General features: G+C 35.2%; 3 protein-coding genes across 3 annotated transcripts in view; 1 reads left to right on the top strand and 2 right to left on the bottom strand.

The window, feature by feature from the left end:
* Positions 1–42,866: 42,866 nt before the first annotated feature.
* Positions 42,867–43,892, bottom strand: LOC140757130 (ATP-dependent DNA helicase pif1-like). Its single transcript, XM_073092665.1, has one exon. The coding sequence runs from the start codon at positions 43,890–43,892 to the stop codon at positions 42,867–42,869; it is 1,026 nt and encodes a 341-aa protein (XP_072948766.1).
* A 132-nt stretch (positions 43,893–44,024) lies between these two features.
* On the bottom strand, positions 44,025–47,561 carry LOC140757129 (uncharacterized). The gene has a single exon (XM_073092664.1). The coding sequence runs from the start codon at positions 47,559–47,561 to the stop codon at positions 44,025–44,027; it is 3,537 nt and encodes a 1,178-aa protein (XP_072948765.1).
* A 23,461-nt stretch (positions 47,562–71,022) lies between these two features.
* Positions 71,023–72,089, top strand: part of LOC140757374 (uncharacterized) — a 1,756-nt gene continuing 689 nt past the window's right edge. Inside the window, exons 1-2 of the mRNA XM_073093040.1 lie at positions 71,023–71,114; positions 71,199–72,089. The exon at positions 71,199–72,089 is cut by the window's right edge and continues 689 nt beyond it. Coding sequence (XP_072949141.1) covers positions 71,057–71,114; positions 71,199–72,089 — 949 coding nt within the window. The 5' untranslated portion in view covers positions 71,023–71,056. The remainder of the gene's footprint in view (positions 71,115–71,198) is intronic.

The following is a 72,089-nucleotide window of genomic DNA, read 5'->3' as shown; positions in this document are numbered from 1 at the left end:
ATAACAATTCGAAAACACTTCTAAAGAACTATCCTATATGAAATAAAGCGAATTTATGCGTAGCCAAGGCGATCGATTCAACTGTCAAATGTGGTAGCTCACCCTACTAGATGAGTGTTTTTTTTTTTTTATTCACGAGGGGGAAACCTTCAAAAGGTACCCAATGCCTTGGGAGCGTTATGAGTGGTAACGTACGCCTAAAGATTGCAATATTATTGGAGTAGCCATCCGTAATAAAAGATCTCTACATACGTTTAAGTAATACTTTACCTAACTTCCTTCACATGGAAAAACGTTCTGAGTTTAGCTTCAGTAGTCAACAACAACCAATACATCGCAGTCCTTAATAAACGATCTCCTAATAATTAATACTTTATCTAGCTTCCTTGACATGAAGGAAACAAGGTCTTCTCATAATAATACAGCTTCCTTCACATGAAATAACGAGGGTCTCCCCTTTAACTACTTAATCGAGTCACCGACACGAAGATTAAGAGTTCAACTCTTTCAGCTTAGCTTCAGTAGTAAATAGATTCCCACCAACTGTTGCATACCTTTCAAACTCGTTACGGAAACGGTGATTGTGAAATTTTACGAGCAGACTTTATTGTTAGCTTTTCGTCTTCACTGTTATCTTGGCCGCAGCCGTCGTCCATTTTTTATTATTCCCCCTTTCATTTTATGACCACTCAAGTATATATTACAAACTTGAGTTCAGTTGGTTACTAACATAGTGGTTATATGACTTCACATTTATGTCCGATTTTCACACTGAGTAATACATGTAACGTTCTTTATATGTATTTTATAGAGAGCCCTAAAAAGTGCATTAGTTCCAAAAGGGATTTTTGTTAAGTTTCTACAGAATAGGATAGCATTGGACATCGATTTAGTTTCAATACTTCAGTTAAGGCGGTCATTGACGCCATTCTTCGAATGCCAATAAAGCATTTGAGGAGGTAAAACTTGTATCTTATAACGGTAAATACAATAACTACCTGTCGACCTTTATATGAACTCTAAAAGACACCGTATATTATGCACATTGTACTGATTCTACAGACTCACTAATGACAGATGTTACTTAATTTGTATTAATTAAAACTCCACCATTAATTTATAAGCAAACCAATGTAACTCAGATATAGCAAGAGTAATTACATGCAAATCAAAATCCACGGTAAACTGAATAGAAACATCAACTAATTGAAATTGTAGCTCCATCTGGGAATAGTACCGGCGAACGCTACAATAGATAAATTAATATCGAAATCACGTAATAGTAAGTCCCACTGCTAATTGTTGTGTCAATACTCAGACGTAATTTCACACTTATGCCCTAGCAGACTAACTTAAAGGTAGAATATCCCCCTCCCTCTATGGTTCGACTCCGGCGGTACCACCACCACACCTATTTCTGCCTGATAAGAGCAATGTTAAGCCCTGTGCTTTGGTTTCAAAGGTGTGGTAAATACTTTTCCGAGGCATTCAAGTTTAGTCTTAGGAGTAGCGGCGTGTCTGTGGCCGATCAGGCAAGAATCTAATCTAATCTGGGGATGGTTACATATGTCCATGAGCGGCAGTAAGCACGTACCATCAGATGCAATGCATGCTCGTGCTATACTCCTATATCATATAAATATAAAAGCTACGTTTAATGAGCGATTGGCATTTTGGCGATTGCATCGATGCTGCGTTCGGATAGAGTAGATAAATTAAAAAAAATACACCAGTTCAATAATTATATTAAAACTGGTGTATTTTTCTATTATAACTGGGTATAACTATTAAGTTACAGCCCGAGTATGCGAGGGTGGATCTACCGGAACTCGTCTACAATAAGACATAGTTCCAAAGATCCACATAAAAATATAGTATAAGAAACATTTTCGTAAAAAGCAAATCATTCTTCTCGGACCCCTCAAAATAACATTTTGAATGCGAAATCTCCGACAGATAAGCGCCACCTTATCCCTACCATGTTTTCTCATTCGGAACCATTTTTCATGCTTTTGTGCACCCGTTGCAATATAGGGTTAGGTATTTTTATTTTCCTTGTAATATTATTGGTACGCTAACAACTCTATATGAAATTGGGGCACTAAATTACATTTACGTATTCTTTAAATATACAATAGAGCTGCAAATAAAATTTAGTAACATGATTATTTTTATTGTATTATTCCATTTAGAAATTAGGGTGGGTTGAATACCCCCAGAGGTCGTGACTAACAGGTTAGTACTAGAGTATTAATCTGTTGTAAAATATTTTATAATTATTCTAACTCCAAAAGAAAGCAAATATGAAATATATAAGTTTGTCTTTTTATTTATTTTAAAAAACACAATACGTCATTCCCAACCCCCTTAAATAACTTATGAATGGTATCTTCAACAGATAAGCGACACCTTCATCCTTCCATGTCATCCCTCTTTTAACCATTATTCATGGGTCCCTACTATCTTTATCTTGTCTTGTGTTATTTATATTGTTAAATTGGTTTTTTTTTGTCACAAATCCATCACACAAGCAGTGAAACTATAATCACTAAGTTTCATCCACCATAAACATAAACATAAACCACATAATAATATATTATTAGTGTAGAAATGTGATTTTTAGATGAAACTTCAATAAGTTCAAAAAGTAGTAGAACATGAAAACAGATGGGGGTTTTAACAGATTAATTTAAAATTAAAGGTTAATTTATTGTAGGTGCTTAGATTTTTTTATTGTAAAAATCGTGTTTGAGGAAATTTTGTTCCATTACTAAAACTGAGAATACACGGATATTATTAGACTTCACAAATATTTGAGAACTTTTTTGACAGAAAGAACTTTCAGGTGTACAGTATTTGTCACGATGTATTTCCTTAAGGGTTGATCAAATTAAAATAAATTTCTTATACTTAAGCTTATTATTTCGAAATATCACAGATTTGTAGCACAGATTTCCTACATATGAGGCCGAGCAAACCTCTTCCAAGTCGCTAGGTTATCACTATTTCCCTTGTCTAAACTAACACTTTCATCAAGCATTAATTATCTAAGCATTTTGCTTGCAAATACTTGTACAGCAAAACTAAAATCACAAGAGATCAGTGCAACTTGAGTGTAGCCACAAAGTAATCAACTCACGGTAACTTTGAGTCCGAGTGCCAGCCAGTTGGCAAACTCGCAACACACACAGTGTCACGGCTCCGCTTGGCAACTCTGTTTATAGATTTACTGAACATAAAATTAAAATTAGAATGTAACGAATTAAAACAATAATGTCGTGTTTTAAGCTGTCGCTGGTAAGATATGAAAGATTTCAATTAATCATATTTTTACGCGCTGGTGCTATGTCCATTTGTAATATAACAATGTAAGCTTCATGCTTACAGATAGTATGTGTTTACAGATGTCTTGTGTTACTTAAATTGTTAAATATTTTTATTTTTCATCACCAACTCATCATAGGAGCAGTTAAACCATGATCCCTAAATATAATCAAAAACCACGAAAGAATTAGTAATCTTTAATTTTTGGGAACTCTTGGAAGAGAACTCTCCGGTTTTCTGATGAAATTCGAACCCCAAATTCACAGGATGTTAGGCTGAATTTCAAACCTCTAGACCATTACTACTTTTCTAGTGTAAAGTAGCACTTTCATCAAACATTAATATAATTATATAAAACAAATTCATAAAAAAATAGAATGTAAGGAACGAAACCAATAATGTTGTTTGTATTAAATTCTACACAAGGAAATAACTGGCAAAATAAAAATATTTTTTATTAGTACACCAACAATAACATAGTAGGCTTGACGCTTACGCCTCATGTACTATGTAATTTTGTGTAATATATATTGTGATTTATTTTATTTTTAATCACCAGCAGTTAAACCATCATTTCACAAATTCGTGTACCTTAATTAATGTGACTGTGCCAAGTATACGGAGATTTTGTTACTATTTTGATAGTAACAAAATCTTTGTTACTATCAAAATAGTAGATTTTGTTATTCCATGTTAGGAAACTCACAAAATTATTTATTATTTGAACTACATTTGATTGAATTAGAACGCTTCATATTTAGAAAAGCAGAAATTTGTATGCTGGTGCGTACGCAATTGATTAAGCGTTAAAACATTAACTACTCGTAAATACCATACATAAACAAAACTTAATATAAAAAGACTTGACTTCAATCGAGCAGCATTTAAGTATTTGTACTATGAAGCAAACTTACTAAACAACCTAGAAATCAGAACGAAACTTGAGTGTGGTTGCAAAGTAATCAACTTCGTAGCAACTCGAAGTTCTAGCCACGGGCTGGCAAACTCGCAACCTACACGAAGTATGTTGCCAACTCGACGTATAAACTTATAAAATAAAAAGAAATACCGTTCAGGCATTCCTCGCGATCTTTTTCCTCACCAAAAATCGATTTCATTAAAAAGAAAATTAATATGGAATGTGAATGTTACTTTCGAAAATCAGAGCTGTGTTGCGTAATGTGAATCCTTAATATATTGGGTTTTGTTACACCGCAATCAACATCAATATGTTAAATATCCATTGCCAAATATGATTAATTTATGCGGTAGATTTACTTCATATACATATAAGTAAAGATATCTGGTTAGATACCTATACAAAGGCGGTTGCCTTGTAATTGTAAGAAGCCATTAGATGGCTGACACATACGTAAAATGGCTGACTGTTTTTTAATATTTTCCAAACACCAAAATGACAATTTCAATTGTTAAACTGATTACATTTTCTTGTTAGGAATCCTTACTAATATATGATTTACTTGAAGATTATCTAAAGTGACCTATTCTGACGTACATTTCACTGGTACTTGTGTGATCCTTTGGATGCCATGGATTTCGTCAGTGTTGGGAACGTAAACGTAAACGTTAACGTTTTACGTAATGTCGAATTATTTTTAATGCATAAATTATAGGATTAAAAAAATATATAATTTAATTTATTTGTACAACCATTGAAGTACTAAAGTTTCATCTGGGGTTTTTCTTTGTAGTTGCAATCGGCATGTTTTGCATTTTCACACATACACAACTTAATACGTCTTAATTCAAATGCGCAGAATTGTAATGCTTCAATGTTTACTAGTGCGACTAATCCTATATTTTTAGTCTGAGCATAAAAGCAACATATGGGATAGAGTTTATGTACCAAATAAAATTGGCAAAATAAAATAATACCTTTGTTCTCGGAATAAAAGCCTAATCCCTTCAGTAACAAATGGGTACTGGCTTAAAGATGTAATGCGAAAGATAAACAAACCAGCATAGAACTAGTCGTAAAAAAGAACATACATAACGTGATATGATCGTATTGTTATTACCATAAACCCGCCTCGCGAGCGGTCATCTGATCTAGCCAGATAATTATGTATTAAAGCTTTTAGATAATTCTATATTTTTCATTTAATGGATATAGCCATGCGTTTAAATTTTCATAAAATTTTATTTCAGTGATATGATATTGATACATAAAGTGTTGAAATTTATTAATAAAATAACAAATTGTAACATTAATTCCTGTCTTTCCTTTTGCCTGACTTTTACCAATATTTGATTAAATCAGTTGTTAAAGTTTTTGTACCTTATACGGCCCAACAACCCTTGTTAGTTACCGAGACCGAGTGTACCATCACCCTTAATTCCCCCCAGTCTGAAAGTTAACCCATGCCTAAAACAGTAATACGTTAATAATGATACTTCAACTTCATATATGGTAACTTCATATAATGTTAGCAAACGATTGCTATATTTCTAAAAATCAATCTACGAGTATATACCTACTAACAAAAACCTTTCTTTTACTTTACTCATTTTGATATGAAAGTATTATAACCAAGCCGTGGGCAAGACACTAATGCATATCATATACTACATTTTATATTGTTTCCCATACAACCGGACGAAGGCCTACAAACGCTGTATAAACTAACATATATTTCCCTTACGTATGAGTCAAGTAAGATTTGTGCCAGCTAAATACCTACTTCATAATGGTCGCAGGTGAAAAGCATAACTTCATGATACAAACGTGGGTTGGTAGAAAATTGCGAATACAGTGTCATACTTTACGTTACCTGGCGTCAGTGTTTTTCAAACTGCGTGTCACGATCCCCTGAGAGTAACAAAGACACTATAAGATCGCGGAGGTCGCGAAGCCTCAGTTAAAAAGGAAACGAAGCAATGTAACCCGTAAAAATGTATCCAATTTATGTACTAAATTAATATATATTTAATCGATAGGTAATTATGAAAATAAACAAAAGTATTACATTCATTGTATATAAACCACATAAAGAATACAAGTTAGATATAGCGGTTGTTAGGGGGTTTAGAAATATTTTCACTTATTATGGGGGTTCGTACATGAAGAAGATTCGCAAACACTGCCTTACATTGTTACGGCAAGGTTCACACAATAAGGAAGAATGTTACATAAACAAAGCCTCCTGGCAAACAACTTGAGCCTCTCTTAATAGAATTCTGACGATGTGGCACCTTTGAACAGTGTAAAGATTCTTTACGATGTTTATAAGAGGCTTGTTTTACCTATAACGTAAATGGATTTTTTCAAATATTTTAATGAGTAGTTATTAAGCAATATTTATCATATTTTTAGGTATTTTTGATTTAGGCTTCAATTTCAGAGGCTTAAGAGATAAGACTCTAAAATAACGAAACAGAATTAAAATTATAAGCTTGATTTTGATTATAAACTAGAAATATGAAGTTTCCTGGACAAATAGTTTAGAAATCTTCTATTTCATTTAATCTTTAAATAAATCATATCCTGTATAAGATTTATTTCTTGTTTAAGATGAATTTTTCAAACGGGCCTTCAGGGCCAAATCCAAAACTATAAGGATTAGCGAAAAATGCTGAAAGGAGTTACGAGGCCGATTTTGATAAAAACTAAAACTGCATCATTACTTTTTTAAAATAACTTTTTCCCTAGCCGGGAATCGAACGAGTTCATTTTGAAAAGAAAATACACCTTGTATATTATTCCACTATCTGATAGTGTTGCTTATAAGGATCCGTACTCCTCCGAAACGGCTTTACCGATTTTCACCAAATTTTATATGCATATTCAGTAGGTCTGACAATCGGCTACTATCTTTTTTCATACCTCTAAGTGATAAGGGTTGTACATTTTTTTATTTATATGGCAACACAACGTTTGCCGGGTCAGCTAGTAAATTAATAATTATAAAGTTAATTGCTTCAAATAGCTCATGTAGGAGGCACGTGGCAAGCCACATTTTTAATTCATTTTACAGGTTGCTTTTCTTATGATTGATTGTTGTATAGCGGAAGTAGAATATTACAAAAATATGTTAAGTCATGTTACATAAATCGAGTGAGTGAAATAGGTCGCGCCTACCGCAGGCGAACATGTGACTTTTACTCACTAGTTTTCGTAAAAACTGTTGCTACAACTGTAAATGACTGATATCAGCGTTAGCCGCTGCTGTGTTCCGTTTTGAAGGGGGTGGTAAGGGAGACATACTTTTCCGAAGCGTTCCAGCTTATTCCTCAGGGATAGCGGCGCGTCTGTGGCCGAGCTCAGGTAGGAATATCTAATCCTATTTGGGGTTGATTACCGATGTCCATGGGCGGCAGTAGCCACTTACCATCAGGTGGACTGCATGGTCGTCTACTACTCCTATATTATAAAAAATAATCTGAAGCTATCTACACGGTTACGATTGTCATTCGTGTAACTTCGCGGGCAGTTGCTCTTGTATTAGCTTTACAAAACCTGGAAGTCGTTACCTGTATGAACAACTGAAACAAGTTCTATTACTAATCTAGCAACTACGTTTTTATATGAACCAGTTTCCAAGGAATTCCGTATATTAAAAGCTTTTGTTTGTTCCCTCTTTGGAAAATCTTCTGAAACAGATTACGTAAAGGAAGCTGAACAAAATAAACTAATTGAATATCAATTGAGTGCACATTGCAATAAATGATCCATTAGCGATACAAGTCGCTCATCGTTTGTCGTTTCATTCATATAAATCAGGTCATGTGTAACAATGGGCGATTGAAGCATTCAAATGATATAACCCGGCACTATTGGTAATCAAATATCATTTGCAGTAATCCGGCGATGAGAACGCTGTCCCATTGAACTAAATACGATATCACTCGCATGGCTGATTGCTGGCGTTCAATCGACAGATAATCACTGCGGTTTCAAATTTGATGCATGCCTTATTAGTTTCTATCGTATGCAAGTGGAATCAAAGCGTTATGTATTGCATTATCGATTTCAGGTAGAACCCCTTACATTATATTTCCTTTCCATTTAAGTGGTAGACCCCTTGTGGTCTGACTCCGGCGGCATCACCGCCGCACCTTTTTGCCTAACAACAGCAGCGTTAAGCGCTGCTGTGTTCTGGTTTGAAGGGTGTGGTAAGGAAGTCATACTTTTTCGAGAGTTTCCAGCTTAATCCTCAATGGTAGCGGCGCATCTGTGGCCTACCTCAGGTAGAAATATCTAATTCTATTTAGGGTTGAATACAGATGTCCATGGGCGGCAGTAGCGACTTACCATCAGGTGGACTGCATGCTCGACTGCTACTCCTATATTATAAAAAAATCAATAAACAGTACGCTTTATACGCTGGTTATTATAGTTACCTGTAAAATTATAACCTACAACAAATTACGGTCATAAATACAATTCAATCCGCAAGCCGTATATTCGTATCATCATCCTATATAATTATTTTTTGAACGTAAATTAGCTACCGACTCTTCAGAATTGCATCTTACTAATATTATGGTTGTTATATCACCTGTTTAAAATCTGTTTTATAAATGTAATTCCGGAAAAGAAGTTTAGGTCACGATAGTTTAAGATGATATCTTTTGCGCCTTGTTTTGCACCTGCACAACGTGTCTGGAAACGCTTTTCGTGTGACGTATTTATTAGTGCAAGAATTACTAACGTTTAAACCGTTTAGCTTATAGTAATCAGTGTCTGCAATCGCATTACAGTTCTAAATAGATTCTCGTGTGATTTCTAATCAAACATCATTGATTGGAAATCACGGGCCAGCGCTCTAGTTCTAATAGCATTTACGCGTACTATCCGCAAAGTCTGAAATTACTGTCTAAAATGGTCAAGTGCGTAATAAATAAAAATAAAGAGTTATAATTCAAAGATAAATAGGTATTTAATACATATTCACGTATGAACATAATCATTTTATGGAGACAGAAAATATAAGTTTGTATTTCATTCCAATCAAAGCCGTCAACAACGTTTTGAAGATCTTTTGCGGGGGCTAAACATAAAATAACATATAGTTTTATTTATATAGCGTGTTATTTTTATATAGCACCAAAAACAAAGCTTAGGTTAGGTTCTTGAAAAATAACCATTACTTTTGGCTTTCTCATAGCAATATAAAGAATTTGCTCTGTCTGCATGTTATTTTTACACGCTTTTTATTAGCTTCACCTGTATGTTTGTTTGTATGTTTGTAACCGACTTCTTTGGGCGCGATTTTGACCCACTTTAAACGGCCAGATTTCGTTCAAACTTTGTAGATTTATTGAGGACCGATGAAAATACACGATTTTAATAATTTTGTACCATTGTCCTTATCAATATCCTCAGGATTAACGATTTTCGAGGCGAGAGAAAGCGCCTTATGGAGCGTTCAGGCAAAGTTACTAGATTGATTTTTAGCTTTGGAAAATAATAATATTATTTCCCTATAACTCAAATGTACTGAAACATATCTATAATGCCATCTTGTAGAATGATTTTTAGGATTCCGTACTCAAAGGATAAAACGAAACCCTCCGCTGTCTGTTCTTGAGTCACAGGGCTTTATCTCTTAAACCGTAATAGATAGACACTTGATTTTTTTACAAACGATGCATGATGGTGGTCGCTATAACAACAAATACTAAAAATAATAAAATAAATATAGTTTAAAAAACTAAAAAACACGCTTTTATGTTAAAATCAACTAAAAAGCAAAAAATAATCTTCAATCTAGGAATCAATTAAGGAACAGTAAATAGTATAATTGTGGAAAAAGTGTGGGGCGCTTTTCGAACCTGACAAATGGAGCACCCCACACTTTTTCCACAATGATACTATTTACTGTTCCTTAATTGATTCCTAGATTGAAGATTATTTTTTGCTTTTTAGTTGATTTTAACATAAAAGCGTGTTTTTTAGTTTTTTAAACTATATTTATTTTTGTTACAGGCACTTTTGGTAGGTATATTATCTGAAATGAAGTGTGTAAAGCACCTCTTATAATTATGTTACTAGAATTATTCTTATCATTTACTGATTATATTCTTCTTGCTGTCTTCTAGGTTCTATTTATTTTTGTATATTTAAAATAATCTGAGTGATTCAATCATAAACGAATTTGGTTAAAAAATCAAATTTTATGTCTTATACTCGTATCCATAGTATCAATATCGAAATTTTACGACAAACAAACAGAGCATCAATGAACGAAATTTAATTTGCCAACCTGCCGGGTGGCACCTCGATATTTTGCCCGTGAGCGTATTAATCGTAAAATCGATGCGATCCTGCTTATCCGAGCGAATTTAATTACTCTGAAAATGTTGCTAAAAGCGCAATGAAACTGTTACTGAGATTGGGTTTTTATTTATGCCCGGTACATAAATATAAATGCCACACAACAGTATCGTAGTAATTTTGTTGAGTGAAAATGAATATGGATTCTTACATGAATGCGTAAGCGATTCAGCCCTTAATTAAAATTATGCCTTTTCATGATGTACGGTATATTTTTGATGTGGAATATTTACAGGCGTTTCTTGATAGTAAATTTATCCGTATGCTGTATGGACAAAGGGCATGATGATTTCTGATCCCGTCATTCTCCGCTACCGCTCTCTACTTTCTTGTATGTGCGTGACGCATATACTATACTCTTCGTTGCTTCTCCGTATAAATGAGTATACCTCCTGCGTTATATTGTCAACGAAATAATCCTTACTAATATTATAAATCCGAAAGTAACTCTGTCTGTCTGTCTGTCTGTCTGGTTGTCTCTTCTTCACGCCTAAACCACTGAACCGATTTTAATGAAATTTTGTACAAAGATAGTCTGAGACCCGAAAAAGGACATAGGATAGTTTTTATCCCGGAAATCCCACGGGAATAGGGATGGCGATCTAATATCGATTAATCGGAGAATCGGTCTTTTGGGACCAAATAAATCGATTATTTTAATCGATATTAGTAAGGATTGCATCGTAAACTATGCATTTGATCAAGTGATGATCTTTAGAAAAGTTGTTGTTCATGAGCTCATGAAGGTTCCAGAGTTGGTACGACCAATTTTCGCCAGATGGCGCCACTGTCGTTCCAATGAAGGTACGAATTTTCTGTTTTGTGTATGTTAGTATGTCATATTATTTTCTTTTATAAACGCGAGCGAAGCCGCGGGCAAAAACTAGTATTTCATATATTTATTTCCATATTTTTATTAATTCGTTTTCTTTAATTATGGATTCTTGAAATGCTATTATTTCCGTTGTTTAAAATAATAAAATGTCGGGTGTTTTGTAAAATCATTTTTCTTTACTTTATTTTAATAGAAACAGAGACGGAAGTAGGTGAAAGTTGTAGTATATACTGTATATAGTAGTAGGATCCCATAGAGGATTTCATAAAAAAGGTAATCCTTCATGACTATGAACGACACGTCTCTCTTATCAATATCCGTCATAATCCGCTTAGGAAACCAGAACGTACTTTGTTATACATGAATATAATATAGATGCTGGGATTTTAGAAGATATTATATATTATTTATTTTATATTCATTCTATTTTGTAAAAAAATACTTATGTTTTATGTGCCTATATGAGATTAATATAGATTGTAGTCCAAACCAAGATTCACTACGATGCGTTCAAATAACTTCAATCATCGCCTTTAAGGTTAAATTGAATCAATTCCAAATAAGTCCTAGCTGGCTTGACCTCTAGTCATTAGACCCTAGATTGAAGTAACAAACGATTGAGTGGTCTCTGCCGCCCGTAAAATATTCCAATGAAACGTAGTACTGATTCATAACATGAGCGGATGTGGCCGTGGTACCTCCTCGGTTGATCCATACTGGCTCTAACATCTTTCACCGGCTCGTCACACGAGGATTTATTTTCGTTGCTATCCTTCAAATCAGAACAAATAAGTGTTGAATCTGCTATTATTAGGTCTAAATACGAGTATGTATAGTGGTTGCTTCCTGCACATGCTCACATCATCGAATGAGAGAATAGCAATGCGAATTTCGTTGTTTTTTAACATTACAAAGCCCAAATCCCATAAATAGGATCTTACGCCCACATTTTGGCAATCTCGTTGAAGGATAACACAAACGATAACAAGCAAAGGACCAAACCGTTGAACCGAAAGTAATTGATAATATAATTTAACAAGAAAGGATAATATCTCTCTGTCGTTCATCGCAATCTGTTTCGACAGGAACAAATATCGGTGAGTTTGTCTTCTTATCTAACGTTTCTGATCTCATAACTGAAAACCGTGCTTAGAAACCGGTAATTTTAATTAGGATTTGTTTTAATAAATTCGTATAGCTTTGTTTTGTGGTAAATTGTGGTTTCCATATTTTTGACCTTGAGCAAGAATTTAGACAGTCTTTCTCATAAGTTGAAATGGTAAATAAGAGTGTATATAGTAGTCCTTTTGATCTATCTAGACATCTGTAATTCAATTTATTATAAAACAGGGGTTCTATCTAAAGCCGATCACAGATGCGTTGCGACTTCTTGGGACAAGACGGTCGTCCCATATGTTAGTCACCCGGTCACACCATCGAAAGGCAACAACAGTTTCAGGTAAGAAATAAGTGCTACGGTGCTATCTCGGGCGATCCGTACTGAGTCTACCAGATTTCAACAAGGTTCAAAAGTCAAATTAATTTAAAATAGGAATACGAACAATTTGTTCTGTATCCTTAAGTATGAGATTTTACGTTTTTACAAAAATGACTGTTTTTGTATTTATTTACGTATTTCCCATACATTTCCAATCAGTTCTGATACAGTCCGCTAGGGGCGATACAAATACAAAATCGGTCATTTTTGTAAAAACTCATACTAAAGGTACTGGTATTTGTATTCTGGTATAGTAAGGGTTATTAATTACAATTATTTATTTAATAAATCTGTTTTCCGAATGTCGCTACCAGTGTAAATTATGGGTATTACTGGAAACAGCAAACCTCATTATAGCGGAAGTTCCATGAAAACTGCATAACTTTTTATAATGTAACATGGAATAATTATTCCCTAAAATTTGGCGTTTTTGCGTGATATGAAAAATCCTGCAATACTGTACGTTCCATTGGAAGTTACGAAAGCTGGTTGTGAAATAAAAGTACTGGCAGATTAGATTTTAGACGCAATCGTAAAAATATTTTCTTCATCACACTCAATCATCAAGGGCAAAGCTCTTTTCGATTATGTACCCTCTCTTGCGTGGGGTACAATAAAAGTACCTACACAGAAAATGTTATATTATTTAATATAAATGCCGCTGATTGATTGGTCAAGGCGTGGGAAGAAAATGATTATAACAAGGGATTTCTAAGAATAGACTCAGTTGTGGTTTTTTTTTGGCAACTAAACCTCAGTTTCCCTTAATGATCGCACCCTTTTCTGATTGTAACCAGAATGATTGAGTGGGAGAAAATGTGACGGGTAGACTTCCTTATTGTAGGAAATATAAAGTATAACAACATAGTATTGCTGCAATAACATTACACGGATTCACTGGTTATTGATAACTTACGCCACTTATTATTATTAAATACTTTCTCTATTAAAATAGCAGTGATAGCCTAGTGGTTAAGAAACTCGGCCTCTCGATCGAGGGGTCCGAGGTTCAAACCCCCAGGCACGCACCTCTGATTTTTCAAAAATTATGTGCGTATTAGAATTTAATTATCACTTGCTTGAACTAATTGGTGAAGGAAAATATCTTGAGGAAACCTGCATACCTGAGAGATTTATATGTAAAAAAATCTCAAAGGTATGTGTAGTCTACCAATATGCACCTGGCCAGCGTGGTGGACTTATAGCCTAACCCTTCTCATTATGAGAGGAGACCAGTGCCCAGCAGTGGGACAGTAATGGGTTGATAATGACGTTCTCTATTTATTTTTGGAATATTCAATCTTGTTTTCAGTTATGAACATTAGATGAAGGCGGTATTATAAGAATAGATAGATAACCTCTTTTCCTTTCTGAAGCCTGTTATCAATAGTTCTTTTTTCGTTTATTGCTTTATTTTTTTAACTAAATTAAATTTGGCATTACAAAATTTATGAATAAAGTTATTCTTATTTTCGATGAGTAAAGATACCACATTTTAGAAAATACTTTTTTTCTCTAATAAGAATTCGCAGTAGTTTTGGTTTACAACCAATCGACCAGAATTTCTATGAGAGTGCACGAACCTTTACATGAGTATATCTTTCTAACATTATTTGGTTTTATGCGGTTTATTTTAATATTACCGTAACATGAAACATCACTTATTACAAGTTTGGCACAACATACTTAATCCGTTAGATTAATCAAAGCGATAACAAAGCTATAAAGCTAGTTAGTAACTGATACAAGCCTTATAATTGAGTGTTATAACAATTCTAAGCTTAAAATTAAAATAGCTTAATATTAAGTTACTAAAGTAAGGGGATCGAGATTTCTAGGAGAGTGCACGTACTTTTATAAGCGTATATTTTTCTAATATTCATGATTTTATTTGATTTGATTTGATCGTAACATCGACTTACAAGTACATGCCACAACATACTTTAATTGTAAGATTAACCAAAGCGATAACAAAGCCATAAAGCTAGTTAGTAACTGATGCAAGCCTTATAATTGAGTGTTGTAACAATTCTGAGGCCCCGAATCAAATTACACACATCCATCACTTTCTCAATTTACGGTCCATAAAGCTGAAACACTTACAGCCCGCGGAGTCATAAACTACACTCATTGCCTTTTTAGATTCGACGAAGGCTTAGTTAACTACTATCCATAACACACTACTTTATTTCTAACTACGTTTACAAATTAAGCTTACTTTGAGGAGCAATTATACATATTATTCCTACTACATAGTAATTTAACATCTCGTGAGATAAACTCGTTGACCATTCGTTTAAGTATTGTCAATTCTCTTTAGTATAACATATAGTTTTACAAACGTGACCCTATTTTATGTACGAAAAAATAATAATCTGAATTATGAGTTCTAGAAATAAGGAACGATTCAATGACTGAAGTAGCAATTATTCTAAAACAAAAAGAACATCTATATATAATTAACTGAAACGTAAAAGTAATGTAGCCTATGTCATTCCTACAATTTAGATTAATATAAGGTCACTTCATAAGATAAAATCTTTCAAGCCGATGGGCTGTGGATCGTTTAAGGTTATACGATGTAAGATCTACATATCTAAACATTAAGCATATCGCTAAAAACAATCAGTGCAAACCTACTGTATTCTGTACTGATTTCGATGAATGGGTAAGCATCGAAACTCTAGGTTTGTGTACTAGTTATTGCATATTACGTATATTTGCCCGGTCGGGAATTGGAATCGTAAACTACACCGGTCAGTACTAAAATATTTATGTAACAGAAGTGCCAAACGTGCGCACAGTACGCTTATGTTAAGTAGTCACTGCAGACCAACCAATAAATCCAAATAGGACAGGTGACCTACTCGAAGAAATATAAAATGGAACTGCTTTAATAATATATCTGCTCTTTACTCGTCTACGTGTGAGATACGTATGTTGTCGTGTTTGTGAATGTGTGTTTACGTGTGCGTGTGCGTGTGTACATGAGTGCTTGCATGCGCGTGCGTGCGTGTATGTGAGAGTGTGTGCATTTGTATGTCTGTGTGTTACTCGCTCTGACTTTGTGAGTGACTCTATGTTTGTATTTGTCTCTGAATGTGTATGAGTTTGTGTCTGTATCTCTGTATACTCCATATATGAATGGCAGGCACCCAAAACCTTACATTAAAATTTAAGCCGATAGATACTTTTACACGATAAGTAAACAAATCCAATATAATACTAAAGATTTTCTGACTACTCAATCCGACTCGTAGTTCCATTACCGAAACACATTTCCCTTATACACAAATGTATGGTGATGATTTTGCGCTTGAAATGTGGAGTGATTTTCCACATCTAAGTGGCTCCCAAACCATTGTCTCAATATAAATCATACTCTTTTTATCTAAAAATGTCTGCACACTAACCGGACGTACCAAAGCAGACCAAATATAGTACTCAAGTCGTGAATACTCAATCGCACTCATGATTCCATTAACCGAAACATATTTCCTTCATACCCAAATGTAGCCATAGCTCAAATTTTCTGGCCGTCAATCCACAAAATATGGTTAGTCAGTTCGCGTGATACGTTCCCCAAATGGTTTCATTTCGGAGTCGACCGAGCTTTGATGTCAGCGTAAAGTAACGATTATGCTACATTGCCACGTTCAGGATTTACGAGCGATCGCCCAAACGCAAATGTCATATTAACTACGTGATTTATGAACCTCACTCTCATATATCATTATTGCACATTCGAATTGAAATTTAAAATTGAATGTACTTTTAAATGGATTAGGATTATTAACTGTTAATCACTACGTAGATGAAGTTCCTAAACCCTTAGTATGAGTTTGTACGTTTTTACAAAAATGACAGTTTTTGTATTTATTTACGTATTTGCCCATACATTTCCAATCAGCGTCCCTAGCGAACTATATCAGAACTGATTTCCAATGTATGGTAAATACGTAAACAAATACAAAAACAGTCATTTTGTAAAAACGTAAAAACTCATACTAAGGGTACTGCTATGTTTTAGAATCTTTTGTGGTTGAACTCATGCATGTCAACGCCACACCAGTCTGGTGACAGCAGTGTCGAACACTATTGAATTCCGGTTTGAAGGGGTATATAACAACGACAGGCATGACTAGACGGTATAAATTGGTCCACTTATCGCTAGCAGGATTTTTGAGAGTGACGTGGATGTGATGTGAGTAGTAGAAACTTAGCCTGTAGATCGAGGGGTCCGAGGTTCCAATGCCAGAAACCTGAATACCTGAGAGAATCACAAAAACGTATTTAAATGTATGTGTAATTGTGTAGTCTATCAACGCACTTGGCCAGTGCGGTGGACTATGGCTTAATCCTTCTCATTTCGAGAGGCAATCTGTGCTCAGCAGTAGGACAGTAATGGGTTGATGACGGATTGTTGATAGGATTGCGCAGGATAATATTTTCAAGTGGGGGTGAATGGCCAAACGTAGATATAATCAATTGAAATTTATCCAAACTTTCCTTAGTTAAGGCTTAGTATGAGAATGTATGAAAAAATATATTTTCAAAAAATAAGCCTTTTACTTCAGTTTGTCATTTATCATTAATTAACTGAATTTTATCTCAAAAAGCTACACTAGCCGACGGCGTGACAATACAGATTTTTTAACCGACTTCAAAAAGGAGGTGGTTCGGCCGGTATCTTTTTTATGTATGTACACGAATTACTCCGCCGTTAGTGGACCGATTTTAATAATTCTTTTTTTGCTGTATAGAGACGTGCTGGAAGTTGGTCCCATTTAAATATGGTTAGGATTCATCGATGGGTTCTGGAGAAAATGAGGGGAACTCCTCCACCCATGTAAATATAACAGCCATAACTTCGCCGTTTATGAACCTATTTTAATGCCTTTAATTTGTGGACAATTGCTACAACTTGGTACCATTGAAATATGATGAGGATCAGAGTGGGTTCTGGAGACAAAATATGTAACTCCTCAACCGATGGGTAACATTGAGTTTTGTTTGAAGATATTTGGTGTAGGTTCTAATGAAATTGCAAAGCCAGTTCATCATTGACTATTTAAGGGTCTGTGAATGTGGCTCGGAGACAAAATATGTAACTCTTCAACCGATGGGAATAATTGAGTTGTGTTTGAAGATATTTGGTGTAGGTTCTAATGAAATTGCAAAGCCAGTTCATCATTGACTATTTAGTTAGGTTAGGTTGGAACATATAACACAATATAAAACTAAGCGAGCAGGGCGCGGCAGCGCCCTGCGAGCGGGCGGTTCCAATCAATGTAAACTCAGATCTTACCTTCATCCATGATCACGTTTATACAATTTTATATTGTATTAATATAAAGGGTGAAAAAAAATTTTTAACAAAAAAATACAACCGACTTCTATGTCACTACAAAGTAAAAAAATATTGAAATAAAGCGCCGACTTCAGAAATATGTACTAAAACAAGATTTATTTCAGTTATTTTTTATTTTGTAGTGACATAGAAGTCGGTTGCATTTTTTTGTTAATTTTTTTTTGTCAAATTTACTCATTTGATTTTCAACTAGAGAAATTGTTGTTTTGTACATGTAACTATGCACTTTTTATCAAAATCCGTCTCTTTCTACATTTTTCGTTAATTAGGAAATTACCATTCACACGCTCTGAAAAAATCACTTTTCTGTATCAAAATATAATTTAGGACCTTATCTACAATATCAACAATATTCTCGATGTGTAGCTTAGCTTCAATGTAGGTATTCCATTTACTGAAATGTAGCTTAGACGCTTCTACACAGGTAAGGTAGTGTGGTACCGTAACACCGTACATGCCACGTAAGTTTACGGCTAAGGTCCTAGTTCCGAGCAAACTACACTGGCTAAGCTCTAAGGAGCTTAAATAAATCAATCACGTTCCTCAAACATGGTTCACTCCGAGCTATCTGAATATCTAGCAATCTGGCAATTACAAGTCAGATTCTTGTAGTTAGTGGCTAGTCGACGTATGGCTAAGGAAGAAGACTTAAAATCCACTAGACAAGGAACATTGTTCTTTCTATTCATATGAAATGCATATTATGTACCTTGGAATGAAATGAAATATTTAATCAGATTTTTTTGGGAAAACATAATATGTATATATTTCTAAAAACTTTGCGTCCCGCTGAAGCTAATGATCCAATTTTATTTATCTCCCTTTTATTTATCGAATTAAAAGTATTAATTAATAAAAGTCACCATCAATTATTGTAAGAACTGTATAACTATGTATTTTTAGGAATATTATTTCAAAAATTATTTTCAAACATCTTATTTATGTATTGTAACTTAATCAATCTAAATTTTACTGTTAACTTAGAAACAGTTAATCGTAACATCAGTTGCTTACGAAATACCATTTCAAAACCCGTAAGATACAAATCGTAGAGCGGTTTGTTCAAAAACTTTCTGTGTATGTTTGTACTTAGTCACTTGCAATTTGGCTTGTTTTGGATGCGGGCACAAGTCCGAGTCTTTCGTGTTTGCACAAACTTTGCCAGTTTCTCAACTTGGATCCAATGACCGGCACTAATTATTTTAAGTATCTAAATTTTGCTCCACCAATCCGCCTTGCTGCAGCGTGATGGTATTCTGATGGTATACTCAGTAGTGGAACTGAAAAACCGCCTAAATGACAATACTATAAAGATAATCACACATAATTAGGTTCAGTGATGCATATACCTTATGCACCTATTACTACCCAATAACTAGTGCTACGCACTGCTACGTGCCGGTTTGAAGTGTTTTACATAGGAATAGCAGACGAGTGGCTATTGCCCCCCATGGACATCTGTAATCAAGCTGGAACGCCTCAGAAATGTATGTCTCCCTTACCACACACTTCAAACCATAACATGGCAGCGCTTGATACTGCTGTTATTAGGTAGGAATAAGTGTGGCGATACACAAAGGGTTCTACCATCTTTCAAGTAAAGTGTAAAGTAATGATGGTAAGACAGACATGTTTTCAGAGTTCTAACTTAATCCTCAGGGATAACAACTAATCTGTGGCGGATCTCAGATAAGGCTGTATCCGGGGTTTTTTAAAGATGTCCATGGGCGGCAATAGCTACTTACGGTCAAGTTAACATGTTCTTTTACTACTACTAAAAAGTTAATAAAAGTAGTAAGTAAAGTAGGTAGGTAGGTAGGTCAATAAGGATGGAGGAGGAATGAGGATAAGTAAGTTTAGTTATGTATTGTATCTTTTTACTCTTAAATTTTTTTAAGGATTCTTTCCTAAATTGATTGTTTTATTTATTATTAACTAGTTTTATAACCGTGCAGTTTGTTTATTTATTTTGTCTATTTGAAATTGTACTGTGTGTTGAAGTATTCCTGAATAAAGTATTTTCTTTCTTTATTTCCTTCTTAAGTAATTTATCGTACACGATTACGATACAACGACTAAGGTGCGAACGTTTTCCAAAAAGTCAATAGGCAATAAATCAAATCCTAAAAAGTGTTCAACTGGAATATTTTGCCTCGTTAGCAATTAATAATAAATCGATGTTTTATTTGTTTATTGGCTGGAGTATTATTATGGTTACCAATATCGAATTCACATAGTAATTAGTTGAAGTACGAAACCACAACTCAAATAATTAGCGAGTTTTGGTAACGTAAATAACGGGACATATATTTTTAGTAGAAAATTTATAATGTTGTTTTGGTTGTCATAATTGTATTAAACGTGAAGTAACGTTTCATAAAATGTAAAATATCCTCCATTCTAAGATACACATTATCGTGATTATTATTTTGAAGCTGTTCACGTATTAAGATATTTTGAGCAAAAATGTGTTTAACATAAAATTAAGTATATTAGACGACATTGGCAATATTACTCATATTTAAACAATCCGCCTAGTCAAATTGTTCAGCCTAACGAACATTTGTTTGCTCTACATATACAACATTATATAAGAAACGTCATTTCTCCACCTACCTTATTACAAAGACCGCAACGTATAAAATTTTCTAAATAGACAAAACAATTTCTTGTTTTGCGGTTGATAATATTTTTGGTAGTTGATCATTTCTGACATAAATATGTTTAAAGTGATAAATCAATGTATTCAACGACACCATGTATTGGCCCATACGATTTTCTAGTTCTGACACAATCCACTAGGGGCGCTGATTGGAATTTGTATGGGCAAATACGTAAACAAATACCAAAACAGTCATATTTGTCGAAACGTAAAACCTTTTGGTAAGGGTACTGACAATATTATTTAAACAAATAATCTGTTATTTGTTATGAACCACTTCGGGAGTAAACGGGGGCATACGTAAGAAATAAAAACTATCTAACCGCCTACCTTATCACAGAGATCACAACGTATACAATATCCCGGATAGACGAAGACGTAATTTCTTGCACGCTGAAATATCTTTTCTCTAAACAACAGAAGCGGCTGTGTCGGAAATCGACTGCTGTAGCACGCGTTTATTTATTTTAACGGCTTGTCTGCTACATCCGGGATACAATCGTTCGTTGCGATTTATCGATAGCGTGTGTAAGTAATTTATAGCGCTTCCCGAGCAGATTATGAAGATAACTGCTGTTGCTTATTGCGCTTTTTCGACAAAAAGCGTTTTTTTTATTTATTACTAGTTTTTGCCCGCGGCTTCGCCCGCGTTTAAAAGAAAATAATATAACATACATACAGAAAATAATATACATAAAACTGAAAATTTGTACCTTCAACTTTCTTTAAGATCAGAAGGAACTTGATCAAATGCATAGTTTACGATTCAATTCTTACTAATATCGGTTAAAATAATCGATGTTTTGGGTAGAAAAAATAGATTCTCCGATTATTCGTTCTTAGATCGCCATCCCTAGTTCCCGTGGGATTTCCGGGATAAAAACTATCCTATGTCCTTTCTCGGATCTCAGACTATCTTTGTACAAAATTTCATTAAAATCGGTTCATTGGTTTAGGCGTGAAGAAGAGACAACCAGACAGACAGACAGAGTTACTTTCGGATTTATAATATTACTAGTTTTTGCCCGCGGCTTCGCCCGCGTTTAAAATAAAATAATATGACTAACATACATAAAACTGAAAATTCTTGTACCTTCATTGGTATGACAGTGGCGCCATCTGGCAAAAATTGGTCGTACCAACTCTGAAACCTTCCTAAAGGTCATCACTTGATCAAATGCACAGTTTACGATTCAATATCGATTAAAATAATCGACTTTTTGGTCCAAAAGATCGATTCTCCGATTAATCGATCTTAGATCGCCATCCCTATTTCCCGTGGGATTTCCGATTTCAAAACTATCCTATGTCCTTTCTCGGGTTTTAGACTATCTTTGTACAAAATTTCATTGAAATCGGTTCAGTGGTTTAGGCGTGAAGAAAAGACAACCAGACAGACAGACAGACAGACAGAGTTACTTTCGGATTTATAATATTAAGTAAGGATAGTAGGATAGTAGGATTAGGATAGTAGTAAAGTAATGGATGACATTTTAAAACTCTTATTTTTTAAATTTTGATTAGTATTTTTATATTGACAAAAGTTTCAATCATATCGAACTGCAAATCATTCTAAGTTTGATTCTAGACTAGGCAAATTGTAAATATGTATATTATAAATGTATAATATTACATATATATAGCATGTTACGAAACAGAGTTACCAACAGAAGCAAAGTCAACAGTCAGAAGAAGCAAGTGTCAACAGTAGTAAATTATGATTTTTCATATTTGTAATTAGTTCGGTTTTTAATACTTTAATTTTGAATATGCCAACATTACTTAACGTGTTATGAATCCTAGAACGGTACGAAAAAAAATTCCAACGCATCAAAGAGAAGCCTGAAGAGGAGGTAGGTATGTTGAACTGAGATACACAATATTCGTCAACAGTCCAGTTGGATCCCTAGGCCTTCATATGAAATAGGCACATGAAATCTGCATATGGCAGAGCTTTAGGCGATATCACTCCGAATGCAGACAGCTGCGTTTTGCTTTGTGGTTCTGCTATTAGTGCACTAATTTTTGGTAGTTTCATGAATATTTACTATTAGCCTGAAGCTGTTTTGGTGAAGTGAGCGACATTTCTTTTATCTTTCATTTCTTGTAATAATTTTTAAGATAAAAAATGCAGGATGCCTTTGAGTCACACAAATAATAGTAATTATTATAGAAACAAAAATCTGACTATTAAGTAGTAATAAACTGAAAAGAGAAGTAATGTTTATGTTACTCTAATAATTTAGATGAATCCAACGATACCTCTTATTTTAAAACCCGCCAAGCCATCTGGGCCGTAGAGCGCACCAACGAATGAAACCTACATACATACACAGGTACTCTCGAAAAAAATTACCCTCCATAGTTGGGTAAAAAGAAGAAAGAAGACTTTTTTATAAAATAGAACGGTTCAAACTGCAATGCCGTAGTTCTACAAATCTTTTATGGACTTATCGAAAATAATAGTCATACCCAATTTTTAAAATCTAAAGTTCTTAATATTAGCGTTTAATGTTAAAATCTCCAAATTAAATTTATTTCCGGAGTTCCAGCTAAAATAATCCATCCAAAATTAACTCAAGAATCACTTGTGACAGTACGATCTAATGCGTTTCGGTCTCACCAGTTAATCAACTCCACAGTGCATGAGACGAAATGTTACTTAGGAGCTAATGCAAGTCCCACTAATTGACAACGCGACGAATGTCACTTAGCGTCGACATTTAAGGGCTACCTCAGACGGGCGGCGTGTTTGTTACCATTGTACGGCGTGGACTACACGCGGTCGCGAATTGATCTGCATACTGCACAGTGGTGACTTGAATCGAAGATATTTGGTTGCTGTTGTGTGGCGTCGACGTCTTTGTCAGCTGTGTGGTGATCTTTTCACAGTTCATGTGTATGTACACATGTTCATCGACGACGATTCTAAGCGACGTATATCGGACGTGTAATAAAAATATATTGCGATTTTTATCTTTTATGAGCCTTTTAGAATATTAGTTAATTCGTCAAAACTAGCATATCACTGATTTAAATAGTAAAAAAAAATATGCTGTCATCTTTTCGTAATTTCGCGTGGACTACGAAATAATTTCCTTTCGTATCGAAACAACAATAATGGAAACCCACGTGGATAAATATCCAAGTTGAACGTTTTTTCTCGATTACTGCAAACGCAATTCGTCTGAAAAACCTTATTCGGTCTTACTGTCTTTCAGATGGAACTCGTCGTCACATTATGCTGCTGAATTGGCCTGTTGGTTCGTTAATTTGTTCGAAGTATATGTACCTAGTGTAAAAGGAAGTATAATGTTTTTAGTTTTAATATGTCCTTTATATGTATCTTGTTTATAAATCTCGGATCCCTTTGAAGGCATGGATTCAAAATCAAAGTATGAACAACTTGAACTTTGCCAAATTGACATCATCGTTAAAAAATGCTACCCAGTACCTACAAAATTACGTACACAATCAACAGATAAGGCACATTCAAATGTTTGAAGTAATAAAGTAGCATTCAGTCCATCCGATGGTAGATGATCACTGCTACATATTTATGTGAATATTATAGCTAAACTGACCACAAATGCGTTTCCTCTTCCACCAAAACTCAAGACCTTCTTTACGCTAGAAATAGACGTAGTCGTGGTAACTCTCCCGAACCACCTCTCAAAAACCGCATAAGTACTCGCTAATCGTGTTATAATTCGCACGAATAAAAAATCCTACTCACTCCGCTATAATAAGTTAAACAGCGACAAATTTTAATTCTTCTATCTAACCAAAGTTGGGTCTATTAAACTTTACCATTTAGGTTCCTTAAGAACTTAAGTAGATGTCATAAATTCTATTTTCTCCTAGATTTAAAGAAAAAAAAGGAATTTCCGGAGAATTCCCAAAAACTTTTTGAAGTGTTTTCAAGTTTAGCATTACAAAGGAAATTACTGTGGGCCAGAGGTATAATTTAAGAAGTTTTGGCCCGAACGAGGCTACGAGCGACAAGTTTTTAATGTAAGCAGCGTTAACAGGCGAAGCTCAAACACCATTTCTTTTAAATATATTTACAAAATAACCTGTTTTGATTTACATTTTGTTTCGTAACAGTGTTATAAGAAATTGCTTTAAGGTTTTGGTTATAGAGATTATAGCAGGAAATTTCGAATCAATCTATTATAAGCAGATTTGTGTATTAAAGAAACACCGTGGAATCCAATTTTTAGTAAAAAAAAAATGATTGGGTCCTTGCTATAATTTACAACAGGAAAAGAAAAAATATGAATAATTTGTTACAAAAAAATATTATTTACATTTTTTTATAATATAGGAGTAGCAGACGAGCATGCAGTCCATCAGCTGATGGTAAGTGGCTACTGCCGCCCATGGACATCTGTAATCAACTCCAAATACCTTCCTACTTCCTACCTGAAGCCGGCCACAGATGCGCCGCTACCTCAGAGAACTAACCTGGGACGCCTCGGAAAAGTATGTCTCTCTTACCACACAAACCTTACCTGACTGCGGTAATGTTTTCCGAGTGTATGTCTCATTCTTTGGCTCGCCTTACAGATCAAATAGCGAATGTTAACATGTGAGGTTATCTAAATTCCTCTAAATAGTGAAATTACATTAGTTATTTTTCTTTCCATTATTATTGAGTTATTTATTCTCATAATAATTACCAATCACATTAAAAAAAACATATTTTAATGGAAGTTACTATAAATGTCATTGTAAATAAACACACATTCATTTTATTACGCTATTAAATTTGTGATTATGAGCTTGAGTATAATAACACTATAATGTCTTATCCTATACAAACACATTAAATTGCAAATTAAGCAACCGTGATAAACTTTATGTATAGAGCAAACATAGCTTCCACACTTTTGGTATAAAGTAATCACGCTATTTGTGGGATAAAATTCTTATTCGTAAACATTAATGGAAACGACAAATGAGGTTAACACACAATACAGTACCCTTACCATGAGCGTGTAAAACCCACCTATTCAAACAAAGCGTTTTCGGAAAAGCCCCAATCATATATAATAGTTTGCCCAGATCGATACGTACCATTACTAATATAAACTTTTTCAAAAACACACTTCAAAAGTTTCTTGTAGAAAAATGCTACTATACAATTGACGAATTTTTGAACGATAAAAATGCTGATAAATGATTAATTAATATACATATTGACGTTAAATGAGTGAGTCCGTTAATGTTTAATATTCAGTGTTAATTTTTAATGATGATATTTATAGTAATTATAATTTTCTTTAATAATATTGTATGCCCATGAGGCCGGAATATGGCGGACAATTACCCAATTAGTCCAAGATCCCAGGGCCACCAGACGTCACGTATTTTCTGACGAAGGAAATGTGGACGATTGAGTCACTACTCAATCGTCCACATTTCTTAGTACATACTAACACTTTAGTATGTACTAAGAACGCATGCCTACCTGCTAGCTTGCTCAGACGGCCAATTTTCAGGTATCAGGTAATCAAGGTACATAAAAACTTTACTTACCTCACGTAAATTCTCCAAGCTGATTTTTACGTATATTTTAGGCAATATCCTTAAAAATAAGTCGCCAATACTCCCAGACACTTTCCGTCGGCCGTATTGCTTTGCAGACGCTTTAAAGCTCCTAAAATAATTACTTAACTTCACGTAAATTCTGATGCTCCATTTTTATATATGTCTACCAGACAACTATTTTAAAATCTTTTACAAGAAGACAGACCGATCCAAGGGGCCAGTCATCACCTAAGCTCAATTTTAATGCCTCTGTGGGTAGGAGCGCGAGGGCATTATCCACGCGCATGAGACTGAGTGAGACATGTATTAGGATATATTGACCTCTCTCTCTCTCTCTCTCACTCCGTTACAATTTACTCATATAACTTAATTATTAATATTAAAAAAAATCAGCTAAAAAATAAAAAATCAGGTAAACAATAAAAAATTAACTTGTAAAAAAATGCTCATTTGACTACAATAATTCTAGAATTTTATCCTACAAGCTGTTTTGATAAATTCGAAAAAACTTCAATTTTTTTTTTTAAGCAATATCAAATACTCGATAGTGTTAACGAATTCAGAAACCATATAACCAGAAACCGAATATGTCAGAAACCATATAATTGTTAATAAACAGTTAATAACATATATAGTTATAGTTGTTAATTAACAGTTGTTGTATTCAACATAATACAAAAATTTAACTGTGATGTATACAACGTTCCTGGAATAATTGATGTAGATGCTGCCAGACTCCAACTGTTTATTAACAATTATATGGTTTCTGACATTAATGAAGAATTCAATCGGAAAAATTTGAAAAACTTCGATGCTAGCAGCTTACCACCTTGCAAAAGTGAGCTTTGGCAACAGTTCCGACGAGCTAACTGTATTGCTAGTCTTTGGAACAATGCAACTATGAAGATGATAAATATTTTCAAACCCGAAAATAATGGCTGGACATTAAAAGATGGAACATATGATTTTCATTGGTTCGACGGAGATGAATTACCGGGTTTTGTCAGTGAGTCGCTAGAAGAACAATCAGGTAATTTATTTTCGTTTCTCATATTTTTTGTGTCAGTTTAGTTTTTTCAGATCTTCATTGTTTGAATTTTTTTTTTTTACAGTGGAAGGAAATGAGGACAATGTTGATAGCGACAATGACGATTTAGATATTCAATATCAAGATTGGCTGGATGATGAATTGTCTAATTTCAATGACGATGATAATGAAGATTAGAGGCACTACTCAGAAATTTTGAGAGATTAATATTTTTCTACTTTGTATTTTACTTATGATTAATTCCCAATAAATAAATAATTAAAAAAAATTTGCTGTTATTCAATGAATTCGTTAACACTATCGAGTATTTGATATTGCTTAAAAACAAAAAATTGAAGTTTTTTCGAATTTATCAAAACAGCTTGTAGGATAAAATTCTAGAATTATTGTAGTCAAATGAGCATTTTTTTACAAGTTAATTTTTAATTGTTTACCTGATTTTTTATTATTTAGCTGATTTTTTTTAATATTAATAATTAAGTTATATGAGTAAATTGTAACGGAGTGAGAGAGAGAGAGGTCAATATATCCTAATACATGTCTCACTCAGTCTCATGCGCGTGGATAATGCCCTCGCGCTCCTACCCACAGAGGCATTAAAATTGAGCTTAGGGGATGATTGGCCCCTTGGATCGGTCTGTCTTCTTGTAAAAGATTTTAAAATAGTTGTCTGGTAGACATATATAAAAATGGAGCATCAGAATTTACGTGAAGTTAAGTAATTATTTTGGGAGCTTTAAAGCGTCTGCAAAGCAATACGGCCGACGGAAAGTGTCTGGGAGTATTGGCGACTTATTTTTAAGGATATTGCCTAAAATATACGTAAAAATCAGCTTGGAGAATTTACGTGAGGTAAGTAATGTTTTTATGTACCTTGATTACCTGATACCTGAAAATTGGCCGTCTGAGCAAGCTAGCAGGTAGGCATGCGTTCTTAGTACATACTAACACTACTCAATCGTCCACATTTCCTTCGTCAGAAAATACGTGACGTCTGGTGGCCCTGGGATCTTGCTCTAAATGTACACCTATGTTTTTAAGCCTATGTTCCACAATAAAGTTATTTGATTTGATGATTTGATTTGATTTGAGTTTTCAAAAAACAATTTTACGTTACGTTTACTCAATATATTATTCTGTTCCGTTCGCTTCAGTAGACTGAGTAACTAGTCTTTTTGTCTACCTAATATGTTCGCAAAAAAGAGAGACAAAACATAAGGCGCCATTGTAAATTTAGACATTTAATGTTACGTTATTGACACTATTGTTCTGATACATTCCGCTAGGGGCGCTGATTGGAATTTGTATAGGCAAATACGTAAACAAATACCAGTTATATTTGTCAAAACGTAAAAACTTATGGTAAGGGTACAGGTCTGTGGTTAACACATTTCGTTAACCTTGTAATTTTAATATATGTGAAGGTGGCAGAACCCTTTGTGGTTCGACTCCGGCGGCACCACCGGCACACCTATTTCTGGCTAATAACAGCACCGTTAAGCTCTGCTGTGTTTTGGACGGAGGGATGTTGTTAGGGAGAGACGTTTCAAGTTAGTCTTCAGAGGTAGTACCGCATCTTCGGCCGATGACAAATAGGATATCTGGAATTGACTTCCCGTGATCATGGAGTATTATTTCAATTTTCAATTGAAGATGGATTGTTGCCTAATAAAGTTCGAAATTTCACTGTTATAGATTTTTTCAAATAGTTAAGATATCTTATTACTAACGGGCAGTAGACATTATTGTTATTGATGAAATAGGTATCTCAAACCTTCAACTTAAAAACCTAATATGAAGTTATTTTTCTCAAGGGGTCGAGCTGGAATCTTTCTACGACAGAAGACTGCAATCACCGTGTATTCATTCTTATCAATAGTAGATCAAAGCGAAATTGTTAAGCTTCAATTATATCAGATACCTATTCAATTATAGAATTTGATTGGTTGATACGGTCGTAATTCAATTTGTATTGAGATTTACAACAGGTTGGTAGTAATTAATGTCGTCTATTTACACGACACTCTGCCGGTTATTGTTTGACGGAGCACATTATACTGTTTCATTGAAGATGGAATTAATTTAAGCGGGTTTTGGGTTCATGCAAATATAATATGTATGTTGTGGTGAGAACTATTTATGTGGTGCAGACAAGGGCCCGTAGTTCGAAACTTGAAATTGTTATTGAATATGAATACCGCTGTAGGAATAGTAAGCCTCTGTTAATGATGCTCGCCTGGAAAACGGCTCTTCTTGTATTTGTCCTATATTCCTTTGTTTGAGAAGCGTCTTAATATAATTTGATATTACTGTCTATACAGATTAGTTCTGAATGGAGAATACCTTAATAACAAGATATTAAGTTGATAAAATGATACTTGTGGAGTTTTATTATAAGGTTTCTTATATGATGTTATTAAAATAACAATATCTTAATGAACCTACGCAAACATATATAAAATCTAAAAGATACTTTTACGAGGTTATTCAACTTAGTCTTTAGGGATAGCAATGATTTGTGACCTCAGATAGAATTGAAGTCTTATCTAAGGTTGGTCATGTACGTTGCTACCTCTGAGTACTAACCGCTTAGACACGGACTTGAAGTTAGCGACAAGCGGGGAGATTTTTGGCGGACCGCGCACCGCTTTTTCCTATCGCTCGTCTGCATGACATATTTCTTACATTTACGAGAATATACCTTTGTTCTTTAAGCTTGTCGCCCCGGTATTAACTGTCATTAGTCGCGATGAATTCGTGGCCAAACGGTTAAAGTGCCCTACAAACCAAAACAAAGCAACGTTTGACACCGCTGTTATAAGTTCGATATATGGCAGTGGTATCACCGGAGTGAAACCATAGAGCGTCTAACGCTGCTACAAGGAAAGGCAACACTAACATATGTGGAGGTATTAAGTTAAGATTAAAACTACTTCGCAACAATCCGCTACAAATATGTATGATGGTATATATTTTAAAACCATGCAGTATGTACCACCCTCCCTCCGTCAAAGGATGCGTGCAGATGCAAAAATTAAAAATATACACCACCATACATACCACCACCAACACGTGTTTCGCTCCAAAACGGAGCATCATCCGGGTAAGTTGATTCTACGACGGTTAATCGTTAAGTCCGATTTACATACATATTTGTAGCGGATTGTTGCGAAGTAGTTTTAATCTTAACTTAATAGCATGGATTTCCGCAAAGTAACGCCTGATACTATTGCTTTCCTTACAAAGCTAGCGATGTATTGCCAACTTTTCTTTTAATACCCATAAGCGACGTTGACTACTTTCCATTAGGTCCCGTCTTTATCATTAGTCACTTTAAAAAAGGAAAAAAATATTATAAAAGTAAAGACAAAAGAGTAGGTATATTAAATAAGCCCGCAGTGAGTTTTACCGTTGTAGTTTTTACAGCACACCTGGGAAATTAATTATAAAAACGTGAAGGTGCCATTTCGCCCGCATTATTTTCTCATCTTGAAGGATATTCTGAGCTTAGGGAATTGCCACTTTGATATAACTTAGTTTATGGCGTTGTTGGTGAGATATTGAAAAAAGTTTTTGTAATAATTTTTTCCTTTTATGATAATTTATCCTCTTCAAAACTCATTCTACGTCGAAAATGTAAAAAATATAAAAGGTATAGTTCTTATCATGTAGGTACTATTTTTCATTGAACGGCACCGTCTATTTTCTAAGTTTTTTTAACTTTGTCTTTGGCTTCAAAAGACGAAGTTTGCGTAAATAGCGATAGTTATTACGCAAAGAAAGATTTTTACAAATTATTTATTATTTTATATTTTACAAATTTGTGTACACAGAGACATAACAAAAAAGGCGTTAAAAAGAAATATAGTAAAGAGAGAAATTACTAATTTTTTACAGGTATATCTTCTATATTATCATTTGTCTTAAATTTAAATGTATTGGTATTTAATTGCGATAATACATAATAACGATCTCATAAGAGGATTTCGTGTTGGATTCCCATATTTTAGAACGATTGATGGTAAGTGGTTACTACCGTCCATGGACATTCGAACCTTTGTGGTTCGTCTCCGGCGGCACCATCGCCACACCTATTTCTGCGTAATAACAGCAGTGTTAGGCGCTACCGTGTTCCGTATTGAAGGGTGTGGTAAGGGAGACATACTTTTCCGAGGCGTTCCAGCTTAGTCCTCAGGGGTAGCGGCGCACCTGTGGCCGACCTCAGGTAGGAATATCTTATCTTATCTGGGGTTGATTACAGATGTCCATGGACGGCAGTAGCCATCAGGTGGACTGCATGCTTGTCTGCTACTCTTACATTATAAAAAAAAAACATCTGTCAGTACCTTCATATACAGCAGCCCCAGCTAAACATTAACGACACAAGACAGAAGACAAAGACTTTATTGAATATACATTTCTGTTTTATTTTTTATTCTTTGCACTTTTAATTCACTTTTACTTACTTCTTGTTCCTCCCACTTTTAATTTCATACTTGTTGGCGAATTGGACACGAATATGAAAGAAATCTTGCCACCCACTTTTAAGTAGATCAAACATTTCCAAATGCTCAAGGCGTTATAAAGCTCGCCTTCCACGTTTATATCCCTTTGTTGGTGTACTTATACTTATTAATGTAGCAATGCTTTTAAAACTTGGCACTGTGCCATATTTAGATACTTCCTTAGGCAAAGTACCTACTTCGTGTGACGGATTTTAATACGAGCGATCATACCATCTTGGTAGCGATTTTAAAACGATTAGTACTTAGGTATTAAACATATTTCTGTTAGATAAGTATGTCTTTGTAACATTATTTACGTTATGTTATTTATTTATCGACTAAGACCTCTTAATACTCGATTGATTTAATTGCCTTCAAAATACTGAAATTCGAAAATTGCTAGAATGAAGTAGTCGTCAAATGGAAGTTTGCTAGGCAAAACATTATAGTACGTTACTAAAATAAGTAAGTACATAGAATTCACTTTGTATGGAATAACCAAAAATCTCTAGTAGGCAGTGCGCCAAATACCATTTTTTACAAGCGTGTATAACTAATAATAGCACTAAACCAGTTTAAAAACTTAAAATCAAATGTCATAAGACAAAATATTATTGAGACTACGCATTCAGATGCAAATAACGGAGATCCGCTAAAGTGCCCAGAATTAAAATAAATAGCTTCCACACTAATAAATCGAGAAACCGATCGCATTGACGCTGGTCTGATTTCCGGGCTTTTAGCCAATCGAGAACATTCAAACCTGCTATGAAAACGAACGTTATCAAGCACCGAAAGAGATGCTCATAAATTTGGAGAGGCCTTTTTGCTGTAATGCCTTTCATATTTCTCCTGAAGCACACTGCGGGTGCCGCTCAAATAAATTACGACCATCAATAAAAATCTCAGCGAAGATCCTACGACTTATTTAATTTATATTCCATCAGAGGCATATTTATCAAATATCGACGCTTTTTGAAAGATGTTCATTTTCAGCCGAATCGTTTTATCGAAAATGTTGAGCAAAGATAAAGTGTGGGTACTCGGTACATTTATTGTACGGATACTGAAGCTGTTACGTAATTAATGCTTGATCGGTATAAGAGTTCGTTTTTAAAGAATCGAGACATTTGTCGTGATTATTTGGAAATGAAATCGTGGTACAAAACATTGAACGGAAATCGTTTATTGATATTAATCGGTTTGAAAGAAATCTACGCTTGTTTTACTACTACTACTACAGCGATTAGTTACACTTACTTATTAATGTTTTTATGTATGTATGTTGATAGATAGAATATCTTCAACATATTACGATTTTTCAAGTGTGACACAATGAGTATGTTTTATTAAAAATCTTCGAGAAATCAGTATATAAAGATCATATTTATGGTTCCTTACCCAAAGGGTAAAAACGGAACCCTTTTACTAAGACTCCGCTGACTGTCCGTCTGTTCTCACATATTTACATAGTTAAGTACAAGTAGTTATTCATATGAATGTATCAATCATATGATATCATATCAATTTAAGTAATTGGCAGATGAACTTTTCAAATATAGATGGAAAGCAGGAAAATCCGTTTTCGAACTTAATATTTGCTTTACCAGGAATAGGCACTTCTAACTTCGTAGTTTGGTTCTGAATTTTAATAAATGGGTCAGGAGTTGAAATTTATCCGCATTTTCATAGAGAAAGTAAATACTTTATATAATGGTTTGTAAGTTTATACGAAGAAAAAATGAAGTATTCAGCATAAGTTTATACTTTAAAATAAATATAGAGAGATTTAATGGAATACTAAGCGCTCCAATATGTACTATTCTTTTGTTCTCACACAAATACACACTACTATATCACAGCTGTTAAAGTCATTTATATTTCAGTAAATAAATCCCATTAAAATCAGATGAATGGTTTTCCAAATTCCAGTTTTCCAGACAGTCCAAATAATGTTTTCTTAATGAGTTACGAGCCATTAAACATTTTATGAGCTAAGAATGTCACAGGCTACTAGTTTTGTCTTCGAAAAAGGATAAAGTTTTATGTTGGGGATTACGTACTTTTATAAATCTAGACACGCGAGCGCATGTCAGCCAAGTTCTAAAAACAGAACTGGTGACAATTCATATAACTCTATAATAAATGAATATGACATCGACGTTAATCAAAAGATAATATAATAAATTTCATTACTAGCGCCCGCGGGTCTTAAAAAATAAAATGACAAATTTGTACCTCCATTGGAATGACAGTGGCTCAGAAACGTTCGTGGGTCCATGGACAACAACTTTGCTAAAGATCATAACATGATCAAATGCATAGTTTGCGATTCTCTAAAAGTCATATAGACAAACATTCATTTTTATATATATATAGGTGTTATTATATTACAAACTTCTTTAACAACAGTTAACAGAATGAAAATAATTAAGCGAATTTTATGCCAGTATTGAGTTTTGTATAAAACACTTCTTTCGTTTTTATCAAGTTTTAAACTTCAAACAACTGAATAAAATAAGCAGATAGCTCTTCGCCCGTAAGTGCAAAGTTAATATTTCCGCTTGCTTTTATGATGTTCTTTTTATCTTGAAGTTTATATTTACGGGTACTTCTCATTTTTTTATTTAATATTAAATAATGAGCACTATAAAATTAATAAGTTAAGTGCCGTTGGAAGCGGTCGGGAATTGGATGGGTAACCGCTAGTAACTTAACATACACACAATTGAGATTTCCTTAAAACAGAAACAGACAGATTCATCAAACAGATATAGTACGTAGCAGACAGAAATATCTCGAAATCAAATACTGGGAGTAATATTTTAGACCAATATCCAACACGATATCATATCGAGAATCCCTGAATATTCTTCCTATACCATATTTATATATTATACATTTTATCAAATATATTATATTAGGAGATACTCAACCTGCAAACCCACGTAATAACAATATTTCGCCGAATTACCATCAAATAACATTATTTAATTACCGTAACCCCAGTCAAGTTTGGTCGTGGATTAATCAAGAACCCCAAGCAATAAACGCCGACCTTTCATTTAACGTGATGAGTGGTTTACCGATAGATATTACGGAAGTTAAAAATAACCATAAACAGCTTTGAGTATTTTCGTGATGGAACTTGGTTTTACTGCTATGGCATCACCGTGATTATAACTGAAGTGTTAATCATTGCTGTGAACTGATTTAATTTAATGTAAAAGGTGGTAGAATTTTCTGTGGTTCCACTCCGGCGGCACCACCGCTACACCTAATTCTGCCTAATAACAGCAGTGTTAAGCGCTGCTGTGTTCTAGTTTGAAGGGGACGTAAGGGCAGTAAGGGAGACTATTCCAGCTTAGTGCTTAGGGGTAGCGATGCATCTGTGGCCGACCTCAGGTACGGAACTAATCTTATCTGGGGTTGATTACATGTCTATGAGCGGCAATAGCCGCTTACCATCAGGTAGACTACATGATCGTCTGCTACTCCTATATTATTAAAAAAACCTGTATAGAGGAGAAAGAGCCTTTCGCGTTTCCACAGTGTGTCAAACCGGTATGGTGACTGCGTCCCCACGGGGGTCGTCATAATTGAAGTTATTATTCAAATAAATACTAACTTTATTGGTGTGCATTTAGTTTTTATATGTATATCGTCAGCATTTGATAAACTTTTATCATTCGTAACCCTATCATACAATTTCTAATTCTGAAAATACGCTCAATCATTTGCCAAACCGTATCAGATCACTATGAGATATTCTACCTGTAAGACGTTACCACACAATGGCTATCTGGTAATTGTTTAATGCACCAACCACCGTCCGGTAGACACCCATCAACAAAGGATATGGAATTGACACAACACTATATCACACAAGGTTTATCGTGTGTAATGGAGAACAGGTATTGGGTTTCAAGAATATAGTAGGTAGTAGTAATTTCAAAATTAGACAAGTTCCTTCGTTCGTTTGTTTTATTATGAATTGTTGAAGATAATGTTTGAAAAAGAAACATACCTACCTACTAAAAATTGGACAGAATAATTGGAAAACGTCTAGAAGAAAGTATAAAGCAGACTTAATAAATGACATAGTCGAACTTAAGTTCTTAGGAAATGTGTGGTGTATGATCTTAGACAGATTTTTTATACTCGTAGTATTTTTCAAATTTTCTTCTTACACATTTCTCTTTCTCTCTCTCTAATCAACTGCTTTCATTTTATATGCTTGTTGATAATAACCAAAATTTATAAAACAATATTATACTATTTTTTATTTATATACGAAAGACGAGAGCAGAAGTTCGTGCAAGAACTACTTTTGTTAGAGATTAACATAAAAGTTTGCTTACACCAGGATAGCATATTCTACCAATATCAAATTTGTCGGTACCTAGTGTAATAGTGAGGATGTATCGTATGGCTGAACCCCGACGCTATCAGCTAATTGCTTGGTTTGTTCGGACAAAGCACAATATATTGGCATGTGACATAGGATTCCGTTAGGGTCCTACAATATAAACGTATAGCATGAAACAAGCAAGTACGAAACAATAATTAAAGTGTACTGCGAGATTACTTGGTAGTCGGTAGGAATAAAAGATTTATTAAAATTTAATAAAATAATTTCGTATCTTAATGCGAGTTGATGCAAAATGACTAGTCATTATTAAATTAGATACACGTAGGTTTTTCTCGCTACAATTTTTCACAATTTTGATACTGTAATTCCACAAAGTATTCATTTTAGAATCATTAGCGTCTTCACGATAAAACACTTTTTAAAAATGGAACGGAACATTGCTCAAAAGTTATGTGCCCTACGCCTAGTTACATGCCTGGGGATATAATGGACTGTTTTATGTACCTATGGAATTATAAGGGACATGACACAAAAGTTGTCAAAGCAGATGAATACTTAAAATCACTGACCTAGTCTTCCAAGTCGATCTGTGATGTGATGACCAAGTGATGCGCATGGCCCTGTCACGTTGGTCAAAGAAAAAGACACGACCTGATTCCTGAGGAATCTATGCACTTCACAAACGACACGCGGTAGCACGGCTGTGCACGTGGCACGATAACACAGGAGCAAGAGAGAATATACAGAACGGCTTTATGAACTTGCCGAGTGCAAGACGACGACTAATCGCAAGAAGTGACATTAACTTTGGTAGAATTTTTATATCTACCCACATACAATTCTCAAATTCTCTCCACTCACCAAGGGTTGACTGGTAGAGAATGCCATCAGGCATTAAGTTTGCCCTGTTGTACCTTAACCGTGTGTTTGTGTTACAATAAATATATAAATAAATAAATAAATAAAATACAAGTTGATAAGGATTTAACAAGTAATCTGTAATGCCCGTTGATTATAATCATCATCATCATCATCAACCCATTACTGTCCCACTGCTGGGCACGGGTCTCCTCTCAGAATGAGAAGGATTAGGCCATAGTCCACCGCGCTGGCCAAGTGCGTATTGGTAGACTTCACATACCTTTAAGATTTTTATCTCTCAGGTGTGCAGGTTTCCTCACGATGTTTTCCTTCACCGTTTAATCAAGTGATAATTAATTTCTAATACGCACATAAATTTGAAAATCAGAGTTGCGTGCCTGGGATTTGAACCTCGGACCCCTCGATCGAGAGGCCGCGTTTCTTAACCACTAGGCTATCACTGTCACTGATAATAATCAGTTATCCAATATTTGGCTACCATATATCGATATTTGACATTTGGAGACATTGTCAATTTTTTGCTTACTAGATACTCAGATTCAGATATTTTAGTAGATAAAAATGTGTAGCTTTATGTAATGACATTTTATACTAGCTTTAGAGACAACATAATAACGGGACTAAAATATTATTACAAATGCATTATTTAAGCGCTAGTGTGAAAGAATAGAAGCTCTAAACAACAGAGTAAATAGGATTTACTCGAACGCCATTACTATTTGTGGGAGAATGCTTCATTTCATATATATAAATATTCCGTTTTTAAAATCACATGATATTAATTTCGAACTACCGCTCCGTATTAACAATTGGCTACCTGTATCATGGTATAAAAAAGGGGCGCGCAACTGTCAACAGATCAGAAGTTGTCCAATAGTGGGCACGGCACGGTGGTGCTCTGAACTGTTTGGTGTTTTGCTTGGGTGTTATTGTTACTATGGTGGCATTAACGCTTATTCATTTAATTATTTTAACTATATTTTTATAAATATTGGTTAAATTAGTTGAATCGAAATACCATTGTAGATCTACCTACCGGCGCGCCCACATATTGTTATTGTTATAAACGTTATATTACAGATTAGGGATTCAATACAGGCATCGTCTGCTATAACCGAGAATTAATTTACGTAGTTATCCAAAGCTGTTCGTATGAATATGTTAGTAGATGTGATACGTAATTTAAAATTCATTAGTGTGATATAAATATGTGCGCAGTTGTTTCCATGAATTTTGGCTCGTACTTAAGCTGCTTATGAAAATTATTGAAGAATGGTAGTAAGTGTCAATAAATAATAACTTTAATAATACAATCACCGAAAATTAAGTGAACATTATTAACTTAAATTTGTAATATCTGATGCTGTACCTACGCATTCTAATGCAATGGAAGGCAAGATAATATTGTAATAATAGAGCGGCATTGGTCAAATGTTTAGGATTAAATTAAATATCCTCATAAGTTTCATGTTAGTTAACTAAACTACATTTTGGTTTTCGTTTTTAAAAGAAATATTGTCATCTTATTATTATTATTATTTTATAATATAAGAGTAGCAGACGAGCATGCAGTCCACCTGATGGTAAGTGGCTACTGCCACCCATGGACATCTGTAATCAACCCCAGATAGGATTAGATATTCCTACGTCGGCCACAGATGCGCCGCTACCCCTGACGACTAAGCTGGAACGCCTCGGAAAAGTCTGTCTCCCTTGCCACACCCTTCAAACCGGAACACAGCAGCGCCTAGCACCGCTGTTATTAGGTAGGTAGGTTGGTTTTAAAAATAAAACAGTTTATCCTTTTAACAAAAAAACTAAATATGTTTAATATTATTTAGCTAAAGTAAACTTCTATCAAAATCCCACAAACCAATGTATAACAATATAAAATAAAGTCTATCAGTCCGGCAGTCCATTAGCACAGGAAGCTAATAGCTTAAGCACCACTGGACTGATTTGGATGTGGGTTCCATTGTTAGCTCTTACTGAAAGCCAACCGACCTTATACCTTAGTCCTTGCCTGATTTATGGAACCATACAATTAAGATACTTTGAATTTTAAATGCAAACAGTGTTTCATGAAAATATTTAATTTTTATCTTAATCAGAATAAGAAGAAATATAAATTAATAAATCATGCAGTGGTTAAGAAACTCGGCCTTTGTCCGAGGTTCAAATCCCAGGCACGCACCTCTGATTTTTCAAAGTTATGTGCGTATTAGAAATTAATTGTCACTTGCTAAACGGTGAAGGAAAACAACGTAACGTGAGGAAACCTGCGTAAAAAAAATCTCGAATTTATTTGAAGTCTACCAATACGCACTTGGCCAGCGCGGTGGACTATGGCCTAATCCTTCTCATTATGAGAGGAGACCCGTGCCCAGCAGTGGGACAGTAATGGGTTGTTGATGATGATGATGAGACTCATATTAACATTTATCAACTCCATATAAGATCAGAATCCTACTTGAAGTCGATCACAGAGGTTTTGTTACCCCTGAGGACTAAGTTGAAACCCCTCGAATAAGTATGTCTCCCTTACCACACCCTACAAACTTAAGCACAGCAGCACTTAACACTGCTGTTTTATCCGGCATCCAAAGTCGAACCACCAAGGATTCTATCACTTTTAAAAGTAAAGTTTAGGTAACTCTGACGTCATCATTATGAATAGTATATCACTACCAGTGCACAAGCTGTATGTATTTTACAGAGTGAAAATACATACAGTGAAATTTGTCAACAGACATATTAAACTTGTTAATTAAATTTTCCATTAAAATGTCTACGGTAATAGGAACAATCACGCATTCAGAACAACTTCTGTAGAGAACCTATTGTTTCGTCGGAGTTATGAAGCTCCTACTCGCCAAGTTCGGAAAAACTTGGAAAACGTTCTATCTCAGTCTGTGAAGAGATTGCGACATATTTCTGTCCCAACGGTGTCATTTACCTAACTTTCAGGTTTGAGTAAGCTTACAATCTTCAAGTTTGCATCGAGAGTACCCCCAAGTATTTCTTTTATGCATGGGGTATTATTATTTGATTTTATTTTTCTGTAACTTTTATTCTTTTTTCGTCTCTAAGTTTTTAAGTAAAAAAACATTATTGTAAAAACAAAAGTAGATATAACAGTAAGTATAGTTCATAACATGAATTTTCTATTTTATCAAAAACGCACTGCTTCAAATAATATTATACGCTTTCTTAGAAAATTATACATTTCTTTAAATTATTACCTATATGAATGTAATAATTAAATCATCTTTGAAGTAGTTTATGTATTTCTCCACGTTATTTATTACAAATTAGTGCAAAGTCATTGTGTTTGTAAACGTTAAATAAATTAAGATAAAAAAATGGAGTGGAACCGAATTTCGAGTTGAGTTCCAGCGATAAATAAGAGATAATGGGCCATTTCTTGCAAAATGTTATGAAAAAGGAGATGTATTATTATCATAAGGGCGCGGTATTGTTGGGTAAAAATAATATCCAAAATAATTTGAAGGCGAAAAATCGGAAGTGTGTATTATTATCTTTAAGGGCTTGAAGATGAACCACTTCTATTCATACAAATAAGGTTCGACATATCATCATATTATTCTGTAGCCGTAAACTTTTAATAAGAAGTTTGTAGTTAATTGAACTGTATAATTTGATTAAGGATCTAATTGGATTTGTTTTTTTTTCAAATCTAATTAGAATTTTACAAGTAATTTACAACATTATAGATATCATATTTTTTTCCGCAAAATTCTTATGGAATCCATTCCTTAAATATTTAAGCTTATATGTATTAAAACCTTTGATAATCAAATTTGTTGTAAATCAAAATAATCCAACATTCATCAACTTATTCCAGATGCTTTATATAAATAATTTGTCGTTTTATCCAAGAAGTTTTCTCACCATTACAGATTAATTTACCTAGACATTTTAGCTGGTATCCTTAGCTCCAACTACGATAAGCTTAGTCGGTACCCATAAAAGAAAAATGGAAGCCGAACATCAAACACAGAGAAGAACGAATTTCTTTATCTATTAAATTAATCTGGTGAAACGTGGCGTGAAGTACTCGCAATTGTCGGTAATGAAGAGCAAACAGAGCTCGGTATGGCATTCGGTTGTGTACAAGAACTTAACGCTACGATAAATTCCTTTGTTTTACGTAACGCTTACTTTTACTTACTTTAACGCTTACTGACTTTCCTTCAGTTAGAAATAGTTCAATATTTGTTATGCTTATGAGGGATTGTTGTGCCTACCTTTGAAGCAATAAAAAAATTTGAAGAATGTGTGATTTGTTTTTTGAATTCTACTTTTTTAGCGCTTTGGGAAGAATTGAACGAAATGTATTTTTGGCGAGTTATGGAAATAGCACAATGTTGTTATGACACAAATAAGAAGAAAACATGTTATTGAGAACCTATTAATATAACATTTACATGAAAGTATATAAATAAATTGAGCTACAGATACTACAGAGAGACCTGAGAGATCAACACCATCTACTTCGATTCTTTAAATTTAAACTTTTGTTTGTAGTTTGTAGTGTGTACAAAAACTTACAAACACATTTTTTTATTAATTTCTGATGATACAATTCAATTTGAAAAACACCTACAATAAGAGTATTGTCATAACAAAACAACACGGCTATGGTAACAGCATTGATCGCACAATCGTTCACCGTTCATCGCGCTCCACTAATTAAACCGCGTTCTGTCCGTTGCTCATACGGAAACGGACAACAGATTATGTAGCAAAGAAGTTGAGTGACATACAAAATTAATAGATACTTTATTATCTATCGATATCTATCTATCTATCGACTATCGATTCTTGAGGAGACTTGACCTTGATTGACTAATTCATCATAGCCGAGCCAAAACCTCAAATAAAATAATGTCAAAGTCAACAAATATATTTAAACTAAAAATAGTTCCTATTTGTATTAAACCTACAAATAGATTTTTTTGTTTGCTACACTGTTAAAGAACATGTATTTTTTTTATTTAGAAAAATAATACTATAGTGACTGCTTCTTCTTCTTCAGTTAAAAATGTATTTATTCAAAGATATTTGTTCAAGATTATTGATGAATATAATGTCATAGTATATCGCGCTGGTCAAGTAATTCCCCGATTGAGTTTCTACCACTACATGCACTTCTCCTGCTGTTTCATGAACATCACTAGCTGATCCCAAATTTGTACAGTACCATAACATTGTTTTTTACGAAAAAATAATGAGGTATATTTTACGCTAACATTTTCTGTTAACATGGGAGACGGCTAAAGAGAATTTTATATTTATTAGTAAGTACCTAGTCTGCTAGACCCCTAAAACTTCGATCATCGATGCAAAAATGTGTGCTAAAGCCGTAAGTATATAGCTTACTAGCTTTTGCCCGCGACTTCGTTCGCGTGGACTTCAGGTTCGTCCCGTCTTCTAGTAATAAGTAAGAAATACGGTAACTAAGCACTGCAGAGCCCTAATCATAGGCCTATAGGTAGCTACTGCAGTATGCTCCTATAAACTACATTTAACGATCTTTTTCCTTCAGCATAAACATGCAGATTCTTCGCTTTGGAAACACGTGAGCAAGCCACATAGAGCTGACCGTGAGAAAAACATGGCGTGCCCAAATGTAGGCCTGCTACCTTCAAGGTTTGACCCTGCGATTTGTTGATCGTCATTGAAAATGCGACTTTTAATGGGAACTGCAGGCGTTTAAAATTGAATGGCAAGTTGTTGGGTATGATTGGGATGCGCGGTATAAGAACATTGTCTCCCTTGGCTTCTCCAGTTAAAATTGTAGCCTTCACTATATGCCTTCCTAATTCGGTAACTCGCAACCGAGTACCGTTGCATAATCTTGGCGCATCCAGGTTACGCATTAACAAAACGGGTACACCTACCTTTAATTCCAACTTGTGTGATGGCACCCCGGACAACTCTAAAGAGTTTAGGAACTCTACGGGATAACTTGTAGTGTCATCGGATGACATAACTGTGTCAATGGAATTATACACTGATGTTTCGCTGTTTATTTCGGCCAAGATTTTTTTATTTATTTTCGCAACAGTCTCATTTTTTGGTGCCAATATGGTTCTTTCATACAACCAATTTTCGTCAAGAATATTTTGTTGCAGATTCGGAAAAACTTGTTCAATAAGTTCGTTTTCTGTCTCCACAGCATGACAAAATTGCTGTGTAAAAAGAACCATACCTTCTTGGTCGGTGTTTAGGTGGCCTTCACCAATTTCTAGCAGTTTTTGAGCATATGCTCCTGATTCGACATCGCTGAATAACTGGACTCGCATGTTAGTGGTAAGATAAAGCTTTTCATCTTTAGACCACAGATATGAGGCTTTTAGACATGCGTTAATTTCATCTGCTGCAGTGCCTCTCTCGATAACAGGTAAAGTCTGTCTAAAATCCCCTGCCAATAACACTACCACACCACCCATTAACTTTCGATTGCTGTGAATATCTTGTAGACAGCGATCAAGCGCCTCAATGGCGCGTTTGTGTGACATAGTGCACTCGTCCCACACGATCAGCATACATTGTTGCAAGAGGGCGCCACGGGCACTGCTCTTACTGATGTTGCACGTTGGGGTTTCTTCGCTCACCAGATTAAGAGGTAATTTAAAAACCGAATGTGCCGTTCATCCACCGCTCAGCAATGTTGCGGCGATCCCAGAGGAAGCCACCGCTAATGCAACTTTACGGTCCTTACGAATTTTTGCTAGAAGCAAATTAAGCAAAAATGTTTTACCTGTACCGCCCGGGGCGTCAAGAAAGAAAAGGCCGCCTTTGTCAAGCTCAACTCGTTGTAATATTTTGTTATAAATGTTTTTTTGTTCGGGTAGCAGGCGTGGTTCAGTTTCGCTGACCTGAGCGTCTAATAAAGCAATATCGTAGCTTAGCTCTTTGATCAAATCGGTCGACAACTCTCCTCGACGCTCTGGTGTAGGCATACCGAAGTCAGACAATTTCTTACCGGAAATCGTTATTATTTTGTCCTCTATATGTCTCAGTGCTTCATTGAAACATAGATCATTGTTGACTTGATCCATCCTTTCAAATCTATGCAAGATATCCTCCGATAATGCAGATTTATACTTATCCCATAGTTGAAGAGGATTGGATAAACCGCAAGTGCATATCAATATTGCAAATAGTTCTCTTATTTGCGAAGGAGAGCGACACAGCACTGCCTCTTCCATTGTGGCATCCCAGTGGTTGTCATCTTCCAACAACCCCAACTTCTCACACGCTTGTCGAAAAGTTTCAAGTTCTTGGCCGTCAACTGTTTTTAGATCCAAAAAGCTAGTGGGGCCCTGTACTACATTCAGCAGCATTCGCAAACAGTAACATTCGAAGTTACTAACATGCACTGTGTAAATGCGCCCAAGAGCATCTCCTGCCTTCACACCTGGCCAGCCGTCGACAGGTGTGCCTTGTAAACGACGTTTCCATTCTTTCGACGACACGTTCCATGTATAGTAGCGGGGTACGTCAACATAAAGTAATGTTTTTGCAAATGCGTCATTTTGGCAAAGCAGGAAAAATGCAGTTAGTGTCGTCTTAGGTGGTGCGGCCATTCTCTCTCTAAAATTGTTTTCAGTGAAGTAAATCCGCTGACCATTAGGCAGATGAACCGCAAGGTGAGTGACTGTTGGGTGTCTTTCATGCAGAGGCAGACCCAAGATCCGCCACGCTGCTTCGTTACTACTAACATATCTACCGGCTCGATACGTTTGCACCTCATCTCTCGGGTCAATATTAACATTCCCTTGCTGTCGAATGTTAAAAATAGCCTGGTCGCTGCCTTTGTTTATATATTTACAAATATATTTTATCGCCTGTACCGTATTGCAGAACTCTACATTTATGTGACAGTTATAAATTTTAGACAGAAGAGGAGAATATGGGACAATCCAGCTATTGTCAACCAATACTTCCTGTGTTCCACCTCGGGTTTTTAGAGTTATCGTACGGCCGCCATCTCCTGGTGTTCTACGCCTGTACAAAGGATAGCCTTTGTCGTTAGTTTGAGTATCTTTTAAAAGCGCCCTTGGATACTTTTTGGTGCATTTTCCTTCTTTCATGCATGGTGATGACGGATTTAGTGCACCACAGGGACCGTGAATCATATTTTTGGTTACAGTATCGTAGAGTTTTCGATCACTTTCTGGATTTGGTATCTCCGCACTTATGACTTCATCAATTTGGTTGGGGCGTAATTTTTCCGTCAACCACAGCAGTAAGTGCACGTGAGGCAGACCTCTTTTTTGCCACTCGATCGAGTACATGAAACACTTCATATCTCCAAATATTTTACCTTTTGTAAGTAGAGCAACCAATTTTTGTACTTTTATTTTAAATAACCTGGCTGTTAAGTCATGTCTGTCTGTTGCATTTTGTCCTGGAATGAGCTCTTTAGTAATTTCTGGCCAAGCGGGATTACATGTCATTGTAATAAACAGGTCAGGCCTCCCGTAGTTACGCACGTATGTGAACGCATCCTGCGTGTACTCATGAAGATATCTCGGGCTATTTACAAATGACGATGGGAGTATTACCAATTGACCCAAATTGTTTGGATCTAAATCCGCATCATTCCTGACCGCGTCTTGTAAATGTATATAGTTTTCTGCTCGCAGTTTTGTTTGGTTTAAAGCAATAAACCTTAAGCGCTCACTCTCCACTTTGACATACATGTCCACCAAAAACTGAAGAAAGAGAAGCCTACATCGAAGCAATAAATTAAAATTGTTGCGACGTACCATCATATGATACGCATAAAAGTCTTTGCACGACACTTTTTTGTTCGGTATAGGCTGTTTTGTAACTGGGTTTGTCTGAGGAATATCAAAACTGTACCCCTCTTGTCCTTTCCAAAAAATTATCGGGTACTCGAGAGCATCATAAAATCTATGAGTGTCCGGAACTCTAGTAAGCCGGCCATCGTGCGCCTGAATAACAATGTCCCGAGACGCAGTTTGTTCAGTACTAACTACTACGGCAGCTATTTCGTTTGTGGTCGGGGCATTGAATCGTCTTTCGTGTTCACCACGTGGTACACGATCTGGGTGTATCACGACCTTGTAATTATCGCTAGTCACTCTATCTTTAGCCATTTTAAATTCATGCACTAAAACGTTGTGATCATGTAGAACTTTTTGTATTTTTTGAACTGTGTTTCTTTCCACACCTGGTACGTACTCAGAACGCCTATCAACTTGTGCTTCCTCATCACCCATGAAATAAACTTGCAAAAATTTTGGTTGCGTATTAGCAGCAGGAAGCAAAGAGCCAATTGTGTGGTATATTTGCCCTTGGATTGTAAAAGTCGGGCAAAATCCTGGCATCGACACAATGTTATCAGCTCCAAAAGATGTCATATGGAAGCATGTATTGTATTTTCTTATGTTTTTTAAAAAACGGCGAGACTCATCTGTTTCATTTGAAAAAAGTTCTTTAAGAGGTTCAACAGGCTCGTCTATTGAAGGAAGAACTACTTTTCCTCCCGAACAACACATGCCTGCAGCTTCCTCTTTCCATTTAAGAGCACCGCAAAATCTGCATTCTTTATTCATCGCTTCTATTTTTATAAGCTTGTGGCTTTCGTAATCAAGAGTTTCATCGTACTCAAATGCAGCTTTATCGAATACTCCCCACGCGTTTCTTGTAAATATTAATCGTCGCTGTTGTGCCCTTTCAGCAACAGCGCGTCTGCGAGCTTCAGCAGCTTCAACAGTTTCAGTAGCTCTTTGGGACCCTATGTAATTCGCTTGCTGAAGACGCCGAGCTTGAGACTGTTCGGGTGTCTCAGACGCCCGTTGAGATGCCAGATATTCAGCGTTCTGTTGACGTCGAGCTTGAGACTGTTCGGGTGTCTCCGCAGCCCGTTGAGATGCTAGATACTCAGCATGCTGTCGACGTCGATCCTGGGACTGTTCGGGTGTCTCAGAAGCCCGTTGAGATGCCAGATATTCAGCGTTCTGTTGACGTCGAGCTTGAGACTGTTCGGGTGTCTCTGCAGCCCGTTGAGATGCTAGATACTCAGCATGCTGTCGACGTCTATCTTGGGACTGCTCTGGTGTCTCAGCAGCTCTTTGAGCTGCCTCACGCTCTGCTTGTTTAAGCCTTCGCAGTTCGGCTTGTGGAAACGTCTCGTTAAGTCTAGCTACTTTCATAGTTCGAGCTTTATTAGAGCTTTGGGAAAGATTAGACTTACGCTTTCGCGGCATAATTCTTAAGTACGTGTTGTTTCTATACTTCCAAAAAATACAGTACGGTAGTTATTGTTATGATTGTACTTTAATGCAATCCTTGCCTATTTAATTAACCTATCTATATAGTAATTCAATTATCAATGAAGTAATTCGTTATAATTAACCTATTTATATAATTTGTTATAATTAACGGTAAATAACCTATCTATATAGTAATTGAATTATCAATGAAGTAATTTGTTAAAATTAACCTATTTATATAATTTGTTATAATTAACTGTAAGTAACCTATCTATATAGTAATTGAATTATCAATGAAGTAATTCGTAAAATCATCAAATAAAACTTAGCGCAGTTTTTTACAATAAATTCTTTATCAAGATTACAAAAAAAAACTTATTCTTTAAAATTAACTCTAAAAAGTATTTTAGGTGGAATTTTCTGAAAAAAAAGCTGGTAGTTTTTAAATTTTTATTTCGCTGTAGATTTATTTGTTTCTTTTCTTTATTTTAAATTACTTGTCAGTATGTCAACGCTTGAAATTGATAAATTGCCTAAATTTTGCTTACTTTTTACCAAAGAACCTTAGTAGAACAAAAATTCGCAAAACGGACACAACCGTCAACGACGTCTGCCCTCACGCGTCTGCCCGCGTTCGGGTCGCGCATTCAGCGATGAGCCACTTCTTCCCCACCGCACCTACCCCGCTCCCCCCACGCCCCGTTCGCCTGGCGTCGCTGCCGGTATTTATCACCGAAACTGTATTTATCGCCGAAATTGCTATGACTCTGCATTTTAAATCTGTGATATCTTCGAAAATATTTATTTAATTTACATGCTGTAAAAAGCCATATTGATCTTTATTAAATGCACAATGTATTTAAGATACTTAATTGGATAAGGATTAATACTGTATTGCTTAAAATCGCTTCGTAAATAAGCCATTATTTCTCGTACAAATTAAAGGATAAAAAATGGTTATTATGGGTTATTCCTAAGAGATAAACATATACCATCACGGACTTTTTTGTAGACCTTTTTAAGTTGTACAATACTGTAGTAAATTGTTTTGATCTATCTTGTAGGATTCAGTCAGCGTTTGCAATGTAAGCGCAAAAAATGTGTTTTTTTTACGACCTCACATGAAAAACCTAAAAAATTGTAGCCTATGTGTTATTCTGATGTATAAGCTATATTGTGGTAAAGTTTCATTCAAATTCATTCAGTAGTTTTTACGTGAAAGAGTAACAAACATCCATACATCCATACTTACAAACTTTCGCCTTTATAATAGTAGTAGGATTGACTATCTTAAAATATGAGTGTTAAATTATATAACTACTTACATAACGCTGTTTTCGAACGAAAACTCATGTTTTATCATTTTTATACTGTTTGCCTCCTTATCTATTTCGTTCAAATGCTAAAATATCGGGAAGTACAAAGGCAAATTTGCCAAAGTAACACGCACTATCTACTTGTCTCGAAGGAAATGATTTATTCACAAATATAAAGTTTTATAGACGGGCGTGTTCAGTGGATAAAATAATTATTTGTGCGTTTTTCATTTAAGTATTTTTTTTAAATTGAAGCTAGATCTGAGTAATTCAATTAAAGTGTCTCGTCTCAGAAGTATCCTTCTGATATTATAAGATTTCATAATATCAGAAGATATCGCTACATCTTATGTGCCGTGTTTTTTTTGTGCCGACATTTCTTTTCCGTTTCCAATCTATGAGCTTTTTAGAAATCGTTGCATTTAAATAGTCCGCTGTAGTCATCAAACATGAGAAGTAAAGAAAACACAAACAAAAACAGTGTACTAATAAGACATCGGTTTAAATATCGAAAACGGTCGTGTAACCGATGCAAGAAACAAAGAATGCTCAGTCGTAATGCATTCGTGCACCGTAGGACAGTGGAATCATCGGGGACAATGTCCTCGCTATCTTGTCCCGCTGTATCACTTATTTACGGGTGCCATGCAAGAATGAGATAATTGCGTTTTATTCATTTTCGTTAGAATGGTAAGGATGCAAAATAAAACAAAGACAATAAACTAATAAGACTAATACATTTAAATAACAAAAATAGATATCGTAGCGTTTAACCGCTCGTGTATTGTGCACCGACGCGAGAAACAAAGAATGCTCAGTCGTAATGCACTCGTGCACCGTGGGACAGCGGAAACATCGGGGACAATGTCCTAGCTATCTTGTCCCGCTGTACCGCTTATTTACGGGTACAATGCATAAGATACTAGATAAATTCTCCATTTGACTGTCCCACTAGATGACTCTGCCAAGCTACTTTACATTTACCCGCGAAGTTAATTTGACACTGTCTTCATTTGTGTTTTATTCCTTTTCGTTGGAATGGAAACGAATTTTAAAGGATGGTATATATGAATAATATAATGTCATGATTACTAATAATTGTTTTTGTTTTTATTTTAAATCAAATGTACGCAAAGTAGTTGTAGAAGATACTTTCTTTCAAAAAATATTTAAAAACAATAAAGTTTTTACTATTTTATCCATATACTAGTTTACCCGGCAAACGTTGTGTTGCCATATAAATGAAAAAATGTTAAGGGTGAACAACCCTTATCACTTAAGGGTATGAAAAATAGATAGTAGCCGATTCTCAGACCTACTGAATATGCATATAAAATTTGGTGAAAATAGGTAAAGCCGTTTCGGAGGAGTACAGTTACTACGAGTAACATTGTGACACGAGAATTTTATATATATAAGATTTATATATTTATTATTTATCACTTAGTTTGGAGACTGTTCTCTGTCAAATATTTCTTTGTGAGTAGCCTCCATAGCGTGTCCAAAGTATATAGAGTCAATGATTTTGGCAGCGTGGAGGACTATAGCCCAAACGTGCCTTGTGCCCAGTCGTGGGAAAGACATTAACGAAGTCCACTTATTTGCTTTTCCACTTAAAAATATATTTTTTTACTTTTATTTAAAAATATTCAAGTAAGTATGTAGCTTAAAAAACATCCGAAATACAGCACAAACTACACTGCCTCCAATTTGTACACTACATGTGCTACGTAGCCGCGGGAAATTTAAGGCTTCGCTTAACGTAATAGTAGTGCAGAATTTGGGGCATTTTGTTTTAATAATTGCTAACAGCCGCACATATTCGTACAAATGTGAACAAACTTGTGTACTTTTTAGTTTAATTTAATTTTAACTTAGTTGTTGTGTTGTATCTTGAGTATTTTTGTAGAAATTAATTTGTTACATACGATTAATTAGCTAATGATTACCTTAACAATTGTGATTATAAATCTGACGAACATATTATATTACTTACTTGAAGGTGGTGGAACCCTTTGTGGTTCGACTTCGGCGGCACCACCGCCACACCTACTTCTGCCTACAGCAGTGTTAGGCGCTGCTGTGTTCCGTTTTGAAGGGTGTGGTAAGGGAGAAAGACTTTTCCGAGGCATTCCAGCTTAGTCCTCAGGGGTAGCGGCGCATCTGTGGCCGACTACAGGTAGGAATATCTAATTTTATCTGGAGTTGATTACAGATGTCCAGGGTGGCAGTAGCCACTTACCAGCAGGTGGACTGCATGCTCGTCTGCTACCCCTATATTGTAAAAAAATACTTATTACGTTTACACATTATGATTATATTTATGACGATGTACTACCATATTTGATGGTGGTAGAATCCTTTGTGGTTCGACTCCTAAGGCACCACCGTCTCACCTATTTCTGTATAATAAAAAGCAGTGTTAAGCACTGCCCTGCTCTAGTCTGCTTAGGTGAACTTAGGTACCTGAGGCGTTCCAGTTTATTTGTCTTGGCTAACATGATCTATTTCTTACGCCACTGACTAAATACGGTGACTGACACTGAGATGCGAGGCTGCACTAATGTTAGTTTATTTTTTTTATTAAATCTTACGTAACACAACATTTTAAATAGATATATTTGTCAAAGTATACAATTGTAAATGTTTGAAATAAAATTAATGTAATAAAATTTGACTTAATAGCTGATCTTTAATTTAAGACCTTCATATATTCCCTAAATAAAGATATCTCAGCGAATAAATAATTAAGATGAACGAATGTTGGATGAAATGGATATACCAAGTTACCAACAAAGAAAGACACTACAGAAACGTTCTAATTTAAGTAGTTTTTCTTGTCCCATTTATTTTTTCACTTTTCGTTCCATTTAGATATCTCGTACAAAAGTCTAATCTTTCTACAAGACTGTACAATAGAATAGAAAGAATTATAGTTTAAAACAATGCTTTTAACGACAATGTTGATCTTTTGAAACGTTCTAAGGGATTTTTATTTAGTTTTACGTCCACGGCAAAGTGCAATATTACAGATTAGAATCTAGGAAAGCTGGTTATTATGAAACTGATAGGTTTTACTTTTACAACTTTTATTTGTAAATGGGCTCTGTAAAGCTACCTTTAGTCTTACAACTGGTAAAGCTTGCCTTATCTGTGAAAAAGAAAAGGATTAGATTGAGAAAAGTAACATAAATAACAAAGTGGATCTCGGCCCGAAGGTTGGAAAAGTTTTTATCGGACGCAGCATCGCTAAATACCCTTATCTTCGGGTTTTCTCATCCCAATGTTCTATCGCTGCTTCTTGTTGATGAAAATAGACGAGTAAAAACTTGAATACGATGTCTTGATTATGTACACTGTATTATGGTTAATTTAGTGTAGAAGATAGCGTTTATCTTGGACTATTAAATGAGAGTTCATTCTATTATAGTCTGAGGTATAAAACTGAGGTAATTTAGTATATATCTACTAGTCGTATGTGGATTTTATATTCTACTAGCATGTTCGTTATGGCAAATTTTATTAGTTGAAGACAAAAAAAATCGTAAAACTTTTAATTTCTAGTCTAAGTAAATAATATGCATAACATTTTCTTATTTGTTGTCAAGAAAATAAATATATCAATAATTCAAAAATATTGAAACACATTTTACAGTTAGATTTATTACCTATACATAGGTATGTTTTAACAAAACCAGGTGTACCCAAGTTTTCAAAGATACATTATTCGCAGCCACTACTATGTTTGTCCGGACCCTTACGATCCTGCGGTCTTTGTCAACATTCAAAATTCAAGTACTTCATGGTATGTTCGACGGTGGCCTCATCCGAAGCATAACTTGCCTCTTGTTAAGGTTTATTTGAATTTCAGGGAAGTAAACCACCACATTGTTTGGATTCGTAATCGCACACTGAATAATGTATAATGTTTAGGGTCATGCGTTTATTTAGGATGATATTTTGATAAGCAACGACCAGACTTAGCTGTCTTGATTAATGAAGGTGTACGACAAACAAAGGATTCATTTGCATATTGGGTGGATTTTTCGAGGGGAAATGGAATTTTCGATCCGCTTAGTGATCAGTCACACACTAATTAAATTATGTTATGATGGAGTGAATTGCAATAGTTTACTGACGTGTGTGTGCGGAATATAGTGATATAAATTAATGATGGATTATGTCTAGGTATTAGGTAGGTAAACATCAGCTACTTCTTTCCTTGCAAAACAATGTTTAATTACCTGACTAGATCAAAAATTAGAATTTTTATTTTGACTGGTATTTTATGAATGTAAGTATGTATGTTCATCTGTTCCCTCATATATTGCAAACTATATAGGGCTTTATAGAATATATTTATCTAAATGATTCATCCTAATTAACACCTTGGGTACTATTTTACTTCTATTACTACACGCTATTGCGTGGGCCCCACCCACTTATTTCATAATTTTTAGCTCGCATTTTTTTCGTAATCGGGTTTTAGCTTCAAAGTTATTATTTTATAAGATTGGAAATCCAGCTATATTACCGCATAATAACCACATTGCTTGTCATGACAAGCCCAAATAAAACGCAGTTCCCGTCACTCAAAAACACATGATCGATGAGAATCCTACCTAAGATTGATCACAGATGCGTCGCTGCCCCGAGGGCGAAGTTAAAGTTATCTAGTTGAAGGTAAATAATTTCTCTCGATTTCTAAATTCCTTAGAAAAAAAGTTCTCAAAGGTGTGTGAAGTCTATCAATATGTGCTTGGCCAATGCGGTGCACTACACCACTCACGCTCCGAGAAAAAACTTTACCCAACAATTGGACAGTAATGGGTTGACAACGAAGCATGGAAAAACTTATTTAACAATGATGTTTATTAAGCAAATTTGTAAGCCCTAAAATCTTACTAAATGCGAATGATCTTAGCATTACTAACAGTATAGTAAAACGTAGCAACTCAAGCATTCTTTAAACAGGCAATAAAAATTTAATTACGCGAGATTCTCTTAAATCAAAAGAACGAATTTAAAATTTCTCTTTCGAGTGCTACATTGCAACTTCAGTATTTAAATAAGGCACGTTTGGTTTTACCATTCGCTTGGGAAATCAATGATCCGAACTCATTCACAGTTCCCGTTGACCTACAAAGAAATTCGCTTGTCCGATAAAAATTAATAAAGTGGAAAGCGGAATGAAATTAAAAAGGGTTTCCTCTTACGGAAATGACTTTCGTGTAATTTGTTTTTGTTTTTCTCTAAGATCTTTTGATTTGATGTTGATTGAATCTTATTTCAATTTGCTATTAATGGGTAAGTTATTAACAATTAGTAAAGTCATTCATTTTGTTTTTCGTAGAAAGTGGTGGTTGTGTTAATATTTAATCTTGACCATCAAACGTCTGAAGTATGACCGGCGTATATGAGGGTTTTCAAATAAGAACATTTTTTAAGTCCCCGTCAAAACCAACGTTGCTTCGGCGACCCCTTTGGTCGTGCAAATATCTATAGTGTACTGACCCGGCAAACGTTGTGTTGTCATATAAATAAAAAAAATATTAAGGGTGAACAACCCTTATCACTTAGGGGTATGAAAAATAGACCTACTGAATATGCATTCAAAATTTGGTGAAAATCGGTAAAGCCGTTTCGGAGGAGTACGGTATCTAACATTGTACGCGAGAATTTTATCTTTAATGTATGAATGCACCTTTCCATAGTCTTCTTCGTTGCTAATGCTAAAATCATATTTTTTACACCAATGTTTGCCACACTATTAAGAAACCTTTCATCCGTTATCAAAATAAAATTATACAGTCTGTAACATAATTTCTGCCGTGCTTTATGCTGTAGGTATGCCAAGCACCCCAAAACATTACAAAACAAAACTAACTTAAAATATACGTTGCAAATTCAACAAAATGGTACACATTTTATTCAAGTTCCGGGTCACAATTTTCGTCAGATGAAAAGAAAACGTAATCACGAAGGTAAACTAAAATGGATGCAATTTCAATTTACGAGTATTGAGCAGTGAACTATTTTCTGAAAAGCTAATTGCACTGCATTTTTAACTGAAAGATGTACCAAATGTGTTTCTCTTGTAGCTAATATAGCTCAAAAAGTACCACCAGTGCTGTTTCGTGTACCATTTTTGTTTGTTATGTACCCATTTAAATTAGTGCTCACTAGATAACTTTCATCGCACACGTCAACCTACTGCCCTTTCTGAACCGTAAATGTAAGTCTGTATCTGCTTTTAAAGTTCACTTCTAGATACGGATCTTGTCTCAGAACTGAACAGCTATAATATAACAAAACGCAAAATTACAATTTCCAAAATCTGAAGAATTCCTAAGGAAAGTTGAGAACATACTATGATTTTTCTTTACCCAAGTAAAGTACATAAAACATAGAACAAGAGCTTAATATAAACAAGTCTATAAACTACACAAAATAATAAAATAAAATAAATAAGAAAAACTTATTAAGAAATTGAAAAACGAACGACTAATTCCGTGCACCAACAATAGACTAAAGAACAGAGCAAAAGAGAGCAGAGAAAACAGAATTATGAACTTCCGATATTCAATCGTTAAACTCATTCCAATATTGTTGAGCCAACGCCTCCGTTCCGCAAACAGAGGATAGTAAAAGAAACAAATGACGGCACACTGCCTTCATTGGGCGCTTCTTCGTTGGGACGATAACGACACGACACGGCCCCGATGCTGTCAGAACTTCTGTCAGTGCTGGATATAGACCTTTTGTATGCAATCGGTCGAGCTAGGTTTTTTCACGTACTGTAATCTCACAAATGAGATCAATCTCTGATAAATAATCGAAAATCAATTTTGCTTCAAAAAGAATTAGAGATAGATGATAAATCGAAACCTTTAATCAATGTTCAGCTATGAATCGATTTAACAAATAGTTCTCTGGTACCTTTCGATTCTATAAAATAATGCAATAAAGAAATGTATAATTTCTTATAAAAGCTTTGATCTTCCTTTTGATACGCGTACTAACTTTTGGTACGCAAAGTACATAGACTTCGTCATCTATTTAGATATTATATCTGTGGTGCCGTTGCCGTGTCGTACCCTTGTCGTCCCTATAAAGAAGCGTCCATTTTTTGTCACAAGAAAAATATGATGAGCGTCCCGAAGTGGAAATGTCCAGCTGGGAATTTAAAAGAACAGAAGGTGTTTAAGCCTTTCAAATGTTCCTGGGCACAAGAAATGAGTTGTTGATTAAAGTTTTTTCTCGTTTCGTGATGAACTATTGTTACAGGCTGGGTTTTTCGTAACGCCTGTTAATGCTTTATGTACTCCTACTTATTTAATACTACCTATTTATATATTTTATACTTATTACGTTTTTTATACAAGAAACATGTACTTAGGTATATTTGCTACTAAGCGTCAATATAACTTGCCAAGTAGCCCAAAATATAGTTAATCTATCGGATTTTAAAGGGTTCTACCCTCCGTGTCCGGCGCCACACCTATTTCTATCTAATAACAGCAGCGAAGCGCTGCTGTGTTCTGGTTTGAAGGGTGTTATATGGGAGACTTACTTTTTCGAGGCATTTCAGATTAGTCCACAGGGGTAACTACGCATCTGTGGCCAACTTCAGGTAGGAATCTAATCTAATCGGGAGTTGATTACACATGTCCATAGACGGCAATAGCGACTAACCATCAGGTAGACTACATGAAAGGTGGTAGAACCCTTTGTGGTTCGACTCCGGCGGTACCACCGCCACACTTATTTCTACCTAATAATAGCAGAGTTAAGCGCTGCTGTGTTCCGTTTTGAAGGGTGTGGTAAGGGAGACAGACTTTTCCGAGGCGTTCCAGCTTAGTTCTCAGGAGTAGCGGCGCATCTGTGGCCGATCTCAGGTAGGAATATTTAATCTTATCGGGGGTTGATTACACATGTCCATAGACGGCAATAGCGACTTACCATCAGATGGAAGGCATGCTCGTCTTCTACTATATTGAAAAAAAATCTTTTATACAGTACAAAAATATTTTTTATCCTCATATAATAAGAACTATGCCTTGTATGAGATTTATATAGGCTTCAACTCTTCATTCAACTGATCAAATTTAACTTTCAGAAATCTCAAAACGACGATACGTCGCGCGCCCGAGGGGAGTATAAAACATGTCTTGAGCCCCGGACCCACCTGCGTTCGAATCCAGTGAATGTACGTTCCCCTCCTTTGGGGCCATTTATTCTGTTTACTTAACGCTAACAACATTTGTACGTACAACGTCATATGTGTATATTTGATTTATGGATTTTTAGGACAAGAATGATCAACCTGGTAATATTATCCTGATACGAATCACAACTTAGAACGACGACTGCTTAAATTTATAAGGCGTTTTGTACACTTACAGCCGTACACTGGTATTCCAAGACACTGCGTATCATACCGGCATGTAACCCAGCGCCACCCAGATCGTCAAAAATCAGTATTTATTGGAGTTAGTAGATTTCAAATAGCTTCCTGCATTATGATCACTAATAGTTGGTATCTATGTAAAATTTCATTTCATTCCCTCCCATACCCATTAGTGTCTCGTGGTTTGAGTAACGCGATATTATTGTTGTGATAGTACCTATACTGAACTGAACAGATTTCTTACTTAGTATTCTTATCAGTTCAAATACTAGGAATTTCCACCTGTTAACTTTTAAACCAATGAGGATTAGTTTTTTTTTTATAATATAAGAGTAGCAGAGGAGCATACAGTCCACCTGATGGTAAGTGGCTACTGCCGCCCATCTGTAATCAACCCCAGACTGCCTGAGGTCGGCCACAGATGACTGCGCTGGCTTGAGGACTGGCCTGACTGGCCGGTCTGAGGACTAAGCTGGAACGCCTCGGAAAAGTCTGTCTCCCTTACCACACCCTTCAAACCGGAACACAGCAGAGCCTAACACTACTGTTATTAGGTAGAAATCGAACTTATTTATTTGCCATACAACAGCACCACTATTACATTATTAGTTTAGCAGCAGTAGTGTCGACACCATCACAAAAAAATCTCATAGACGCATCTATCACACTATTACATAAACACAACACTCGACAGGTGGTTCGCAATAAATATGAAACGAGGTAACAATATGAGAAAAATACACCGTCATACATAAGTTAATAACTGTGAAAGTTACCAAAGCGGTGAAACGGTCGGTGAAGTGACAATTTCATAACGGTGCGCGGCGACGTGAAAACGCACTCATTTTAACAGCCCTTTCATACTAGTGACTTAGGTCGCATGTTAATTTCGAGCGTTCTTGTAAAAAATATACATATATAATTCAGAAGTCATAAATGAACATGCAGTCCAGCTAATGGTACGTATGTAATGTCGTCCATGAACATCTATAATCTTCTATACTTATAATAAATCTGTAGACAAGTCAATACTGTACATGAAATATATTTCCAAAATAACTATCAGGGGGTGATTAGGGATCGATACTGATGCCAAAAATGTAATCAGTAAATTTTTTGTCTGTCTGTCTGTATAACCGTTATAGAAACAAAAACTACTCGACGGATTTTAACGAATCTTGGTACAATTATTTATCATAATCCTGAGCTGGTTATAGTATACTTTTCATTACGCTACAATCAATTTTGAGTAGAGCAGTGAAGGGAAATGTTGGGAAAACGGGAGAAGTTACTCCATTTTTTAAGCTTCCGTCCGGTGTGCAACCTTAATGATTAAAGGTACACGGAAATCATGTATGACGGAAATGTTCTCTTTAAAATTATATAAAAAATATCTCACGATAGCATATGTCTATCTTTTATGGTCGACTCACAATAACACGTAACTCCCGATAGCTTAGCAGTTCAATGTTTTCTGATTATATTTGTCTACTCCTACATTTATAACACTCGCAGTCATCCTAAATTAAAAAGGTTAAAAGTATTAACTATTCCATAAAAAATAATCATAGAAATCATACCCGTAAGTGATAAGGGTTGTTCACCTTTAATTATATGGCAACACAACGTTTGCCGGACGAGCTAGTCGAATAAATAATATTAGGTTCCTACCTGATGACTCCCACAAATACGTTTCGACACATTAGGACTATGTAGGAACGCCACCGATAAGCATAATAAAATGTAATCTTCTGATGCTAAGAAATCATTCACATAATTAGCAATGCGTTCCTTAACGAACTTTTACTACTGTAGAATATGTTAATTTGCTGTGCTGAAGAAATATAGCACGGAAAATATTATGATGTAAAACCTTTCGTATTTGTAAATTAAAAAACAAAAACACATTTTTCAGTGAATGTAAGTCTATGTAATATTACACTATAAATTATACTCAAGACGAAACATTAATATATTTACAGTAAACTTTGTACAAGTTATTGCAGCGTTCTTTAAGCGTTAGTATAAAAAGCCCATTATGGCATAGAAATGAAGTCCTACTCGCTAGGATTTCAACTTTTACTACTAATGTTATCTCCATAAGTGGTTCGGGATTATAACAGTCTTAATAGTTAGGAGGGATAAGTTCCTGATCATTTGGTGTTATTACTGCTAGTTACCTAAGGTATATAAATAGTAAACTGTTTTTTTTTCATTAAAAGTAAAATTACGTTTCGAAAATATGATAGCTCTTAAAACAATAAAATTCCTTTTATTTACGCATTTTTTTCTGCGTTATTTTATATTGTTTAGTTTTAGTTTATCTTTACTGCATTACTTTTAACACTTTTCATTATTTATATTATGAAAGGTGATATAGTATAGTGTGATATATTTCTAGTGTAAAGCAGTTTTTGCTCTTGTGTTGATGTCGGCTGACTTACATATGAGGTTACCATCCTAGGATAGGAAACGCGTATTGCTCCCCCAGGGCAGAGCACGATCGGGACATCGCGCTTGGAGGACTCCGGTTGTGTTCCGTCGGAGATCCCGGTGTTCTCCAATAAGCGTTGACGACGGCCACCGGGGAACCGCCTCGATAAAAATCCCACATAAGCCAGCGTCGCTCCCAAGTCATCGGGTACCTTTTGAAGGTTTCCCCCTCGTTAAAAAAATAAGGATAGGAAACGCATATATCCTAGCTTCAGGTCCTATACTAGGGTTTTCAGACATCCATAGACAGCAGAAATTACTTATCATCACATGGACTGCTCGATTGCTGATCAATCTTAAATATATATATCTGTTGCATATATATTCCCATCAGTATGAAATGGTACGTTCCACATATATATATTCAAAGGTACTAACTTACTGCCAAAAGGCCGCGTCCCCACCTCTTATTTGACGTACGCAATAAACCTACTTTATTCACATAGAAAAGCGTACACTTTCCCCGTGCCGAAATGTTAAGCATTCGAAAACCTAATCCTCTTTGTGGTTCTATCGAAATAAAATGCGTTGGCCGCTTTGCCGCCAGATTCTTACTACTATAAGGCCGTTGACAAACGGACTACTAGTCTCACTGCTACTAAAAGTTGGTTATACCTCCTTATGTCAATGTCAATCATCGATTATATTAAAATACAATCGTGGTATTGCGTTTTGTCGCAATGTTATGTTGCTTTTAGGATTTTTCAATTTATTAAGTTGATAAATATTTGAATTTTTATGAAAACAAACACTGTGTTTGTGTTTTAAGATGTTACTTTAAACCGAAGACAGAAATGTACTTACCTAAAGTTTAAAATACAACAATAAGTTCGGAAATATTTACCTATTACTATACTTTATACTAACGCTTAAAGAACGCTGCAATAACTTGTACAAAGTTTACTGTAAATATATTAATGTTTCGTCTTGAATATATTTTATAGTGTAACTAGTTTTTGCCCGCGGCTACGCCCGCGTTTATAAGAAAATAATATAACATACTAACATACATAAAACTGAAAATTCATACCTTAACTTTGCTAAATATCATCACTTGATCAAATGCATAGTTTACGATTCAATCTCTACTAATATCGATTAAAATAATCGATGTTTTGGGTCCAAAAGATCGATTCTCCGATTAATCGATCTTAGATCGCACATCCCTAGTTCCCGTGGGATTCAGAGGTTTAGGCGTGAAGAAGAGACAACCAGACAGACAGACAGAAAGACAGACAGACAGAGTTACTTTCGGATTTATAATATTAGTAAGGATGTCAGAAATATCTTCAAATTATTAATTATAGTATTATTTTAATTAATTACTTCGTATTATTTTCATGATGTGTTGTTTTTATAGTAATAAGTGCCTATTTATATAGTTCCTGGTTATGTATGTATGCGTTACACGATTGTATTCATTAGCATAAAAAAAGAAAAATAACGCTATTGTGAGTTGTATTTTGTGCGGGAATAATAAAAGTTATAAATTTGATCACGAAACAGTTTCATTTTATTATATGTTAAACGGTACGTTAGCATTATTAGATTTGCGTATATTTATTTATGTGACTATATGAACAACTTCTGCGTTTTATTATAAAACTCGCAGTAGTCCATATGCAGGGTGCCTTAACGACCCCACCCGTCGCGTCGCATTGGAGCACAAAATGGAAAACCCCGGAAAGGAGACCCAGAGGACCGAAGCAGGCTCTTTATGTAAATACGGACTTTACAAAAGGTGGAGTAATGTGAAAGTGAGATTGGGAGCGCTTTCATGCTCCAATGTCGAACGGGACGCGATCGGCACAAATTAGAATAAAAATTTAACCAGTCCGAAATTGAAGACAAACATGGCGAAAATTCAAATGAAGCCTTTTGGTTTTCGAAGCCGAGTCTGCTGAAAAAATAGATGAGCTGCGCTAGGTTATGTAAGGTGTCTAACGTTGGTTGGTATGCTAATTCGGGTCTGGCTTGTGCTTCAATTTCCAGTATGACAAAAAATGCGATAGAGGATAGAGATAGTTACTTATTAAAGGAAAATTAGGTATTTGGTTTATATAGTTATAACTTTGGGCGTGTTTACACACGTTACACACCAACAAGATTTGAAACTGATCAACAAGAATGGAAGTTTTCAAAGAATAGAAATCTTACGGAACTCACAAACATGCAGGTTTATTAACTATGACTTCTTTCACCGTTAAATTATGGGATAATTAGTTACATATGTTTAAAAACTCAGAGGCGCATCCCTGGGATTAGAACCTGGGACCTCCCGATTCAATCGAATTGTTGCTGATACTCGTAAATGTAATAAATGAAAGCAAAGCTCTACTTAAGTAAGTTTCAGTTACATTTATATGACACCTCTGAATGTCGATGCGAAATTTAAGCGATGTACAATTACTAGTTTCAGTAAATAACATGATCGAAAATGACGGAATTTGTAGATGTTTCTCGCTCACACACTATAGAGATCTAGCATTAAGATTTAAATAGACATGCCGTAATTTTGGAATACAATGTCTATTGTACTAAATCATACCTACTAATACAAAATAACACAAAACAAATCAAAGTGTAATGTATATCAAACGAGACGTCAAGGGAATATAGGGAACTTTGCAGGTATATCGATACCCAAAACCTCCCAAGGGACCGACCTTTCATAAGATATGCCAATATTGTATCATAATACAATGGTTGTAATAGCCCTAAAATATTAAATCCATTGTCGACCACAGTACTAAGAATATAGACAAATTAATTAAACAAACTCCTAATCCAAGAAATTAGATGATTATAATAACGCTCCTTATGTGTAAAGTGACTTGGTATCACTTTCGCATATTTTCTATATCGTAGATGCCGTGGACACACAAAGAGCAATATATAAACAGCCATATTCACAAGAGAAATCTAAACTCATCAATTTGATTTTTGTTTGGCCGGGGATTGAACCCGGAGAAGCAGTGAGACTTTGTCTAACTGGTGTGGTCCGACACGTGGGTAGTCTTTATATTTTCTGGCATTGCATTAGATATTAGATGAAGGTGAAGGTGGTAGGACCCTTTGTGGTTCCACCCCATGGCACCACCGCCACACCTATTTCTGCCTAATAACATCAGCGTTAGGCGATGCTGTGTTCCGTTTCGAAGGGTGTGGTAAGGGAGTCATACTTTGCCGAGGTGTTCCAGCTTAGTCCTCAGGGGTAGCAGCGCATCTGTAGCCAATCTCAGGTAGGAATATCTAATCCTATCTGGGGTTGATTACAGGTGTCCATGGGCGGAAGTAGCCACTTACCATCAGGTGGACTGCATGCTCGTCTGCTACTCCTATATTATAAAAAAAATATATTAACGTATCTGAATAACCAGGACATATGACCAATCAGAGTACTTAATCGCTAACTACGATCATGCAATAAAAGCCAATAAGATTGCTGAAACTTATATATCCTTTCAGCTTGAGGCCACTGAAATCGTTAAGGACTAATTACGCAAGTATATCTAACTTACCCTTAAGCCCTTGGTGTCATAGATTAAATCTTATTTCTAAAGACTAAATTGAAATAACACATAACTTATGGTTGACCTGCACCTAACCTAACACATACGAGTAGCTACCCTTTTTGCATACGCAGAATGTGGTAGTTAACCCAGATATAGAAACAGTTACGTATTCATACGTTCCCCTATTCAAAAAATATTATATTTACGATTTTCACGCTCACTTTCCAGGGAAATTCCGCGCACGCGTGAATAATGAATGCACCAACAAATAAAGGGTAAAAAACTTGGTTTATGTTATTTTCGTGTATAAAAACTCTTGCTAAATGACCGGTGAACGCGCGACAGATATTGCGGTTTGTTCGCGCCACATAAACCGCTGTGTACTAATGTTTTGTTGTTTTAGTTTATTTTAGGCGTATTTTTGAATATGCGTAAAACTGCTAGTCCGGTCTGAATATAGAAATGAATCGCGTCGCTATAGCAAATTGTATGACTACACCTGCTCGCAACAATTTCGGGGCGGGCTAGCAGTTTGGCGCGGACTAAGCCTAGTAGGAGTTAGCGGGTTTTATTTCCAGCCAGATGATATTTTAATATATGATAAAAAGTTCATGCTGATATGTATCTACCCCTAATGTAGTTTATCATGTATAAAATTCCGAACATAATATTTAATTTAGTAGTTTAAAAAAATGGATGCACGTATTAAATAAGGAACATTCTCATATATTATTTTGTACTAATACAAACTATAATATATCATTTGAAAATTGGAGTATTTCGTAATTACAAATAGGTGTACCTATTTATTCATTTGTATTCAACGAGCGGGCTTTAAAATCCAAGCAAGATATAACATATCCGATGTTAATAAATACTCGAGTGTTTAATACGAATGTTCATAACACCGTGCTCATTTCCTCTTCTAAGCCCGTGATAATAACGGCGTCTTATGAGAACGAAGAATTTGCGTACCAACAAGCGAAGATTATGATTTAGGAGTACATTCTCTTGAAACTCGTATGTGAATTTGCTTATTTGTAGCGGTATTTATTTAGGGTTGGTATATATTAGGTATTTTAAGACGTGATTTAAGATTAAGTTCTCTTATGAATCTTTTATATAGCTTTTTAAATATTCTTTTAAGTGTCTAGAGGCATAACTCAGTGAATGCTACGAAAAATGGTTCACTATGGATTACTTGAAATAGTTGTTCCGAAGAAATACTGAAATATTTTACGCATGTAAAAATGTAACCCAATATAAACCAACTTATCACTACCGTTTACTGATTTTGACGTAGAAACTTATTGTTTTGTAAAATGTTATACATTCTAAGCTAAAATCTAATGTATATAAAAAGATTCTTACTGAAAATACGTAGACATAAAAATTAAAGAGTTTTCAGCAATATTTTCGTATCGAGTAAAAATTTGTGGAGTATAAAGTATATTAGCTTATGCACACAGATAATATTTAAGAGTATAACTATAACTACACACGCGAACAACCTCATACAGAAATATCCATTGAATTTCCTGTATCAAGTTTTGCGTTATTCACTGCTTTTACCCCACAGTTTCACTATAATATAATTTAATATGTCGATTCAAATTTCATGATAAGTTTCGTTACGAAGTTTCGGGCGCTAAATTACAAACTTGCTAGTTATTTCCACGTATTCAAATTTGTATATCGTGTATACCATTTGTATTTGCGATATATAATTATGTTTCGCTAGTTTATTCCTCATCACGTCATGTCCTCATTTCGTCTCTGTTGATTAAGTTTGTGGTTTCTCGTTTAAATTAATAAATAATGTTTCGTGCGCTTATTACTCATGCTAAGATTTCCCCAAACTAGGATAGGTACCTACGTTTCGTAAAGTCCTGTACCCTTAGTATGAGTTTTTAGGTTTTGACAAAAATGACTGTTTTTGTTTTTGTTTACGTATTTCCCATATATCAGTTAAGATACAATCCGCTAGGGGCGCAGATTGGAAATGTATGGGCGTTAACGAAAACAAATATCAAAACAGACATTTTTGTAAAAACGTAAAAACTCATACTAAGGGTACTGAGGGCCTTTTCAGTTTGCTTTTTATCGTCGAAGATTCTTTGAATTATGAAAAGAAAAAACAGTGTTTTACTCTATATAGATCATAGCAGAGATAAATAAATATGTGCAAACTGCTGGTTTTACCTAGAATTTTGATACAACCTAAACGGGATTCTATTTTTTGTAATTCTTATAATATTTTAGTAGCAAGCAATATTGCAGTCCAACTTACAATTAAATAGACTGCATTTGTGCAGCAGGCAGCAGTCCATTGACATCAAGGAAATTATAGACATATTGGTGAATACGTATTTTAGTTCAACAGAAAGAAAATAGAGGTTCTAAAAATTGACAAACTCGAACCTACAAAGTATCGACGATTGTTTCAAATCCTAAATGGCTAAAGTGTATAAGAAATGAACAGGCTGCATTATTACCAAAGTTCGGAACAATAACGGGTGGGCTGATAGGTTTCCAGATCATTTGGCGAGCCGGAACGTTCTACTCAGTTGTTTGGATCCCCACTTTAGACCTTTTAGTCGTTTACGAAAACAGATCAGCGGCATTTGTAGTACAAAACGACGTGTCATCATAATTTAAGAAAATGTAGGAAAAGTCGAATATATTTTCGTCTTTTGGTTGTAGAATCCTGTGAATCGATCGGCTGCACCATCGATTCTACTTCAACTTTAAAGGAGCGTATTTTGCACCACTTTGTTTTGATTTTAATACGTGTAATTGGGCTTACATATTTAAATGAACGTGGTAGAATCCTTTGTGGTTCGACTCCAGCGGCACCACCGCCACACCTATTTCTACCTAATAACAGCAGTGTTAGGCGCTGCTTTGTTCCGTTTTGAAGGAGATGGTCTTTTCCGAGGAGTTCCAGCTTAGTCCTCAGGGGTAGCGGCGCATCTGTCGCCGACCTCAGGTAGGAATATCTAATCCTATCTGGGGTTGATAACAGATATCCATGGGTGGCAGTAGCCACTTACTATCAGGTGGACTGCATGCTCGTCTGCTACTCCTATATTATAAAAAAATCATAATAGCTTGGTTTTTAGTGCTAATTTGTCGTATATAGGAATTTTATTATTTAAAAAATGATGATATGACAGTTTGGTCTCTATAAGTGAAAACAACAATATAAATAATTAGTTCTCCCTTATAAAAATAGATTAGTTCATTCGCTACCAATTTAAGTAATAAAGTTAACTCACATTGACAGATAGTGAACGTACAACACAAACCGATTTGATGTAAAGTAAGGGTTCTGAAATTGCATAAAAATTGAATGATGATGAATATTTGCACTTTGGAGATTCATCAAAGATAACCAATAGAGATAGATCAAACGAATATGAAAATGCATCCGTATACCATCAGCTGCCGTCTCAAGTATCAATTGAACTATCAAATACCCTAACGTAAGTACTTGAATACGTGATGTAACTGATAATATTCCGTGCCGTTTCCTTTCCGCAATTCAGAGCTACATATCGGACGCTCATACCTTGGCTTTGTAAGATAGTTTCTCGGTACATAGTTGAGTATCTAGTTGACTGGAATTGGACATCTGCATGATAACTGGGGGTATTTCGAATGATATTTGGGAGTTCTATAACCAATGTAAGAAGGTGCAAATATAAAATAACTTCAATTACAACAATTGTATTTAAGAGGTCTTACTATTATCGATACATACATTATTGGTTTTCAATAATTTGCTGGTATTTGCCAGAATTTTCACAACAGAGGACAGACAGAGGACATATGGCGTGACATAGGCATTTAGGCACGGGGTCTGGTGGAGCTATCAAATGCGGCATTGAGATCCATAGTAATATTTTAAATGACTTTTTCTTTTTGTTGACGAGTGGGAAACCTTCAAAAGGTACCCGACAAAAGGTTATATGGGATTTTTACCGCATTAACACCCCCTTCCCCCTGAACGTCCTCGGCGTTGCGTAGAGGACTCCGGGATCTCCAAAGGAACGCAACCGGTGTCCTCAAAGCGCATTGCTCCACCAGGCTCCGCCTAGTGAACATGAGTGTACGACGAGGCCAGTCATACCATCGTTCTTCCCAGAGTCGCTAGCCGGGGGTTTGGAGCTCCCACACTTACCGCCCGAAAGCCCCCTTCTAGTCGCCTCTTACGATAGGTAGAGGATACCGTAGCCCTATTCTGGTCCCGAAACTACAGGGACAAATATTTTATGACCTACAAAAAAACATTACTTATTTCTTACACGACAATTTGGGGCTATAATATCAATTACCTTTATCGGCACAACTACTTTTCATTCAAAATCATTTCGGTGTTGAAGTATGACATGTCGCTGACACGGCGCGACACATGCCCCCAGCTATAGATTTAAATCATAGATGGGCTTTGGGACTGAATAAAGATATTCGTGTCTCTTTTACTCCTACTAAAATCGTTATATTTCTTTGTCTTTCACGCATAGAGCATTTATTCGTAGATAATTCTATTTCCACTTTTTCAAATCAAAATAAAAACATTTATTCAAAGTCCTTTATAGATTTATTTGAACGTAAATAATCTACGATGGTAGATCTAAAGTGATGACTTTGCAAAATGTTTCTTAGTAAATAAGCGCCGAATTAACTATAAGACATTGTTTTTCAGTCAGTTTCAGACAGTTGCGTCAGTACCTCCAAGGCTCACCAGGTTAGTAGTTGAAATGAATAGTATGTCTCCCTTACCACATATTTCAATCCAGAACACAGCAGCGCTTAACATAGCTGATATTAAGCAGAAATAGGTGTGGCCGTGCCGCGGGTGTGCCACTGGAGTTGAACCGAGAGGGTTCTACCAGCCTCAAACCTAGTATATTTTACGGCCTTACTTTCTACGAAGCACTTTTACTAAGAAAGACCATATCTATAATGTAAATCTAAGCCCCCAGCTATTACGATGGGTCTCACATATCCGCTTTCAACAGACTTCAACCTTTCATGTAAGCTTAGTGTATGTTGCGTTTGTTCGATAGAAATATTTTTCCGCATAAATGTATTATAATTGTAACATCTATTTCTTGAGGTTTTATATACATGGATCCTAGCAGGAACTGGAAATAGAAAATAATAAAGTAAGAAATAGATTGGTATTTATGTCTAAAATAGAACTTTACTAAAAGAGTTTGTTTATCAACTTCATATGTTCATCAAAGCTTGTTTATCATGTTTTTAAGTTAAATGATATGTAAATAATGTCAATGACTATAAAATGTACGTAGTAGAAGGACCAAACAATTATAGTAACCATGCTATGATACATTCATCCTTCGTGGGTAATCTATCTTAACTAGATACAAATTCTACCTGAGATCGATCTTAGATACGTTGGTAATCCTCCAAACGAAACTTCAGTTCCTCATATTTCTTTCGTTTTATCGCATGTTCTACATTAAATAAGACACCTTTACATTGCTGTTATATAGTGAGAAATAAATGGCTACGGTGAAGATGAAACGTTCGCACTCAAACAAAGAAAAGTTTTACTACGTTTAATCATATTTTATTTAAATGTAAAGACTCAAATTACAATAACTTGTTTTTCTCTAGTATTTCTAAAGAATCACTCAAGTAATGTCTTTATTCATAACACGAAATTCGTCAGAATTCTAAGAAGATTGTCAACTAGATGTCTACCACATCTGTACATTGTAATCAAATATTTCTGCGGAAAAATTGAACACTTCGATAAATTTCTGCCAACATAATGTACAGGCGACAAAGCGATACTCACGTTTAGTTGAACAAGAAAAAATAATTGGTCAAGTGCGAGTCGAACTCGCACACCTTGGGTTCCGTACTACTAAATTTTCATTAATTTTTTATTTTTAGAATATGTTATCATAGCAGCCGATAGCATCAGTACAATGCATATATACCTACATACACGCATATACACGTGTACGTATGCCCTGTATGTGTGCGATGCTTGGATACTTGTCTTGTATGTCGACCCTCATTTATTTTTAAGTTTTTTAGTATTTGTTGTTATAATGGCCGGTTATAACGGCCTTGTAAGAATTTCAAGTCTTACGGTTTACTATTACTATTCAAGCGGAGGCTTAGTAACAGGGTTCCATTTTTGCCTTTTGGTACGGAACCCTAAAAATACTTCGTCCTAAACTGTCACTTGTCTCTTAGGAGTTGTATTATTTTTTCAAGTAATATTTTTCGTTCCACGAAATACAGGTTCCTTTTCGCTTCTTTCATCTCTGGATCGTAATAATGGATACCTTCATTTACTTGTCATCAGTCCGGGTTCTATTCTAATATCCTGTTTCGTTGTTTATCTGAGGCGCTATTGTTTCGAGAGGCACCTGACTTGAAAGAGGTGACTTAGGCAACTCCGAGACGTAATTAATGACTGTTACAGACGAGAGTTGAAATGTAATTTTAAGGACGTTTGTTTCATACTTTCGAGGATATAATGGTCTAACTTCTATATTTGAAAAATATGTTTGTAATCCTTATATTTGTATACGAACTGTCTACGGATATTTAGTTAAACAATCGAAATAGTAAGGGAACATAGAGCGAGGTCGTTGATGGTCGCTGGTGACTAAATTTCATACATATTTCCATGCTTCTGAGGACATTATAATATCACTGAGCAGTTGTCGTTAACCTTGCTATCAATGTAATATAACCATAGCGACGAATCGGATCTATTTTGGGATGTAGGGTGTGGCAAATAATGGGACATATAAACACACGTTTGAAGGTGGTAGAACTCTTTGTAGTTCGACTCCGGCGGCACCACCGCCGCACCTATTTCTGCCTAATAACAGCAGTGTTAAGCGCTGCTGTGTTCTGGTTTGAAATATTTGGTAAGGTGATATACTTTTCCGAGGCGTACCAGCTTAGTCCTCAGGGGTAGCGGCGCATCTGTGGCCGACCTCAGGTAGGAATATCTAATCTTATCTGGGGTTGATTACAGATGTCCATGAGCGGCAGTAGCCACTTACCATCAGGTGGACTGTATGCTCGTCTGCTACTCCATATTATAAGTATTCCCCTGCTTTGACGCCATCGGATAAAAAAAACTTTTAGGAAATTAATGAGGCTCTTAATTATCCATATTTCCATTATTTTTTTGTGAAAATAATACTTTGTTATTATAATAGTTTTGTAAAATCTAAGGAAAATATACTGCAGTGTATAGATAACATGCGGCCCTTTTAAACCCGCATCTCCATTACACTTACGTACAATTGCGTTTCCACTTTCATATAACGATAATGGACGGCTTTACGCATGATGTGAACCAGTTTTGTAAACTGAAGAATTTTTAAAATTCTAATTTTCGTATAATTATTATTTCTTCATTTATTTTAGTCATGAGGATATAGAAGTCTGTGCCGAGTGAGGGTATTAAAAAGTTATTATTTCATGTTTAAAGTTATAACTATCGTTTCATAAAATTATCTCACAGTGCCGCTACCATTATTGAAAATAATTACAAAAAAATGAGTTCATAAAAAAAGTTTCATAGTTACAGGTACAGATATATATAGAGCGAATATTAAATTGTTCTTTATTGCATCATCCACTTCTGTGATAAGATACGTAAGTCACATTTTTCTATGCTCTATTCAGGTAAGCAAAATGCTTGTGGGCGGTCGTTTATCGTTAATTCTAATAATAAGTTTGAGTTCATCCTTGTGTAAGTTTATTCCTTTAAATTTAATCCAAGAATATACTCAAGTCTTTGTTTTAAGTGATGATAAAACGGTTCTATTTGTTACAGTGTTAAATATCAAAGGTGACTTCATAAATACAAAGGAGCGTAGGAAGCGTCATATATTTCCGCTACTCGGTTATCTTCACGGCTATAAAATTGGTCAAAACTTCGCTCTGCAATTACCCCCATTTGTTTTGTCTCCCGTTATAATTGTGCCTTCAGTAAATCAACAACAAAGTGTAAATATTCAAAAAGGCGCTACAGACGAGAGCTTTCAAGAAAATGGTAGCACTTTCCAAACAATTATGCCAGTGAAACTCATTTTAAACACTTCATTGGAAGACATAGAGACTAATTTCAAAAGTTCCGTAGAAAATAACTCTGTTGAAGATGAAAAAGTTTTGGACCTAAATGATACATTTAGGCAAATAAATGAAGAAACGACCACTTCGACGGAGGAAAATACTGAGAGGGGTGAACTTGTTTCGACAACGGAAAACTTTGAAACGGCTGAAATCGAAGAACTAACAACATTAAAATCCAATACGACTACAACAAATGGTGTTTATCCGACTGCAATGTATAATAATGATTTGATTAATTCTTTGCAACTCACTACAGCAGCTAGCGAAATCGTTTTGGGACTTCCGAGTATGGAAGATAAATGGCAAACATTTATTTCAAATGCCAACAAAACGAACGAAACTGAAAATATTGAAACAGAATTGGAAAATTCAGCGTCAGCACGAGTAAGTTCATATCAACCAACGGAAAGGTATCACGTAACAACAGAGACATATCCTTATACTCGTCCAAACACAAGGTTCTACAGTCCGTACCCAGCCTGGTACAATGCGAAGGTCGATCAATTCTCAATAACGACAAATTCATACAGAGGAGAGAAAAAGGAATTACCTTTACCGCCGCCCCAAGATGATCGATGGCACAGATTTTCCT

The sequence above is a fragment of the Epargyreus clarus genome, unplaced genomic scaffold, assembly GCF_041222505.1.
Source record: "Epargyreus clarus isolate Ecla_fem2 unplaced genomic scaffold, WU_Ecla_fem_2.2 ptg000004l, whole genome shotgun sequence".
NCBI classification, from domain to species: Eukaryota; Metazoa; Arthropoda; class Insecta; order Lepidoptera; family Hesperiidae; genus Epargyreus; species Epargyreus clarus.
The sequence above is the reverse complement of the archived record's forward strand: the minus strand, read 5'-3'. Positions and strand labels throughout refer to the sequence as shown.

Bases quoted from the DNA above. Each gene is read 5' to 3' on its own strand.
- LOC140757130 (XM_073092665.1), bottom strand. From the start codon at position 43,892: ATGTCACACAAACGCGCCATTGAGGCGCTTGATCGCTGTCTACAAGAT.
- LOC140757129 (XM_073092664.1), bottom strand. From the start codon at position 47,561: ATGAAAGTAGCTAGACTTAACGAGACGTTTCCACAAGCCGAACTGCGA.